The sequence below is a fragment of the Petaurus breviceps genome, unplaced genomic scaffold (genome assembly GCF_028583685.1).
Source record: "Petaurus breviceps papuanus isolate PSGF00001 unplaced genomic scaffold, PetGlider_PUasm1.0 90779, whole genome shotgun sequence".
In the NCBI taxonomy this organism is placed as follows: domain Eukaryota; kingdom Metazoa; phylum Chordata; class Mammalia; order Diprotodontia; family Petauridae; genus Petaurus; species Petaurus breviceps.
The window spans coordinates 12,104,823-12,176,911 of record NW_027187344.1 but is presented as its reverse complement, the minus strand read 5'-3'; the positions used below and the strand labels follow the sequence as shown (position 1 = coordinate 12,176,911).

The window sequence follows — 72,089 nt, the reverse complement described above, 5'->3', positions numbered from 1 at the left end:
TTTTAATGCCTTGGGAGTAGGGGGTGGGAGGAAAATGATAGAAGAGGGATTAAGATTCATTCTGCTCGGCCCCCAGAGAGAGGAATTAGGATCAAAGAGGTAAAATAAGATTTGATGTAAGGAAAAACTTCCTAACCATCAGGACCATCTAAACACGGAATGGGCTCAAGTGTTGGAGATGTCTCTTCACTGGAGATATTTAAGTAAAAGCTAAATGATGACTTGAGGACATGATGAATGGGATTTCTGTTCAGATATGGGTCATACTATTTGGTGTCTAAGATTCCTTTAATTTAAAACTCTGCGCTCTCTTCTTCATAACTATCACCTTTCATTCTCTCTAAAAAGACTGATAGAGAGATCTAAATATGTCACCAAAAAAACCAGACTGGAATAACCTCCCAGTAGTACAGTAGAATTAACTTGAATTACTGTCTAGAACGAAGTAGTAGTTAATGCTTGCTCCAATTCTGCCAAAAGAACAATGAATTTGGAATCTGAATACAATTAGGTTTAAATCCTGTCTCTGCCTCTGTCTAAATGACTTTGGCCCAGTAATTTCACCTCTCTTGGCCTCAGCTACTTCATCTATAAAATTAAGAGGTTAACTAGATGACCTCTGAGGGTCCCTTCAAAATTTAAAAATTCTATAATCCTAAGAGTAAACTTCCCATGTCATCAAGTAAGAAAAAAGCAATATAAAGCTGATAAACCAATCCAGAAATCTCTTAGGAAGAAACCTCATGTCTGTAGTAGTACAAACTGCTGACCAACTGCTACCAACAAGCATACAAGCATAGGAGCCTTCATAGCCATCATCTGTGGAAGTAATTCTTGTGAAAAAGAAGTCCTCCACCAACTGCTACATACCAGACAGGTAAGCCAGGCTAACTGAAGCAACAGAGCACTCCAAGGGAAAGATAGGAGGCAGCATATGCCAGAAAAGTCAAACCACCATCAACCACCACCTTGAACACCATCTCTCTTCAGACCCTAATGGGGATAGCCCAAGGGCCTGAACTCAAGAGTTTTAAGAATAGCAGTGCTCCCCAAACCACCAGACCTGCTTCTAGCTCATACCCTACAGCCATAATTAAGGAGAGAAATCCCTGTGGAAATCAGCAGCAGCAGCAACAATTGCTGACCAACTGCCACCAACAGGCAGATGGACCCCAGAGTACTGGGAGTGGCAGTACCCCCCCACCTCTAACCACCATTACCACTTCTAGCTGGCCCTTCATGGCCATCATTCATGGAAGCAAAGAAAGAGTCAGCTGTTCCCACCAAGTGACAACCAACTGCCATACACAGGGAAGGGAAGGCAACCTAAATGGAGCAACAAGGCAGGCTGAGGGAGACAGGAGGCAGCATGCACCAGGCAAGTCAAACCACCACTACCATCTTGAGATGGAGACAGACCCTGAATCCAAAAGCTCTGGGAAAAGTGACATTAAATAATGACATTAAACAAGAGGCACTGCTGTCTGCTTTGTGGCTGTACCCTAAGGCCCAGGGGACCTTTCCAGCTGACTCACAGGTGAAACCTTCCATGTGTCATCTCCTCCATTAGATGTAAATTCCTAGAGAGCAAGGACTGCCTTCCTTTTCTATCTGTATCCTGAGCACTTACACAGTGCTTTGCACATAGTAGGTACTTAATAAATGCTGGATCCCATTGACTATTTGTGACTATGAGATAGGAATGTTCCCTTATTCCACAGGCTGCCCTATGCTCTCTGAGTTCTATATGGACATACAGGTGATCCCACTTTTGGACTCAGTTTGCTCCTGGATACCACAACTAAAGTGAATTCTCATGGGGCAAAATCCTGTACTGTTGCCTTCATCTGTTCGGATACCAGTGGAGACCACTAAATAAGTAGATCACTATGGTAAAGTGAAGTATTATCTTTAACAGGCAGTAATGCATCTCAATAGAATAGGTCACACATATATGGCAAGGTGGTACAGAAAGGTTTCTCTGTGGCCACTTCTACAAGCCCTTTAGTGGCTGACAGTCATTATAAACCCGAGACTGATACCATGCAATGTGTCTCTTAGGCTAGGAGCCCAGCCTCATGTTGCTGCTTCTCTCTGCCTCTGAACCCCTAAGCAGTGCCAGAAGTCCCACACAATCTGCTGACTGGCTAAGAAACACAGACTTTAAGGCCTCACAATATGGGTCTCTACCAAAATTGTCACCTGTCACCCAGGAGAAAAAAAACTGACTATAAAACACAAGGTTCGGAGGTTACTTCCTTTACCCACCCTGCCACATCTCACGGAAGAGGGATAATTGTTTGGCTAAGAAACACAGCTGGCTTCCCTACAAAACTGACCAGCAATTATGATAGGTGTGACTGGGCACAATATTAAAACCATTAATAATGATCAATTTCTTTTTTTTAAAGCAATCGGGGTTAAGTAACTTGTTCAAGGTTACACAGCCAGGTGTTTCTGGGTGGGTGCTAAGTATCTGAGCCCAGATTTGATCCCCAGGTCATCCCGACACTGGAGCCGGTGCTCTTACTCGCTGAGCCACCTGGCTGCCCCTAAATGATCAATTTTTAAAAAACACATCCTGAAGAAAATGTTATCAATGAGAGGAAAGAATGAAGGATAATGTCAATTAGAAGTCTCTCTTTTCTGCCCTTCTCCCCCAGCAAAGCCCATTCTTGGACATATCATTCCCCTAGGCTTGCCCTCCCCTAGAGTGCTACCTAGGGAGCAGGCCTCCAGAGAGACTGTTGGCAACTCAGTGTTTCTGACTATCATTTTTCTCCACCCCCAAATGAAATGTCCCCATGCAGATTTATTTTTACCTATTTAGGGCCTAAATAGCTAGAATCATAGCTCCTAACATTGCACATGAAAGAACCATTGAGATCATCTACATCAATTTCCTCATTTTGAGGAGGAGGAAACTGAAGACTCGAAAGAAATGACTTGGCCAGTCACAAATAGACGATGGAAGAGACAGAACTAGAACTAGGGTCTTCTGATTCCCATTTCAGTGCTCCTTACATGACATTAATCTACATAACAAGAAAAGGATAAAGGGAAAGTATTTAGAGGCAGTCAGTCCTTGGGCATCTCTACAATCCCACTGTACCTACCTTATCTCCTCAGAGTCAGATCCTAGAAGAAGTCTGTTCTAAACTGAGAGAATATATTCTAGAGAATCCAAAATCATTGACTATGATCCAAAAAGAGATCCAATTATGCATTTGTTGGAAAGAAAAACAGGCAACTCTACTTACCAACACTCCAAAAAGCTACCAATGATCTCAAAAACGGACTTCTCTGCCACATTGGCTCTGTTGACCACCACTAGCACCCCTAGTATTCTCTCCTCCCTGTGTGCACTCTCTGTTATCTTATCAACTTCCTTTGCTGGTTTAACTACCACCTCTCTCTACACACACACACACACACACACACAACTCTCGGATTACAAACACATACATATATTTAACAATCTACAGAGGTATCTGGAACTCATCATTTCCAAAATTTAATTTATTAGTTTTTGCCCAAAACCATCCTTCTAACTTCCCTATTTCTGTTAAGGGTACCCCCATCTTTCCAGCTACCTAGGTCCCCAACTTCAAAGTCACTGTCAACTCTATAGGCAGCTAAGTGGGACTGTGGGTAGAGAGCACTGGACCTGGAGTCAGGAAGAACTGAGTTTAAATTTGGCCTAAGATATTTACTGTGTGACCCTGGGTTTAATCGCTGTCTGTCTCAGTTTCCTCATCTGTAAAATGGGGATAGTAATAGCACCTAACTCACAGCATTATTGTGAGGATAAAATGAGATATTTGTAAAATACTTTACAAACTTTATAAAGTGCTAAATAAATGCCAACTTTTACTATTACCTTTACCCCTCATTTCCAATCAGTGGTCAAGTTTTGCCAATTCTACCGACACAGTATGTCTGAAATCCATGGTCTTCCTCTCCGTTCACGTGACCACTGCCCTAGGTTCCAGACCTCATCATTCCTCACTCGGTTCTAGTGCAATAGCCTCCTACTTGGTCTCCCTCTCTTCTCTCCCCTCTCTAATCCACCTTCCATATAGCTACTAAGGTGTGTACAGGTCTGACCACGTAGCTCTAGTAGCTCTCTCTGGATGCTAGGACAAATGCAAACACCTCCACTTGGCTACTAAAACCCTTTAAATCTTACTTCGGCCTACTATTTCAGATTTACTACATACAAGATCTGGTCAAAGAGACCTGCTTTCCATTCCCCATATACCACATCTACCTTCCATCCCTGCACCTTCATGAAAGTCATCCCCCATGTCTGGGATGCACTCCCTCCTCCTCACTGCCATCTCAAAGAATGCCTTGCTTCCTCCAAAGCTCAGATCAAGCACTACCTTCTATAAGAAGTCTGTTCTCTTTAGCTGCTAGTGTCCTCCCCCTCCCCAAAATGTCTTAGTTTACATTTTAAATGATCTGCATATGTGTTGTCTCTCTCTATAGAACAGAACAGAACCTTCTTAGGATCAGGGCCTCTTTCATTTTTGTCTCAATATTCCTAGCACCTATACTAGTACCTGGCACATAGTGGGTGCTTAATAAGTACTTACGGAATCATGGCTGAATGAATAAAAAAGGTTTGGCTCAGTGCTTTCAATTCCCTGGTTCCAAGGAAAAACATTCCTTTTCTCTGCCACCTGGCTGGGAAAAGCCCTGAGATATCATCTAAGTCAGTTCCTCCCCTTCAGGAAGAATAAGTTTTCTCATTTCCATTTTGCAGATGAAGTACCTGAAGTTCAAAGAGGCTGAATAATTTGATCAAGGTCACCCAGTGAATAAAGAGTTCCAAGTCGTGGAGAGAAGAAAGAAGGATGGTATCCATTTATCCTGAAGAAGAACAACACTTTTACACAGTGGTTTTATAAAGCATTTATTTAGCACTTTATAAAGTTTGGCATATACCTAAACCAAAAGTCACATGCATACAAAGCTCTAAAATTGTTGCTTTGAAGTTCCATTTTGTCTGTCTGTGTTTTTCAGCAGTAGCACTTTTCAACTACAGTTATCCTGCCTTTGCAGCTTAGCTCATTCAGCTCCTGCTTGTTCTCTTTTCACTGTAGAAATCTCTTCCTCTTCCCCTAAAGCCCAGATTACAAAAAGGCTTTCTTTCCCACCACCTGCTCCACTGGCCAAACACGGTAATTACACTTCTTTCCTGCTGCTTCTGAGTCCGACCCTGGCAGCAATACTTAAAAATCAATTGTTGGGAGCCTAAAACCAGGCATTTTCAGGTCAATAGACAATGCTGAGGGTGTGTTGCTGCCTTTCTCCCTCCCTTGCCCAGGAAACGTGGCCAAACAGTACGTTGTCCATGTGCCATGGAATAATTTGGGACTGTTCATCCCAAAGAATCTTTCAACACTGTATCCTGAATTAGTATTCATAAGAATGTGGTATGACCCAGTTGGAAGACTGTGGGTCTAGTTTTTAGGAGCCTATTTATAAGTTCAAGCCTCACAATGGAATACTTGGGCCCACTTTCAAATTCCATACCTCAGCTTCCACAATCTATAAAACGGATCAAGGGCAAAATTATCCCTCCTAGGGGTTCCGTATTGACTCACAAGATCAAGTCTGTCAAATGCTCTCAAGCTGCTCATATAAATAACAGGTATATAGACAGGGAAGAGACTGGTTCCCTGGCTACAAAGGTTCCCTTAAACTAACTAATTATAGATTTAGAGTTGAAAGGGGCCCCAGAGATCATCTGGCCCAACAACCTCATCTCAGATAAGACATAGGCCCAAAGAGATTATATGACTTGCCTTGAATCAGACAGATGGTAAGCACTGCTAGGATTCACTCCTGAGTCCTCTGACTACAGATTCAGTACCCTTACAAACCTCAGGAGATTTGTGAACTTGCTGCAGGGACACACTCAGGAAAGATCCCTGTGCTCTCATCCTCCGTGATTACTTTCCATGTTCTCCCACAGATCTTTCATAAAGGATCACCCAAGATGCTGGAAGCCTTCTTCTGGGCCTTTTTGAATTTTCTGGGTTTCAGGGGGAAGTCTCAGATTGGACATGTCGTGTTTCATTCTCTTTTTCCCCTAAAATTTCCCCAATAGCCTTTACACCACTGCTTGTACTTACTTCATCACTGATTATGTGCTATAGCCAGTTTGTGACCATCATGAATCTCTCCATGTCCTTTTGGGTCACCAGTAACTTTGATTCATTGGATCATTTAAACATAGATTTAGAAGAAGGGACACAGCCTCCTCATTTTATGGACAAGAAAACTAAGGCCCAGAGAGGAGAAAAGACTTGCCTAAGGGAATGTGCTACTCCAAGATTCACATGTGAAGTTTCCAAAATGCAACCCTCCTCTATTCTCTTCTGCTCAACTCTGGACTCAACTCCTTTATCCATCTGCAGTGCCCCTCCCAGATATTTGTGCTGGTGTGCCAACTCAATGGAGTAGCTGTCCAACTATTCATCATAATCTGAACAACAGATAATTTCTATCCATTTAGTTTTTCTTATAGAGAATGACAGGCCAATCACCTCTTAACAATAATGGATCTCATTGTGGGGAACCCTGAAATGTTCTGGGACTTGATGCAATCAGCAATATTTTATCTGCAAACAGTATTATCTGGAAGACTTATTCTGACAGGGAATTCCTCTTCCATTTAGATTATGCACAGAACACCCTCCATAACAGTGCTAAGCACATATCTCCCTGATACATGCCTCACCTAACAATACTCAAAAGGTCAATAAACAGAATGGTTGTATTTTTTCAAGGAATCATTCATGTTCCTAACATGTGCATGACAGACTCCTTGTTTAAATGCAGGCTTTAAAGTTCCGATTTTGCTCTGAGTCAAATATTTTTTGGCAAGCAATAAGCAAAAAATCTAATGGTCTTGTATTCTCTGAACCTTTCAAACAATTGCACAAGTATAGAAATGTGATCAACTGTAGAGAATTGCTGCAAAAGCCTGTCTTCTCCTATTTTCATCAAATCATTCTCATAAAAAGAATATGATGAGAAAAGTAGGCATATAGGTTGGCAGTAGTGTCTGTGATTTTTTTCCCATTCCTTTGAAATCTTCCCCTCTCCTAAGACATTTTACAAAATGATCCCTCAATGCTTTCAAGACTGTATCATCTCTGGCCCAGATTCCTTTAGTGTGTACTTAGTCTGGTCCCACTGCTCACTGCCCTTCCCAACTTCATCTACTTAAGTGGCATTTCTACTTTCTTGTAAGCTACATGAAGAACTAAGGTGTTCTGATGGTTCCACTTGTCACTGCTGATGAAAACATATTGCTATAGAAACACTAACAAATTTGCTTCATTGTTGTTCTCCTGCCAGTTTCATCTATGAATGCTCTTCCAATGATGTGGCTTCAGTTGGGTTTCATGCCAACTTTTCTGTAAACTTGTTTTTGTTTCCATTGCTTTTTGCTGCTCACAAGAGGATATTGTTTATAATCTTCTACCACTTTCTTCTATAGTGTTTTACAAGTGATCTAATACTGATTTTGCCCTTTACTCTAATTAGCTGTTATGATTGCATACTGAGGGCTTATTTTTTTATGCATCTTGCATATCAGTAACTCATCATTCCTATCTGTTAAGATGGAATCATTTTCACTTTTGTCATATTGCTTGGGATTCATCAGGTCCAGCACCTCCCAAATCTCTTCTAGAAGAAAGAATTAATGATATAAAGTTATGGAGCCTCTAAGTAGTCTATAATCCTTCGGCCTCTTTTTTTTTTTCAAACCTCTACCATGTTTTCCAACATACCTTTCTCACCATCCTCCCCTGTGCCCACCTTCTTAAGTTCGGTGAGTATCAAAGCATATATTGGCTTGATTTACCAAGATCTACCAAGTTTCTCATAGATTTCTCTTTGCCTTCACCCTTTGCAACAGATGTCACTACACAAAAATATCACATTTAAGGTATCTCCAGTTAAGACATTTACAAGCAGTCTAAAAACTATGTGATTTCCAGCACTCTCTCCTTTCTTTTCCACCATTCCACCCTTTTCCTGCAGAAGCACAAGGAAGCCTCACATGACTGAGGTTGATTTCTTATTTTTTTTCATGTACTGCCAGGTCCAAAGAAGTCATCACCTTGTGATCAGCCTTCTAGTGACAAGACTCTGTGCACGAAGAGTCAAATTAGTCCTCAAATACTCAGATTCATTCTTGTACCTGAAACCTTACCAGCATAACAGACTCTGACAAAAGCTAAAATGGACATTAAAGATCATCTAGTTCAGTCCTCTCACTTTTCAAAAGAAACTGAGGCCAAAGGATATAAATCAACTTGTCCAGGATGATAAACAACTTGGTGGCAAATTTGGGATTTCCTAGTCCAGTGCCCTGGACAGTCCCATATACTGCTCCCTTAACCATAAGCTGATCTGGTCAGGAGATTTGGGATTCCTGTCCCACTCCAAGCCCCAGCTCCAGAGTGAATGGGAATGAACCATCACACAATCACAATCTGCTCCTAGCAATAGCAATTAAGATCCAGGGGCTTTTGCTTCAGTCACTAGCAACATCATCAATAAATTATTTGCATTCTTCTATGATACTAAGCATTATTCCCAAGCCAAGGATTGTGTTTCATTTTCCAGGCAAGTCAGGGAAAGGAAGTAACCTAGCCACGGTCACCAAGTTCTCAGCTAGTGGTCAAACCAGGACTAGAACCCAGGAGTTCCCATCTCGGTTGCAATTCAACATGTAGCTAGCTTCTTCCCCAATATTTCAGTCATATTTATTACTTTGCAGCTAATTAGGTGCCTTATTTTTAGGAGGGAATAAAATCATGGTGAACTGGATGTTGTCAGGCTCCTAAAGACAATTATGTGGCTGGGGGAAGGGTGTCTCTGAGCAATGGAATCTTATTCTGGAGCTCTTCAGCGACTGCCCCACATCTTCTTTCACGTCAATGGGGTCAGTTTCCCTGCCTCACGACAAGCCACAAGACAAGGCACTGCATTAGTCACCACCAAAGCACAATGAACCTATTTTGCTGAAAGGAGATGGCTTTTCTCTTGCTTTATTCAACTTCTAAGACCCCTTTCCCTTTCTGGTAGAATGTAAGCTCCTTGAAGGAAGACACTACTTCATCCCAGGGCCTAGCATAGGGCCTTATACATATTAGGCATTTAAGTTTCTGATTAACTGAATTTGCTACTTAAAACTTTTTAATCTCTTCATTTCAAAATATACATTTTACTCCTCCTACACCTAACAAAAATTCATTTCTCTTAGACTCAGGTCCACAGTAGCACCATCTTGGAAGGAAGTAGCATTTTCCCTCAGTCCAAGGGCAGATAATGGCTACTATTAACAATTTTCATGCCCTGTGAGTCAAGGGAGTTTTTGGTTGCTGAACTGAACCAAATCACACTGAGCCAAATCAAATTGGGACCCTTTCCATTTGCTCTCCTATGGGATTTGAGTTCAGAAGTTGGTTCCTGCCCTCACTGATTGGTTCTTTCAACAGATGGTGACAGGAGGAGAAGAAAAAGAATAGAACAATACCAGCTGATAGCAGACTAGAGATCAACTCTGTATTTACCTAGCACCTTTCACCCATAAGTTAGAAAAGATTTTCCAACTGTTATCTAGAAAGAAGTATTGTCCTTGTTTTACATGTGGGAGAGAAAAAGATAAGTAACTGTGGCAGACAAGACAAAGGCAGCTCTGAAGAAGGACAAAGGTCATTCTGAGAAGCACTCAATATTTCAAACCCAGAAGTTATGCTCTCTGCTCATTCTATAAGGTTTGTCTCCAGATTCCAGACACTTTCTACTGTATCTGAGGACTCCCTTACCAAAGAATTATAAGGAAAAGCCAGCCTTCCTCCCAAAGACACAAGAGGCTGTATGTCAATGATCCCTGCTGGAATCCCTGGACCTGAGCTTAGCCAAAATCTCCACCATATAAGAACTGATATCTGAGGCTTCCTGGAAAAAGCAATTGTTTTCAGAACACGGCAAACAAGTCCAAATTTGTCCCTTTGGCTCCAGCTCAATAAGTAATATGACGCCAGAAGGTCCTAGTTCTATTTCTATGGTGGGGAAGAGACAGCTCAATTTTAAAAGATCCTCAGCTAGTAGCCAAACACCCAGGAAAAGAAAAAGATAATCATTTCTTAAAAGTGTTTGTCAAACAATTTCTTTGCAGAGATAATGTGATTTCTCAGCATGTTATATCACAGGACTTCACACTTGAAGAGACAGCATGGTATAATAGAGAATGCAAGACTAGAAGTCAGAAAGTTTATCTGGCAAGCAGAGAGATTTCTACTCTGCTTCCTGACTTCTTCAAGTTGGCCAGAAGGGGCCTGATAGTCACTATAATGCCTACCCAACTGGAGACCTGGATAAAAGACCACGTGGTCTCCTTCTCTGTCAAGTTCCTGTCAGCATATACATACATACATACATACATACACATACACAGTCCTCTGCTCATATTCCTGTTACATTAAACACAAAGGAGAATCTCAGCCTAGTGCCATACTCTGGCTCAGAGGGGTCCAGGCTTTGCTCTCACACAGTTCATCACAGTTTTAGGAGATCAGAATAACCTCAGGAAGAACCAATCTACTCCTTACTAGTATAGAAAGGACCCATATTTTCTTGAGTTGGGAATGAAGTCTGCTGAGTAAGCAGGAAAAAGAACTAAGTATCCATCAGGGCCCCTTGATATCCCCTGGACAAAAGCAAACCTCATCAGGGGTTGCTTCTCAGAATCTAGGCAGAGAAATTTGAAGTCAAGCTGTGGGCACTGTTTTCATCAAAGAAACTCATAAAGTCAGAGCTGGAAGGGACCTAAGTGATCACCTAGCACAGCATCTGCAATGTATAAATAGGGAAACTGAAGACCAGAGATATTATAGCAGTTTCTAGAAGGCCATATTGCTTCTTAACAAGAGTCAAACCTAGAACCCGGGTCTCTCCCTTGCACTCCAGAGCTCTATCCACACCACAGTACTGCACCATGTCATGACCTGCAGGGTCATGGCAGTTCACTCAGCTCCAATGGAAGATGCTAAGTTGACCAGTTTCCTGAAGCCACCTCTAGACCTGGGATCAGCCTGACACTCTTTGTTCCTGCCCTGTGCTTGCTCACATCGAACCAGAAAGACCCAACACTTCCCAGAGGGGCCTGGATACCCAACAATGGCCAGGTAAATGACACTTGAGAAATCAACAGTTCCAGAGACTGGGCTTCAAAATACTAACCGGGAGTGACTCCAGGTTTCCAGGAGTGGCTGGTTCAACAAACCAGAGCCAAATCCAAGGGGTCAGTCACTCTAGCATTGTCCTGGTTCTCTCCTCACTAGATGGAGCAGAGATGCAACAGCACCCAAAGATAGTAAAAAAGCTATCTTACATGAAGGAGAGTAAATGCCTTCAGTCTGCAATGTTTCAAACCTTGAAGATGCAACCTCTTGGGAGGCCCCTCCTTGCTGTCATAACTGCTGCTCCAGGAAAGGGTTGAGAAGAAAGAGCCATGTGTCTTTGGAGATGTCTGTTTCACTATGATTGGGAAAATTTACAAAGAAACAACAGAAATCTACTTACTGTGATTGGACAAGGTGTGAAGATTAAGTTTTTCTAACTGTTTTGGTTACCTTCATTCACCCAGACTCTATTGGAGTTGGTTGATCTATTAGAGGTTGGTGTAAAAGAAGGGAAGGTCCCAGACGATTTTGCTCTCCACACCATAATGATCTGGATCATAAGAATCATAGACAGGGAGTGACTAATCCCAGGACCTCTATGGTAGTAGAAACAGGCAGAAAACACTTACCCTCTGGGATGCTGTCCTCTTGATATAAGGGCCTCAGAAGCTATAGGGAAAAAAACAAAGCACAGAACCACCAGCTCAACTACTGAAGCAAGTTCTCTTGGCTCTACCTCTACCCTTTATTCTAACATCTTTTTCATCCCTTCCCTCCTCTCTTCCCCCAGCCCTCGACATCACCTTCTCTAGCCTATTGCAATTACCTTTCACAGGTGTTCTAAGCTCCCAACTTTCTTTCCACCCACCCCAACCCTGAGCACCCCCTTCTCTTCTCAGTAACACTACCAGGAAATCTTTCTTATGCATAGGATCATGGCACTTTTCAGCTTTAAAAAAGGAAAAGGCTTCAGGCACTATTGTTAGCTGAGTAATATTCAAACTCTTCAGCCAGATAACCAATACACTACACCATCTGTCACTCACCTGCCATTCCAGCATTTTTTCATATTATTCCCTTCCAAGTACTACAAGTCAGGGCCAGATACTACTGCCCCCTTAACATTCTCCAGGCCCTTCAGCTTCTATGCCTGTTCACACTTCCCCCTTTCCCTTGTCACCTGTTGAATTCTTACCTATCCTCTTAAGCACAAACCAGATGCCACTACATCTAGGTGGACTTCCTTGATGCCTTCAGACCTTCCTCCATAGACCCTACATAATACTTTGCATTGTACTTGTCTAACTCACTTATCATGTAATATGTATTCTAATTATCTATGTTTATATCTATTAAATTTTAAATTTCACAAGAGTAGGAACCCAAGTCTTATCTAAACTAGGACTTAAAAAAATTATCTGCATACAACAGGCACTTAATAAATGACTGTGGAATGAATTAATAAATGAAGAGAGGAGAAGTGGCAAGGGTCTTGAGAGATTCCCTAGCCTAGGGCAAAAGCTTCAGAGAGAAAAAGGCATCTCCTAAAATACCAAATGACTTGGTCAAGGGAAGAGAAGTGAGATGGGTCAAATAATCATGAGTTAGGATTCCAGGACCCGAAGGCAAGACCTCATTACATAACCATAGAACAGGGAAAGAACAATGACCCCAGAACAGAGGACAACCAGAGTTCAAATCCTGCCTCTGGATACCTATGTGCTCTAAGGCAAGTCACTTAGACATCCTGAGTCTCAATTTCCTGCATGTAAAATAAGAAATTAGTCTATTTGCCCTCTGGGGTCCTTTCCAGCTCTAGATCCATGATCTATCCTATAGCCTTACAAAAACTCAGTTCAGCCAAGCTATTCTCTGGGACATAACATCCCCATCAGGTAAAAGACACATGTCTTCAGACAGTTCTTTCCATCCTCATAATCACAGTAGCAGAGTACACATTCTTACCTGGCTCCCAGGGTTCAAAGGGGCCAAGATGATGTAGTTGGGGTCAGTGGGAGCTGAAGCCCGGGACAATGGTGGTAACGTGTGCTGGGTCCGTTTCCCTACTTCACTATAGCGCTCCCAGCCACCGACAAGCAGCCCATCAGAGCTGTCACACACCAGGTGACAGCTGCGGCGCTGCTCAGGCCTAGTACCCAGGATATTGTTCTTCTCCCGTTTATTTGGGGGTGACTGGAGGTCATGAGCTGACTTGCAAGAGGCCCTGCGTAGGACACCACCATCAGGCCCAGGTTTGATCTGAGGGATAATGCGCCATACTAGCAAGATGATCTCACCAGGGCAGTTCCTAAAAGAGTAGTTAAGGAGACAGGGGACAGAGAGGGGATACCAATTAGCTTTGGGGAAGTTCACTGATAATCCAAAGGGAAGTATAGAAGCATTTGAGGGCACATTAGTAGGCAGTGGGGCTGGGCAGATGTAGCAACTTGGGAGAGTATAAAGGGCTCAGTAAAGGAGAAGCTCTGTGAACCTGGGAAGGCCTAAACAGTCTTCAAGCACCTGGGGCCCTGTCCCCTTGTGCCCCACCCCACCCCCAGTCACCTGATCTCATGTGCCAGCTCCACACATTTCCAGTGTTCCACAGGCTGCTCATTCAACTGTAGCACTGTGTCTAGCTGCTGCAGCCCTGCCCGCTCTGCAGGGCCCCCTGCCAGGAGAGACCACCACTACTCAGTTACCTCAAGGAAATCATTGTAAGCCCCACCTCACTCTAGTCTCCAGGCACAGGACCAAGCCAGGTCTGACAGATGCATGGATGGCCTGTTTTAAGTCCCTTACGCACCCTGAGCCTCTGCTTCCTGCATGTAAAATGAGGAGCTGTTCTAGATGCCTTCTAGGCATCCTTCCCACAGCAGATACCTAAGTTGTCCTATTACCTCACCCAAACTCAAGGTATGACCCAAGTTTCCCTCTCCCTTCTCAGGCCTTCTCTAGGACTGTCAGATAAAGCCAAGTGTCTACCACTAATGACACTCAACACTAACTTGGACTCCCTTACTCACCAACCATCCCTGCCTCTCTAGGCACCCTCATTTCCCTGCTACCTCCCCTCTCCCTAACTCCTTTCCCACAGATGCCCTGCCATTTCTACCTTGGTGCCTGCTTTCCCTACCTATATTGCCTCAGAGAAAAGGGAACAGTTGAACAGGGGGAAGAGGAGAGGTCTAGCTTTGCCAGCAACTTGCTGTGGGATCTTAGGCAAATTATTTAACCTCCCTGGGCCTGGTTTTCCTCCGTTATAAAATGAGGATGCTAAGCTAGATGAAGTACCTTCAAGCTCTAAAATTTTGTGCTTCATTCATTCATCTCTGTGTTTGTTAGAGGTTATAAACAAAATGAATTTTGATAATGTAAAATTCTTAGAATATTTTTAAGAAACTAAATAGGTTTAGTTTGGGTTCCTATTGGTTCCTGATTTTTTTTTCCCAAGAAAAAAGTTTTCAGTTTTGTGTGTAGTTCATTCTTTTAAATTAACGTTTGGTTCAAGGTTATAAAAATCAGTACAATATTCTAGTTTTTATTTCACTGTTAGAGTCCATCTGCAATCTATACAAGGCAACAGATTCATGGAGTGGAAAGCTTGGACCTAAAAGCTTAAAACCAAAAAGCTGCATCAGAATCAATCATTTACTTACCAGAATCTACAGCTTGAACTCGAACAGGAGAGTCACAGCAGATGGTGAAACCAAAGCCGTCCCTTCCCCTTGGGATGGTGATCTACAACATACGCCCACAGCCAGTTATTCCCAGAAGCCTTTACTTCATGGATCCCTTAATTTCTAACTCCCTGGGGAAGGGGTATCAAGCAGCCCCAACTTTATAAAGAGAGGGTCTTGAATGCTAGGCATTCAAAACAAGTCACTTAAGCACAATGTCAGGGAGAACTCAACTTGCCAACCAGCTCTCAGCCTGTGTGATCTCCCAGTATGCCAACAAGTGGACAAAACAATTAGTAAATTCTCCAGGCTAATCTGGCTAACACTTCTGAACATGGTTTATAGGCCAAGAGAATGACAATTTGGTTGGCAGGACACAAGCTAGGACATCAATTATCCCTCTCTACATGGAGCAATATATCCCACCCTTTCTATCCCCTTTTCATAACCCAGGTTCTTCAACAGAGAGATGGACCTAACTTCCTTAACTCTGTCTTCCTGCCCAGAAACCCCAGGCATTAGACTAAGAGCTAATGAAGGCTCAAATGGCATCCCTTACAAGGAGGCCTCACAAACAAGAAAAGTGTGTGTCAACACACAAAGGGAGCCAATAAAAAAAATCTTTATGTGCCCACCCCTATGCTAAGTACTCTAGGAGATATAAAAGAAGTAGAAGATACAGTTACACACACACACACACACACACCAACTTCCTTCATTTCCCACCCAGCTGTACCACTCTGCATTTCTCCCTTAGAGCCCTCCACAATCTCATCACCAGGAACTCTCTGGCCTCAGCACACACAGCTCATCAGGACCCTCTGCTCCTCTGCTGGAGATAGAGAGTGGAGGGAAGAGGGCAGCCCTGGCCAGAGTCAGCCATTTCTATTCTTCTGGGGGGGGAGGGGGGTCCTCCTTTGGACTGAGTCCAGTTCAAAGTCTCCTTTCAGCTTCCCTCTGTGTGCTATCTCTATCGATAGACTGTAAGCTCCTTGAGAGCAGGGTCTGTTTTTCTTTTTCATGTTAGTATCCCCAGCACTTAGCACAGTGCCGGGCACCTACCAGTCACCTAACAAATATTTATTGACTATCACACACAAATGGTTAAATAGCAATTTAAAGCTGTATAGAATTAAGTAAACAATACCAACACAACCTATTGAAATTAACTGAAAGATCAGCACAGACTGGAGAGTAGGAAAGGCTCCAAAAGGTGGTGAGAAGTAAAACAGGCCCTACAGAATGGGTAGGTTCCAGACAGACACAGAAGAACTGGTAAGGCATTCTAGACAAGTAGAGAAAACCGGCCTCCCTGGAGCTTAAGACTTATGTTAGAGGTAAAGTTGGCTAGAGGCCAGTTGCAGAGGGCCTTAAATTGGAGGCAGAATCACATAAAGAGAAACTTGATCTTCACCTTGCGTGAAAGTTTTTCATTTGCACAAAGACTACCCAAGGGCCAGACTGGATTAGGGCACATGAAAGAAACTAGTTGCCCTGAGTTTCCAAGGCCTGTGGGGAGGTTCACTGGTTGGCCTTGCCGCAGCAGCTCAGGAGGTTCTGTTTCCTACCATCCCTGGAACTCAATTCAAAGCAAGTTCATAAAACAGGAAATCTGACAGACAAGAAGGGAGGGGTAGAATGATGGGGAACCCTAGTCCCATAAGAATTCTGGGAAAATACATAGCCAAGGCAGGAAAAAAAAAAAGAAAAGAAAAACAAACTTCAACAAAGCACACACACACACACACACAGAAAGACATTGCTCACTTCCAAGCTCCAAAGGCTAGCCCCAATAGATTCCAATAGATACTAGAGGACAAACATCCTGATATTGATAGGGATGAGGGAAATGGAAGAAATAAAGATGGAAGTCAACTGGTTTTCACTAGGATCTGTACACCAGAAGCAGAGTCTAGTAACAGTAGTACTGTTTTATCATACCTCAAGCTATAAAGGTAAAAGCAGAAATCATTAAGTCTCATGTTTCTCTTGTTTCTCTTGTATCCTGACAATGTTAAAATCCAAAAGAATTGTTTTCAGTGTCTAGGGAATACTGAGCTTTAAAAATTCCCAAGTAGAAAATAATAATAATATATTTATATCTATACTTATATAGTACTTTGGTTTCTAAGCACATTTATACCTATTAATTCATTCATATTTTGCAGATAAGCAAAGCTAGGCACAGAAAGGTAAGAGTCCTGTGCTCACATTTCTAGATGCCAGAATCAGTCCTTATCTCTCATACCACATTCCAACTACCTTAATGTACTTACCATCTCCCTAATGGCATTTAGCTACTCCCACCAACAGATCCCATATCCAGAGCTGGAAAGAATATTTAAGATCATAGAATCCAAACCCCTCATTAAATAGCTGGGCAAACTAAGGCCCAAAGGGGTAAGTGGCCTGGCCTAAGACCACTGAAGAGTCATGACAGAAGTGGCTTCAGGACAGCATGGCTTGGGTAAAGCTTCTACCCCCAGCAGAAAACATATGAATATCTTCATGACTAAATTCAAGGTCTTCTTCTCAATGATGCCTCAAGCCTACTGTTTCCTGTTTTGTTAGTTTCCTTGCTTTGGCTTCCCAGACCAATGTGTTCACCTGTCTTCTAAATGCAGGACCTGATCTCAGCTTTTGAGTACCACAAGTATGCCCATTCTCAGCTTTACTTTTGCCAAGTTTTCCTGGCTCCAGCATTCTCCATATCTCTATGATTCACTCCTGCCCCCAATTCCCAAACAATAAACCAACACCTGATCTAATATTATGTCCACCATATCCTGCTGCCACCTAACAGTACAGACACTTCTAGCCATGCTGAATTTCCAAGCAGCTCCAAGAATGGGTGAGGGCCAGAAGAAGGGGTGAATGAGAGAGTGGGGAGTAGAGCAAAAAGCCAAAAATATTGATCAAAGTGGTGATGCAGAAAAGGCGGGAACACTACACTTTAAATTTCTGCTCAGATGATAAAAGCACAACTGCATTAAAGACCACGGACACCCTCTAGCCCAGAGGCAGTATGAAACAGCTGGAGGAGCTGTCACCCATTTTTCTCCCTGCCAAAGAAACCACAGAGGATTCAAAGAACACAAGGAGCAAATCAAGGTTGCCTCAGAGAGAAAGAAGTTGCTTTATCGGGGTTCAGAGAGATACTCCTTGCTTTCACATTGTTACTGCCTTCTTTTTACAAAAAAAAAAAAAAACAAACAAACCTTCATTCCCACCTCTGTCTGTCCCCCAGACCCAAATCCTCTTAACTTCAGGAATCTATCTGGGTCATATCTGCCTTCTAACCCTGGTATTTAAGAAGCTCGACCTCATTTAGAAAAGCTCCAAGGTCCATCAATATCTTGTTGTATCTTGATCCATCCCAAAACAACTCTGATGGGGGGAGGAAAAGGATGCCTTTTCTTCTTACTACCTTGGGCAAGTGTTAAGTCACCTTATTCTCCAGGCTTCAGCTTTCTCATCTGCAAAATGAGGGGAAATGAACAAAGCCAGCACTAAAATCCCTTCTAATTCTAAATTCTATTATCCTAAACTCCCTCCATTCTTCTTAATAATAACATTTACAGAGGCCTTTAAAGTTTGCAAAGTATTATTTCAACAAAGCTTCACAACAACTCAGTGAGCTCAGAACTAAGGCTATTATTAGTATCTTTCTCATTCTTGTCAGATAAGGAAACTGAGGCTTACAATGGTTAAGTCCATAGTTACCAAGCCAGGAATGCCAGAGACAGGATTTGAGACCTGGTCAGTCCTGACTCCAAGCCCAGTGTTCTTTCTACTACATGGCCCCTGTGTCAATATCACAGAGCTGCTGTTCATGAAAAATCCTTTTAAAATAACTTTAAAGGGTTAGGCAAAAGGGCAGGAAATATAATTGTGGTTTTTGAAAAGGAAAACCTACTCAATGGTTAGGATCAGATGTGGATTTTCAAGATAAGAGATAAAAGTGGGGAGAAGAGAAGACATGAGATCCTTTGAATCCCTTAGATTCCTTAGGAGGATCTCCAACCTACACTCCAATTTCCCCCTTCTCCCTCTACTGCCCTGCACTGAGGTCAAAGAGAAATTTTCCAAGCAGGTGTAAAAGATGAAGTCAGGACACAAAGTAAGAGAAGGGGTAACAGTAAGACTGAGTTCCAAACAAACAACCACGACCACCCCACCCCCACATTCTTACATTTCCAGAAATTGGGTTTCCACCCACCTGTCGATAACGCCTCTCCGAGCACACTTTGCAGAGCCCATTGAAGCGATTCATAGCTACAGGTCCCAACTCAGCTGTTGCCCCATGAAAACTCAATTCCCCAAAGCAGTATGAGTCCTAGTCACCCTGGAGCACGAAAGCTTGGAGTGAGCCACAGTTAACTGGCATAACCGCCCATGGGAACCCAGCTCCACAGAAGAATGGCAGGAAATCACCTTTCACCTCCCCAGCCCCTGTCTGAGCTGTATGCCTCTTTACGATAAGCCAGAGAGCTTCCTGAAACCTCTGAATGACAAGGAAGAGAGAGTTTTTATATTAAAATTCCTGTCAACTATTTAGTATTCCCTGGCCCCTGCACTATTGATGTCGCTTTTGTTCTGGCTGCATTCTTGAGCACGGAGGACTTTGTTATTGCAGTGTTCTCACAAACACTGCCTAGATGGGAAGCCCAGGCAGAAAACACAGTTCTCTATTGCAACCACTCCTCCTCCCTTCAATTTAGCCCAGAGGCTGCCCAGTCTGGGATAAGGAAGAAGAGTTGGACTTAGGGAATCCAAGAAGGACCCATAGTTGTATTATGACATCCCATCCTGTTTGTGTTAAACACAAAATATTATTGTGCAAAAGAGCTACCCCCTAAAGGGATCCAAAACAAATAATAATATGTGCCTTCCTAACCCCAAAATTTCTATTTGTGTGAAATCTGCTCAGAATGAACACTGATGGCAGCTTGGAACAGGAATAAAGAGAATAGTCACAAAAGGGCAACATGAAGACTTGAGGGATGGATAAGGAAAGGGGTCAGGGAGGTTTACCAGGAAAGCAAACCCAGTATAGTAGAAAGAACCCTGGGCTTGGAGTGGGGGAGGGGGGAGTTTAGACTGAAGTCCTGGCTCTACCACAATAGGTATGTGACTTTAAGAAAACCAAATTCACTTCTCTAAGCATTAGCTTCTTCATTTGTGCAACCAGACTCTGAACTTCCAAAAAATGAGTGTAATCTTTATACTACTCATCTCATATTGTAAGTGAAACACTTTGTAAGGTACTACATAAGTAGGAATTCATTCTAGTCATTATGACATGATGACTAACACTAGCTTTTGGTGTCTCTTTGTCCTAGGCCTGACAGAGTTCCAGTGACCAAATCCCCAAAGTTGCTTGGAGGTCACCAAACCCTAGGTCCATCACCACAGTGTTCTTAGGGACAATTCTGAAGGATCAAATAAAGGCAAGGCAAATGAAGACTGGTGGGCTTGCCCCTAAAACCCCAAGTCTTTACCAAGTCAGGTAGAAACTTGATCTAACTCTGTATAATGCACATAAATTTTCAAAGACACTCTCTAGTCATGTTCATCCTTGTGTTAGGTTAGGATATAGAAAGGAAAAATTATCCCATACAATCCTTCCATCAAAATTGGAGAAAAGGTTTTCGGTCCCAGTCCATCTAGAAAAGGGACATCTGAGCTATTAAAGACCTGACTAATTGTGCCTACCATGAGTAAGTTACCGCTTGGCATTGACCCTGTTCATCTTTCCCAAAGTTCCCTGAGCATCTTAGCTCTCCCAGTTCTCATCTCATTAGCCTAAACAAATGGGGTTTTTGTCTGGGGTTATCATCATAGAGGTAAAGGTACTAAGGGCTCAAAGGGAAGAAAGCCACTTCATCCTATTGGACTGTTAGCCATGTTACTCATAGGATTCAGGAGGGGTATTTATGGGCAGAGCAACAGAGAAATATGGCTTAGCCTCTGAAGTCCTGCTGCCATGAGTGCCTGAATCATAAAATCATCATTTAAAGCTGGATGAGGCTTTAAATATCCTTTCAAATAGTAGGCAATTAATAAATGTTTGTTGAATTGGACTATCCTAATCCTAAGTCCCATCATAGAATTCAGAGTTGAAAATACCATTACAGATAATGGCAACCCTCTCCTTTTACAGAAGTGGAAAAAGAGGGCCTAAAGAGGGGAACTAATTTGGTCCTCATACAGCCAACTAATAGCAAAGCCAGGGTCAGAGTATAAATACCGACCTTCAGGTCAGAATTCTTTCCACCCCACCATCATGACTCTCTGGAAGATAAAGGTCATAGCCATCACCAGAAGTCAGAGTAGTAGTAGCAACCCAAGCCTGTCCCCCTGGTTGCAGCTCAGGGAGAAGAGGAAGGAATGGCTACCTGAAATGGACCCTCCCACTTCTGAAACACAAGCATCTCCAAACTACAAATAGACTTGGTGTCTCCCACCCAGATACAGTCCCAGAGGAACCAAAATGAAAGGAAATTGAGAAAAGGCACAGAGCCAAGTCCATTTCCATTAAAACCTGGGGACATGGGCCAATATTATAATCTATCTAAAGATCCCACCACAAGAAGTCATCATCTTTGTCACTTTTGCTGGCTTTGTCACTAACTAGCTGTGCTCAACCCAAGACAGAAATAAAAGTCACATCTTTTAGCTCCCAATCCAAAATGTGTTGGCTGGGACTACTACAAATTTATGTTGTGTAATTTCAACTAAGGCCTAAAGTTACATACTTTAATTCCTCCACAAATGACTCCCTATCTCATTCCCTAAAGCATTTTCCAAAGCTTCTCTTCCTTTTTGAGTCACCTATACCATCCCCATGCCCTCCCCTCTCAGAAGACAGAATCTATCTTCACGCTTCACTGAAAAAACTGAAGCCTCCCTCTTCTGCTTGCAGGGTAGAAAAGATGGAACTGCTGGGGCTCGTTTGAAGGACAACTCCTTCTATGTGCTCAGATTCCAGATGGCCATAGTCTGGCAGCACTGGAAGCTTTAGTACAAACAAAATCTCAGTAACTCCTTTCTCTTTTATGCCCAGATTTCTGCCCGAGTGTCCAGGGAGAGAGGACCTTCAGAGATGTCCAGTGAGAGGGAGTTTGAAGAGCTGCTGCTGCTTTCATGCTGCTCTCTGGGTAACACTTCCACAGAAGCCCAGACTGGCTACCCTGGGAGCTTTCAGAGCCAGTTTTGATTGTGCGAAAGGAAGGGAGGGAAGAATAGGCCCCGGGTTTGTTTGTCTAGCAAAATCCTACAGTTTCAAACAAATGAGTTAAAATGTAGCCAAAGAAAAGCAGCCAAACGGAATTGAATGCTGATAAATCACTGGTCTTGTTGAGTCCGATTTCCCATTGGGGTCCAGTGTTGTGTGGCTATTCTCTGTCTCGGTTGATCATACCGATCAAGAAGAGGTGACCTACATCAGAGGACACAACTCCAAATCCTAAGGCTGCTCTCTGAGAGCAGAGAGCAGCAACTCTTAACAATGTAACTAAATCAAAAGGGAAACCTTCTCCTTAACCTTACATAGCTATAGAACAGACAGCTTCTTATTCTACTTAAACAGCTCTCCTAAGTTACAAACCAAAATCCCTATTCATTCAGATTTCTTTACAGGGGGGAAATAAAGTTTTCAAGCCTGGAACCCAGGCTGTTTATGCATTGCAGCTACCCTGTGGTAGCTCCTTTAGCCTGAGAACAGACTCAAGAGATATGGCTGCCAGCCAGATGTGTGTCACATCCAGCTGGGGCTCTGGATTGGGATCAGGCAGACCTGCTCTAGGGCAATACAGAGCCTGGCACCAGCATCTACCATGGAAAGGCTAATACTATGTCAAGTTCAAGGCCTGATGTCTCTACTTCTACCCAACCAATCTTGGCCCCTAGAACTTGGCTGGAAGAGGCTTAAGATCTCTATGAGCTAAAGAAAAGACATCAAGAACCTATGGTTTGTAATACCAAAGGCAACATTACCAGAATAGAAATCAAGGTAAGAGAAAATGTCGTATGACCTTGTCCAAGTCATTTAATTTCTCTGGCCTCAGTAGCCTCATCTCTAAAATGGGTATATCAGTTTACCTGAACACAGGCCAGTGATTTAACCAGATCATCTTCAAAAGTCCCTCTCCCTATTCTAATATTGATGAGTCTGAGTTGTGGCTCTCATGCTGTCAGCACCAGTCCACTTGCTATGAGAAGACCTAAGAGGAGCAGCATGTGTCCTAGCTCACCCCATTCATCCCAGTGGGCAAGGGGTGAGAGGCTTGTCTCTTTATTCAGTGGAGAGGAAACATTTGTATCTAAAGTGAAGGGTGGTGGCCTCCCTTTTAAGACTCTAGATGCAATTATTATTTTTACTACATACTTAGTGCTTTATTATACAGGGTATCCCAAAAGGACTGGTGCACTTTTAAACTTCAAGATCATATATCTTACCCAGATTTGGGGGACATGCTAACTACATATGGTCTTGTTCCCCCACTGACTGGTGGCTTAATTTCCTGACTAGCCTACAGAAGCTCCCAGTAAGCCTATCCTTCTCTGCTTCTAGTGATGTCAAGTACGGTGCTGAGCACAAGCGAAGCCTCACTAATGCCCAACTGACCACTATGCTTCCAGTGACATACCATGAAAGAGAAAGACAGAGTTTCTGAAATCCTAACAATGAAACGCCGCCCAGTCTCAGATCTAGGAGCAACAAAAGCAGCAGCTGCCAATAGCTTAGGATACAGCCGGCACTTTCTGAGTCATCCCCAACCACATTGTTCTGCTGAAGTGCTCCTTGGGAAAGACGGAAGAATAAAATCACGGCCTCATGGCCTCTGGAGCTAGAAGGGCCCTGAGAAATCATCCAGTCCAGACCTCCCCCTTCACACAAGAGGAAACTGAGGCCTATCGAAAATCAGTGAAAAGCAGAGCAGGGACTCAAATTCAGCTTCTCTGACTTGCAGAATCACCAGGTCACAGACTTAGAAGGAGTTACATCAAGTCTATACCTAAAAAAACTAATCCCTCCTACAACACATCCACATACCAAAGCACGTGCATGCATGTGCGCATATGTGTGCACATGTGTACACACAGACACACACAAAGTGGTTAGTCAATCTTTACCCAAAGGCCTCCAGAGAGAGAGAACCCACTATGTCCTGTGGCAACTCATTTCATTTTTGGATAATTCTAACTGATGTGCCTCTGAAATTTCTACCCATTAATCCCAATTTTATCCCCTGGGGTCAAAGGGAAACAAGACTAATCTCTCTTTTCCAACAAAGCCTTTCAAGTATTTGATGACAGCTACCATGTCCAGCCTCCAGGCCAAACATCCCCAGTTTCTTAAACTAACTGGCCCTAACTTCCATATTTCTGTTGCTGTTGTTTGTCCTTCATTTTCAAAGGGGACTGATGACATCATGGGGTGATGTTTTGACTTGAGTGTGAATTGGATTTTAAGTGCTCCTAAACTAAGAGTTACCTCCAACTCTTCCTGCTCTTTTATCCATCATATCCAATCAGTTGCCAAGTCTTGCTGATTCTTCCTACTACAACATCTCTCAACTCTGTCCCCTTCTGTTTATTTATTCAACTATTACCCTAATTCAGACCCTCCTCCCCTCTAGCCTGAACTATTGCCTCCTAATTCTTCACCCTATAAGGAGGGCCTTTCCTAATCCACTATCCCTTCTCTAGGGACAAGGGCTTCCCTCCTGAAATTACATTTACTTCACATCTTATTTGTATTTGCTGTTATGCTTCATGCTATTTCTCTCAAAGGCAGAAACTCTTCATTCTTGACTCTGTGACCCCAATTTTTGACACATGGGAGTACTTAATGCTTGTTGGATAATTCAGATAGAATGTACTCAAAGGTCCTTCACCATTCTGGTTACCTTCCCCTGAAATACGACATAGCTAGCAAGAAGGAGTTTGAGCTACCTCCTGGGTATCTCTCTGTCCTTGCTTTCAGGGCTCATCTCTCACTGACACTCCCGACTCCCTTTTTAGTTTCTCGGTATATGTTGTGTTCCTCCATTAGAATATAAACTCAAGGGGAAGAATAGTCTTCTTTTTGCTTTTATTTGTATCTCAGCACTTAGTGCCAGGTCTGACAGTCCTAAGTGCTTAATGAATGCTTACTGACCCCACCTGACCACTCTGGAAGCTCTCCCTCTGGCTCTTCCATGTCCTTCCTCAAATATGATGCCTGGGACTGAATGCAGGGCTATCCCCTCCTGCTCCTCTGAAGGTAACCCAATAAAGCATTTGCTTTTTTTGGCTGTCCTATGGCGCTTGTAATCCACTAAAACCCATGAGTCTTCTTAAGAAACTGTTGCCTACCTATACTTCTCCCCTCCCATCTTGTACTTTCAAAGTCAATTTCTTGGACCAAAGTTTAAGACTCTATTGTCGTTGTGGTTTTCCAGTTGTTTCAGTTGTGTCCAACTCTTCACAACCGGCGTTCTTGGCAAAGATACTGGAGTGGTTTGCCATTTCCTTCTCCAGTTCACTTTACAGATGAGAAACTGAGGCAAACAGGATTCAATTACTTGCCCAGGATCATAGAGCTAGTAAGCATCTGAGGCTGGATTTGAACTCAGGAAGATGAGTCTTCCTGATTCCAAGCCCAATGCTCTAAAACACTGTGCCACCCAGTTGCCCCTAAGACTTTACCCCATCTCTATATTACAGTGCTGTAATGAAACCAAGATACCTCTCCAAGATGCTTGATAAATATCTTCCTTACATTACAAGTCATGTTTTTTGATACATAGCACTGTATCCAGAACTTTTAGAATTGATGGAGTGGAACTTGACCATTTCCACCAATGCATGGATCATTCCCCTAAAAAAGCAGCTTGGAGAGGCACCTAGTACAGGGCTAGTTCAGAGGAAGAGAACAAACAGGCAGAGTACTCAGACATGATGGATAAAGAAGCATGAAGAGTTGAAGGTAACTCAGTTTGGGAGCACTTAAAATCCAACTCACACTCAAGTCAAGACATCACCCCACACTGTCATCAGTTCCCTTTGAAAATGAAGGGGGGTGGGGCACGGAGTCAAGATGGCAGAGTAGAAGCAGGACCTCCTCCCGGCTCCAGCTTTCACCTTCCCCAATCCATGTAAAAAGGGGACTCTGAACAAACTTTGGAGCTGCAGAACCCACAAAATAATACAGAGAAGCTAACCTCCCGCTGAGGACAGCCTGGCAGGCCGGCAGGAATCAGCCAGCGCAGTGCTCTGGGAGCTGAGCCCAGGCCAGTGTGAGCCGGAGGTTTTAGCCCCAGGGCAGGCCTGACCAGCCGCTGGCTGAAGGGACTCCAGATCAGCAGTAGCTGGGTCCGTTTCCAGATTTATCAACACAAAGATGCGAAGGACAAAGTGAGAGGTCAGTGCAGTGTGGACTTTGGGACCAGTAGTCAGAAGTGTATCGGCTTCTGCACCCAGGGCAAGAAGCTGCTGAGATGCCCGGCACAGCCAGTGCCAAGTGGCAGCTTCAGCTCCTGGCCTGCAGACTGTAGGGGGACCAAGTGACCAGTCTGAGGGGTAATCACTCTTGCTTTAACCTGCTTGGATCCGGATTGCAGTCTAGGGTGGAGGTCCTGGGATGCATGTCCAGCTTGCCAGAGTGTGTGGAGGCCTCAGAGAGGGCACCCAACTAATACCTCTGGCAGCTGAGAAAACCCCAGCGTTTGGGATGAAAGCTCCCCTGTCTGGTGACAGAGTCCTACTGTGGCAAAAAGCCCAGGGGTCAAGTGACTGAGGGGCGACATGACCAGACAAAGGAAGCAAAACAAACAGGAGATTCCAACATTAGACTCCTATTTGGGGGACAAAAAGGAGCAAAGCATGGAACAGGAGGAAGATAGTGAAGTAAGAACTCCTACACCAAAAGCTTCAAAGGAAAATACGAGCTGGTTACAGGCCATAGAAGACCTCAAGAAGCAGATAAGAGAAGTGGAGGAAAAATTGGGAAGAGAAATGAGAACGATGCAAGAAAATTACAAAATGAGAGCCAACAGCCTGACTGAGGAAAATCACATCTTAAAAAACAGACTAACTCAATTGGCAAAAGAGGCTCAAAAAGGCAATGAGGAGAGGAATGCCTTGAAAAGCAGAATTTGCCAAATGGAAAAAGAATCTCAAAAGCTCAATGAGTTGAATCTTTCCCTTGGATTTAGGTTGGAGCAAAGGGAAGCTAATGACTTTAAGAGAAATCAAGATGATGTTAAACAGATCCAAACAAATGAAAGAATAGAAGGCAATGTGAAATATCTCATGGGAAAAACCACTGACCTGGAAAATAGGAAAACCAGGAGAGATAATTTAAAAATTATTGGTCTACCTAAAAGCCATGATCAGGGAAAGAACCTAGAAATCATCCTCCAAGAAATTCTCAAGGAAAATTGCCCTGATGTTCTAGAACCAGAAGGCAAAATAGGGGTTGAAAGAATCCACTGATCACCTCCTGAAAAAGATCCCAAAAAGAAAACTCCTAGGAATATTATAGCCAGGTTCCAGAGTTCCCAGATCAAGGAGAGAATATTACGAGCAGCCAAGAAGAAACAATTTGAATATTGTGGAAACACAATCAGGATAACACAGGACCTGGAAGCTTCTACACTGAGGGATTGAAGAGCCTGGAATAGGATATTCCGGAGGGCAGAGGAGCTGGGATTAAAACCAAGAATCACCTACCCAGCAAAACTGAGTATCATCTTTCAGGGGAAAACATGGTCATTCAGTGGAATAAAGGACTTTCAAGCATTGTTAATGAAAAAATCAGAGTTGAATAGAAAATTTGACATCCAAATACAAGAAGCAAGAGAAGCTTGAGAAGGTAAATAGAGAAAAGAAATCATAAGCCACTGATGAAAGTTGAACTATGAACATTCCTACATGGAAAAACAATAATTGTAACTGATGAAACTTTTCTCAGTATGAAAATAGTTGAAGGGAATAGAAATATATATGTCTATATTGGAGGGTATATGGGCATATGAATACATATGTGAATGTGTGTATATATGCTTACAGGTATACATAGAGGGCACAGGACCAATTTAATAGGAAGGGATGATACTTAAAAGGTGAAATTACGAGGTGAGAGAGGAATATAATGAGAGGAGATGAAGAGAGACAGAATGGGGTAAACTATCTCATAAAGAAGAGGCAAGGGAAAAGCATTACAATGGAGGGGAAGAATAGGAAGGCAAAAGGGTATGGGTCAACTTTATTCTCACTGAATTTGGCTCAGGGAGGGAATGAAATACACACTAAATAGTGTATCTCACCCTACAGGAGAGTAGGGGGAAGGGGATGAGAGGGGGGATGATGGAAGGGAGGGCAGGCTGAGGGGGAGGGAAGTTGGAAGCACTCACTTTTTTTTTTACTTAAAAAATGCTTTATTAACTTCTGATTTACATCATTTGTTTCCGCCAGATTTTGAGTTACAAATTTTCTCCCCACTTTTCCCCCACCCACCACCCCAAAATAGCAGTCCCACAGGATATCCCCTCCTCCAATCTGCTCTGTCCCATATTTTCTCCCATAACCCTTTCGACTTTTCCAATGGATCTCTATGCCTCAGTGCCTGTATATCTTATTTCCCAATTACATGTAAGATGGTATTAATAATAGTATATATATATATGTATATATGTACACACACACATATATATGTACATATATATATTTGAATATTTAATTTTAAAACTTTCAATTTCAGATTCATTCCCTTTCTTTGCCGTAATCCACCCCCACTGTGAAGACAAGCAGTTCAGTATAGGTTGAACACATATGGCTAATGCAAAACAACAACATAGTAGATATATTGTAAAAGACTGACTACACTTCCCTCCCTCCCATCCCACCTCCCACCCGCTCCACTCTCCACCCTGATCCTGTCCCTTTTCAAAAGTAGGTGCTTCCAACTTCCCTCTTCCCCAGCCTGCCCTCTCTTCCATCATTCCCCCTCTCATCCCCTTCCCCCTCTATTCTCCTGGAGGGTATGATACCCTATTTAGTGTGTATTTCACTCCCTCCTCAAGCCAGATTCAATGGGAATAAGGTTGACCCATTCCATTTTGCCTTCCTATTCTTCCCCTCCATTGTAACCATTTTTCCTTGCCTCTTCTGTAAGAGATAGTTTACCCCAATCTGTCTCTCCCCATCTCCTCTCATTATATTCCTCTCACCTCTTAATTTCACCTTTTAAGTATCATCCCTTCCTGTTAAATGGGTCCTGTGCCCTCTATCTATGTATACCTGTAAACATATATACACACATTCATATATATATTCATATGCCCATATACCCTCATATATAGACATATATATATATATATATATATATTTCTAATCCCTTCAACTACTGAGAAAAGTTTCATAAGTTACAATTACTGTTTTCCCATGTAGGAATGTTAATAGTTCAACTTTGATAAGTTCCTTATGATTTCTTTTCCCTGTTTACCTTCTCATGCTTCTCTTGCTTCTTATATCTGAATGTCAAATTTTCTATTCAACTCTGATTTTTTCAGCAAGAATGCTTGAAAGTCCTCTATTCCACTGAATGACCATATTTTCCCCTGAAAGATGATACTCAGTGAGGAAGCACTCACTTTTGAAAAGGGATGGGATCAAAGTAGAGAACAAGTGGGTGGTGGGATAGGAGGGAGGGAAATATAGTGAATCTTTTACAATATATCTTGTATGTTAATGTTTTGCATTAGCTACACATGTACAACCTATACTGAACTGCTTATCTTCCCAGTAAGGGTGAGTGACAAGGGAGGAAGGGAATGAATCTGGAATTCAAAGATTTAAAATGAAATGTTTAAAATTATATATACTATTATTAATATTATCTTACACGTAATTGGGAAAGAAGATATACAGGCACTGGGGCATAGAGATCCACCATGCCCTACTGGAAAAGTCTAAGGGGGTATGGGAGAAGATATGGGAGACAGCAGATTGGAGGAGGGGATAACCTGTGGGACTGCTATTCTGGGGTGGTGGGTAGGGGGAAAACGGGAAGAAAATTTGTAACTCAAAATCTGGAGGAAATGAATGATGTAAATCAGAAGTTAATAAAGCATTTGAAAAAAAAAATAAAATGAAGGACAAATAACAGCAACAACAGCGGTTCCAGTGTGAGGGAAGCAACAGCAGATTGAAAGGCTGAGTTTGGTCAGTGAACAAAGGTCCTTGCAAAAGCACTAGGGACACAAAATTACTTTCAATTAATATTTCAAGAATCTATGATTTACTCAATGGAGCACAAACACAGATCACAGAGAGTTGCCTGAAACACCATTAACAACCCTCTAAAACAGTCTAGTACTCTTTTCAGTATACCATGCTATCTCAAATCTGGACTATTTGGCATTTGCACTCCTCCTGGGAAGTGAATCTATCTAGGCCCCAAATGTTGTCCCTGCTTCCAAATCTAGCCAAAGGTTTCTGAGCAAAGTCTCAGCTGACATGACATGTTGACTCCTAATCCTTGATGGCTAGAAACAACCAGGTTTCCAAACCACCTACTTTATAGTAGAGCTCTGTTTTAAGGGCTAGACATGGTACTTCAATAACCAAGAGACAAAAGTAGGCAAATTACAGCAGATTTCCTATTGACTTTCAAGTACCTTCTAGGATGATTCAACTATAGATAGATTAATGGCTGCCCAGCAAGCTACAAACAATAAAGCCTTGAGAAGTGTTCTGATAGCTGACAGGTTTTCTCATTTTCAGGTACCCAAGTCTCCCACTCACCCACCTTGAACAACTGCATGTTTTCTGTATCCACATGTTTCAGTGCCAGCTCAGGCATTCTCAATAACAGATCTAAAAGGCAACCAAGAAAAGCAAGTCATCAATAGGGACATGCAACTAGTTCCCAGCTACTCTCTAGCCCTAGATCACTTAAGCAGTCTGCTGCAAGGGAAGGACTCCAAGAAAAGCTCCCGAGGGAAGTACATTCTCAGTGTGGCCGAGGTCCACTTCTGCCCCTAAGCTTATAGAGCACACAGCTAATAACATCCAAAAGAAAACTCAATCAAGAGAAATAAAGGCCTCCTAGCCTCACTGTCTAGGAAAGCTGCCCAGCTGCCTGTGGCAGGCAAAACATTAATACCATGTCAGTCAAGAGACTAACCCTAGACACTATTCACTTTTATCAAAATATAGGGTTAACAGGTTTTAATACAAACACAGGGACAGAACTGTAGATATCTGTAAGGAGATAAGGGCAGGAGAGATATTGGAGGAAATGCCATTAGAGCGGCCTCCAAATAAAACTCCTTTATAACTTTGTGTCAAGATCCAGACTAAGACTTGAAACTGTGAAAAACATACCTCTGCTCTGCTTCAACCGCCGAGCTGCCACCTTAAGATGCTTCGTACGGCCCAGGTCCTGTCCCAGAAGATAGTACCAGCCACTGATCTCCTATGGCAAGAAGAGCATTGATAAGGGAAAGGAAGTGGGGTCATGTTTGGAGTTAGGAAACACAATCACTTGGAAGGAGCAGCACGGCAAAGATGCCATTATCAGATCTGAGTGTCTATGATGTTCTGTGCAGTGTTAAGACAAGGAGAGACTTGGGCTGCTTAGACAGTTCTGGAACAGACAGAGCACGGAGGAGGGTGCTGCTGCTGCTGCTGAGGCTGAGATAGAAGAAATGGATACAGAGCTCCTCAAGTAAAGAAAATGTCCCCAATTCCAAGAGACTCAACTCCACCCTTTAGCTTGAACAGCAACATCTGTCTGGAACAACTAGAGGTTGGCCTCCCGCTCTCCCAGGTACTGCCAAGAAGTGAGAAGCCTAAGGAACAGCACAAGAAGCAGCTCCCTCCACATTCTCTGGAGTTCTTCATACATTCTGAACCCAGTGCTTCTCTAACACTACCGATGAGTAGAATAATCCTTGAAGGTAGAAATGGTTTCACTTTTGTCTATGCCCAGTGCCAAGCCCAGTATCACATACACAGTAGGTGTTTAATGAATGTTGGTTGAGTTGACTTTTAAATTTCGCTTCCAGTTCAAGATACAAAGCTCATGAAATCTGTCCCCTCCTAATCCGAGGTGTAGACACTGCCACATTAATGACTCACAATGCAGATCACATTGTTCCTTTACTTTAAAAGCCTTGGGTGGCTTCCCATTGCCTACAGGACAAAGGTCAAACAGTCTGGCCCTCAAGGCCTTCCTCAAGGTCAGTCTAGCCCATGCTTATCTTGTCAGCCTTAAATCACGCTATCCCTTTACCCACCCTGTCTCCAGCTAAAGAGGCCTACTTGCCATTCTTTAAATACATTCCATGCTTTCCTACTTCTCTACTCTTATCTCCATCTCCATGGGTGAAACATCTCCCATGTTCCAAAATCTACTTCAGACTCCACCTTTTCTGTGAGGCCTCCCCTAACTAGGCAGATGAGAGGTAGAAAGCTGAGAAGCCGAAGGCAGTAGGGGATCTGGGGCTGGGCAATGGAAATAAAATAATAACAACAACCCACATTTACACAGCATTTTAAGAGCAAGGAAGAGAATTTAACAACTGCCACAGGGGGAAGGGTTTGTCTGCATCCTCACAAAAAGTTCTGGGCCACTGGATTTAGATAAGGATAAGGGGTTGGTTCTAGCTCAAACTGACTTGGTGACAAATGCATCTTCATTCCACTGACCCAACTGCAAACAATAAAGTCTTGATCCTCACAACATGCCTGTAAGGGAGGTGCTACTATTACCCAAGTTTACAGATAAAGAAACTTAGCCCAAAGGCAGATAGCAGTAGTAGGGCATTCAAATAGGGCAGTTCTAGAACAGAGAAGGCTTAAGGCATGCTAAACTGGTAGCCAAGGGTCTGGGTTCTAATCCCAGCTCTGGAATCTGCTAGCTGCATGCCTTTGGACAAGTCTCAGCTTCCTATATTTATAGTGAGGATCAAACAAGCTAACAGATATATTCCTTTATAAATCTCAAAAACTATATAGGAATGTGAGCTATTTTTGTTACTGCTTTTTCCTCTCCTTTTCCTCTGCCTTACATCTCAAAGAGGTGTTGTCTTATCCCCATTCCCCACTCCCTGTCTCCACCGCCCCCCCACTACAGTGGTTTGTTCCCTAATTGGTAGACTCAAAAATAAAAACTTGTTGAGCCTTGTCCTAGTCAGTCCACCTGACAAGAAACCCTAAAGAAGCAAATGGTAACCTAGGACAGGGGCTTACTCCCTTTGTGAAAGTTGGAAAGTCCTGGACTTGGAGTCATGAGAAATGTGAATAACAGCCAGCAGTAAAATCTTGGGAAGTCAATTAAGTCTTACTTTCTTCATCTGCAAAATAGGAACAATAATATCTGCACAAGCTACCTCACATCAACCATGATAATGTACACAAGGGGAGATATTAATTTTATAGCCCAGCCCTTTCTCTGTACACCAGTGTCCTCCTTTTTAAACAGTATCTCTTTCCCAAAATTCTGTTCCTTTTGGAAGAGTTCTGGGCCACTGGATTTAGATAAGGATAAGGGGTTGGTTCTAGCTCAAACAGACTTGGTGACAAATGCATCTTCATTCCACTGACCCAACTGCAAACAATAAAGTCTTGATCCTCACAACATCCCTGTAAGGGAGGTGCTACTATTACCCAAGTTTACAGATGAAGAAACTGAGTCTTAATGAAAGACTAAATAACTCGCCCAGGGTCAGAAAGCTAGTAGGGATCTGGGGTAGGATTTGAATTCAGATCTTTTGACTCCAAGTTAATACTCTATTCACTGTGTCTCTTTGTTGGACAGAGAAAGTCTATCTCAGGGACTTAGCTGTCTCCCCTCCAAGTTTACAGAGAAAGTTACCCAGGCCTGCACCAACCTCAAGGTAATGATATCACCAAGCCTCTCCTAGGGACCTACCTTGTCAGGGTCCAAGAGAGACTTCACTCCAAAGCTCATGCAGCCAATAAGTTGACTCTGCCTGAAGGAATAATGAAATTTGATATTAAAACCTTTCCAAAAGTTTCAGGACCCTGACCAAAAAGAAAAAAAACAATGGGTTTTGAGAAACTTTAAGTGAGTAGGAGATAGATCTGGAGTCAAATGCACATAACAAAATCCAGGATGGACTAGAATTGCTTGTTATGAAAGCTCTACTTATTCAGGGGGGATATCTGGCCAATTATCCCAGAGATAATCTATAACCAGTAGGATATGAACACTGGAACAAACTGCAGTTAGTAGGAAGAAAGTGGAATTATTGGTCCCATAACCAAAAATGTCTGAACTGGCCATTTTCCAACTCCTCCATTATCTTCCCCATACTCCCTTAGGCCCTCTTTTCAGTTACAGAGCCCCACGGTGGAAATGAAGGTATGATGAGATCACTGTGCACTGTTAAAGCTTTTAACATTCAAAATCTTTTCCCTTCCACATTTTCATTTCTTCCTTATAGCTTTCCTGTACAATAGACAAGGTAGGTATTGCTCTCCCTGTTTTATAGGTGACTAAGGCATAAAAACTGAAATGACTTGCTTGAGGTCTTATCCACATCCACATCATAGCACTGCACTCATAACTAGAGCAATGACTGTGAGTTCTACTGTTAATCAGTATCTTCCAAGTAAATCACCATAAAGGATGCCAACATCTGTGTCAATAGTGATGACAGAGCATGGAGAAAAGTGATCAGCCACAGGTCCAACATGCAATGTCTCAATAGTGATAAACATCATAGAAGCACTTTCAGATGTACCCAGATATAAACCAATCATGGAAATAAAAAAGTCAAACAAGAAAAATACAGCCTGTGGAATCAACTGCATAGATAGGTGGGGTACAGTAGATAGAGTGCCAGGCCTAGAGTTGAGAAGACTGAGTTCAAATCCAATCTCAGACACTTAAGAGCTGTGTGACCTCAAGTAAGTCACTTAACCCATTTGCCTTCATTTCCTTAATTGTAAAATGGGGATAATAATAGCACCTGCTTCCCAGGGTTATTATTAAGGATCAAATGAGATAATATTTGTAAAGCACTTGGCACATGGTAGCATTACATGAATGCTAGTTATCATCATCATCATTATTTGATGATTAACACTGGTGCTGTAGGGTCAAGACTAGTCCTGAATAAGAAGTATTCAAAATGTGTTAAAGATCCTCCTATCTACCATACATTTAGGACTTTCTTTCAGGTATGGTAGCTCTCGATCTGGTAATACAGAGCAAAATGTTAATTTTCACTGGCAAAGCCTCCCTTTTCTCTGAAGAGGTGATAAGCAGGTACATCCAAGGCAGCTTTATGACACCAAACCAAAAAATAAGGTGAGAAGTACACAAGCTATCTGTCAATTGGTATAATATTGCAGAATATTTTGAAACTATACCCAAAAGGCTATAAAACTAGGCATACTCTTTCACCAGCAATATCACTACTAAGTCTATACCCCAAAGAGATCAAAGAAAAAGAAAAGGACTCATATGTACAAAAAGATTTATAGCAGCTCTTTTTGATATAGCAAAGAAGTAGAAACTGAGGGGATGCCTGACAACTGGGAAATGACTGAACAAGTTGTAGTATATGATGATGATGGAATACTATTATGCAAAATGATGAGAAGAGTGGTTTCAGAAAAACCTGGGAAGGTTTATATGAACTGATACAAAGTGAAGTGAGGAGAACCAAGAGAGTATTATATACAGTAATAGCAGTATTGTAATAGCATCAACTGTGAAATCGTTATTTTAATCAATACAATAATCCAGAGGAGAAACTGAGGGACTTTACACAACTCTCCCTCACTTAAATTCATTTGCAAGTCATGGCATCACCTTACTAATGTCATGCTCCTCTTTGAGAACAAAAGACAAACAAAGGGCTCATGATGAAAAATGATATCCACCCCCAGAGAGAGAACTGATGAACTCTAAGTGTACACTGAAACATACTTTTTTCACTTTACTTTTCCAAACATGACTAATGTAAAAATGTTTTGCATGACTTCATATGTATACTGGTACAATGTCTGAAAATTAAGGTAAACTGAGACACAATGGTCTGAGTATGATCAATTTATTAGTTAGTCTAGCAGTAACCAATAAATTGTGTCAATGGCCTGTCTCAATGACCAAAAACCACAAGGTAGAGCTTACTAGCCTTCATATAGTTTTGGAAAGTATAAGAGAACAAAGAACAGAGTTGGGTAGGTGGGGAAAATAATGCTATTGTTTACAGAGTAGACAGCATCATGGGGGTGGGAACAATAGGATGGGTTGGAAGTTGGGAATGAGAAGCCAGAAACAACCTCCTCCTTCTCTCCTGTGAATAATTAATGTTCATTGCTTAAGTCTATCTGCAAAGTTAGAAATATTGGACCAGACTTCTTTGGATAACAAACCAGACCTCCTTGAAGGATAGCTTGATGGTGTAAAGATTCTAGACCAGACACCCCAGTGTCCACCTGCCTCTTTCAAGGGTAACAGATTTCCTTGACATAAGCACAGAAGAGTGATTTAAAAGAGAACTGGATTTCTAAATTTGACTAAATTTGACAGGACAGCTGAATTTCTGAAGTTCAGAGACAAAGAATCATGACTTTAGCAGTTACAAGACAAAATCATTTAACTATAAATAGGATCAATTTCAATCTGATTATGTCAACTGGTATTATATTTCTTGCCTTCTTAATAAGTGAGGGAAGAGTAGAAGGAGGGAGAAAATTTAGAAATGAAAATTTTTTTTAATTTAAGGTTGTAGGGTTTTTTTCGGGGTGAGGGCTAAAGAGTATTAGCTATGCCACCCTACACATGTAGCAATATACCAGGAGATCCAATAAAAACTCTATAACAAAGGACAATTAATTTTAAGGTCATTGTGCTCTCTCTCGCTCTCTCTCTCTCTCTCTCTCTCACACACACACACACACACACACACACACACACACCCTTCCTACACTACCTTTATCCTCCACACCTTGGTTTTTTTTTCACTCTCTCCTGTTCTTATTATGCTCACCAGACTCCTCACCCTCAGTTTCACATGCTGTCCCTGCTTCATTGTTCAGTTCCCCAAATATATGACCATACCAATAATCTATTCACATTTGCAAATATTCTCAATCCCTAAAATACTAAACATCCAACTTCCTGTATCCATAGGCAAAGTATATACCATTTATGAAGTGCAGACACAAAGACTATACAGAGAGGTATAGACAGAGAGGCTTAAAGCCTAGGAGGCTTATAAATAATAAAATCAGAAAAGTAATTGGCCACTTGCATGGAGAACAATGAACTCTCCTCATTGGCTTAGTTTTTGTTCTGGTGCAAATTCATTTGCATGCCAAGTAGGAGAGGATCTTGGGAGATTAGGAGAACCAATGGAATACTGGAGGATGGAAGAGTACCAGACCCAGAGAGTCCTTGGTGGTTTGTTTAAAATGCAGCTTCCCAAAATCATGCAGGCTGACAATAAGAAAGGCTACAAGGATAAATTTTACTCTCCTTATAGAAAGATGACAGCAGGTGTTGAAGGGCCTGACACCACTACCCCCAAAAAAAGCTAATGGCTAAGTTTCTAGGCTCTAAACTGAAAAAGAGAAAGTATCCCACTTGTCCTCTAATGAAGAAGAGGTAACACCTCAGACAAAGACCGCAGCTGAAGTCAGAAACTGAGAGCAGAGAGAGGCTACACAACTATATGCCCAACTAAGCCACTTCCTGGTGGAGATCACAAAACCACCAAAGGTCCATTTGGTGGAGACTCCACAGCACTCAACACCAGCAAGGAGCAGGCCCAGCAGAAGTAATCCAATGGCATTACTGATGAGGTAGAAAGGAGTGCCTGAAACAGATAAAGCAAGCAGGATGTGAGATACGAGCTAAGATGCAGGATGTGACCAGCGAGAAAAGTGATCAAAGAAGACTATGCATTGAAGGCCCCCATTGTGGACTTTCACAAAGCACCCCCAATTCCACAACAGCTCTTTCCCTCCCCTCTCCTATTCTCTTTGCTTATCTCTATGATAAAGGAACCTCTGGGCTACCTGATATCCCAGGAATGTTTGAGCAGTGCTTGCTCCTCCCATTCTCTTGTCCCCTTTCTCCCTATTCCATAAAACTATATTTAAACTTGACATCTAACCCCAATAACGTTCTTTGCCTCCTAGGAGAAGCAGGGGCTGCTCTGCTCCCTTAGGGAAGCAGGGCCTGCCGCCTATGCTCTGTCTCTCCCACATGGGAGCAGGTTGGCTTGGGTGCATCACCCCAATAAATGCTTTACTTCAACTAGGACAATGTCCCAGTGAATTCTTTTAGGGTAATAGGAACCGCACATCTATTCCTCATCATTTCAGGTGGTACCCCAAAATTACTGGGGTGTCCCCTGAATTCATCATTCCCAGATGACATCAGTAATCCTACACTATCATCTGGCTTATGCTCTCAGAGATAGGCATTACCCCTTTGGTCATTTCTAAACCATGCTGCCTGCATTCTGGCCTTCTACCTCTTTCTAAAAGAATGCAGATTTTGCTCAAGGATTCTGAGCTCTGACAGGGGAGCTTTCACTTTATCTTGCCCCAGACCAAACCACCACCCCACTTCCTGGCCATTTCAAACCATGCTGCCTCTCCTCGACCCACATGCCATCTTAGTAACCCTAGCTCTCCTTCATGTGTCTTCTTCCCCAATTAGAAAATAAGTTCCAGGGGTGGCTAGGTGGCACAGTGAATAGAGCACCGGCCCTAGAGTCAGGAGGACCTGAGTTCAAATCCAGAATCAGACACTTGACACACTTACTAGCCATGTGACTTTTGGCAAGTCATTTAACCCCAACTGCCCTCCAAAAAGCAAAAAAAAAAGAAAGAAAAAGAAAAGAAGCTTTGCATCTCCAGTATTTAGAACAGTGTTGGCACACAGTAAACACTCAATAAATGTTTCTTTATTCATGAACAAATAAATGTTTCTTGTATGTGTACTTCTCTACAAATGTTCCCTAGCCACACCTTCCCATACATGTTCCCTAAGCATGGGCACTCTCTTCACACTGACGATATGGAGGAGATCATGTCCCAGATTTATAGAAGAAAATGTTAGGGTGCTCTTTTTCTTATTATGACATTACATTAAATGCCTTTGATTTAAACTAATTAGGGCCTCTGGCTTACTAGTAAAAGCAAACATACTGGTGGGTGCTCATGAGCAATGGTTTTAAATGAATGCCGAAACAGAAAGTTGAATCTGGGGTAGTTTTTCTGGGGCCTGACATAAGAGGAGATGATGATGCCCTGGATGCTACAGAGTTTTTGCCATTGTGGTAATCATAACATCTGTAAGGCCAACCTAAGATGTTACTCCAGAAAACCATACAACCTCTGTGAAAGTCTTACATACCTGTTTAACACTAAATGGCAACCCATTCAAAAGAAATCTGATATTTGGATACACAAAGTATTCCACTGTACTATTTGAATCTTGGTATACAAAATATATGCTATAGGATTATAAATTTTATACTTCTATATTTCTACAATCACAATCCCTTGACCTAAAGAATATGGTTTCTGTAATATTCTTTGGTAAGTAGAATTCACATTCCCAAATGAACTGAAAATACTAAATTGTTAATAACTTCCCCATAGCTTTGCTTCCTACTCTGGCGCCAGTGACTTCACATTCATTCAGGTACAGTAAATTGTCATAATTAACACTCATAAGTAGAAATCTCTTAAGTATTCTGTAACTGACTGCTTCTTACTTATGGTACTTAAAGCTATTAAAAATTCTTTTATATGTAATCTGAGTATAACTCAGGCTGTAGGTCAATAAATAATACCAAAAATACTGCCCACAAAAGTTTATACGAGGACTGGGGAATTTGTTCTGTTAAGTTTGGATTCAGTCAAAAGTCACATTTGAGGACCTGCCAGGCCACATGTGGCTATGAGGATGCAGGTTCCCCACCCCTGGTTTATATTCAGTCCACAAATTGTGCCCTTACTATGTGCAACAAATGCAAGATGTAATTCTTCAAGTTGATTACAAGTGTCAGTAAAATAAGAGAAACACCTGAAAAGTTAAGTAATGATACAAGAGTTTTTTAAATGGTTCAAGAAGCCATATGGCATGGCAGAAAAAGGACAAGATTGGAAAAGAAAATACAGAAGTTCTTCCAGTCTCAGTTCCACCTGTTAATTAACCTCTGTCACAAGTTTTCTCATTTATAAAGAGAGTTAAACTACATGATCTCCAAGGTTCCTTCCAGTTCTAACCATCTATTTTCTAACATTCTGTGTTCTATGGTCACCTCCTGCTCCAAGTCTGTGACTTTAAATCTTACAAGGCAAGTATATGATTAACTACCAAACAGCAGAACAGACCATATTAGCTAAAGCAATATGAGAAAAGATCACTGCAGTACTGGGAAGTAAGAAAGAGCTCAAGGAGGAGGGTGGGTTTGGGCCAGACCTTGAAGGACAAACAAAATGGAGATAAACAGAGAAGTGGGGACTACAGACAGGATGGCTTCTGGGAAAGAACTCTTAGGGAGACTCTAGAACCCCAAAAGTGCATGGACAAAAAAGAGGTAAGTCTATGCAAGAGATAATTAGAAAACCAGTATGGTTGATGCAAGAGGCTATCAAAAATGATCAAAAAGTTGTATTCTTTTAAAATCATGATGTAAATTCATTAAGTTTTCTTTTCAAATTGACTATTGATCATACTTAAGAAAAATGCTCTTTGACTTAAGAGCACATGCACTAACTTGTGTAGTATTTTTCACAGTATTTTCTTTTCCCATATTATGTAGCTATAAAGGCATTCTCTCTTAGAAAGACAGATCAGTGACATGCTTCAGTATTATTCATCAAGTTTGTGTTCAATACCTTGAGTCATGTCAATGAGAACTGAAGATGTGTTCTTTATTAACAACTCTTCCTGGCTTTTTAGTAAGGCTGTCAATAATACAATTCAAAGCCACTTGAGAATGTTATATATGTGTCTCTTCCTTTGTGTGCTTTTTTATTTGGACTGCCTATTATGGATTTTTTGAATGGGGAATCATACTTTCCCAAAATAGGCAAGAATGTGAGACACATCCCCCAGAACATTGTTGTATTGCTTCAACTTGATGCTGACTCATTTGCTCCAACATAACAGTGCCTTTCTCTGCCAATAACTTGAATTAACATTAATCACTCATTCTTAAACTGTACTTTGCTTAATTTATTTTACTGTCATGAAATTCTAGTTGTAAAACACAAAGGTGAGTGACTGTACCTCCAAAGGTTCTCATCATACAGCAACTGGTACAATAAAATAACTATAAAGTTAAGCTATTTAATTTAATTTAAGCTATAAAGCTTAAATGCTCCTCTACTCCTACACATATCTGCATCCACCCTGCTCTGGACAAATAAGTTTTCTAGGATTTGTCTCTATTAAAGTGTAAAGCATATACTGAAAAAATAGCCTACAGAAAAAAAGTTGATGCCAAGACACCATTTTATACCACTATGATGACATACAGATTTTCTATTTTGAGGCAAAAGGTTGAAAGCATTCCAATTTGTTAACTTTAGGATACAGAAAAAAAAAATGTAACCTAGGGTTATTCCCTGGCTCTAAATCTACAGTATTTTCATCTGATAGTGAATGAGATAAATCTACATTCATATCATACTCTTACCTCCTAGTATTTGGTTCAGAGAAAGAAGGGTATAGTAAGAGAAGAATTTATTTAAAGTGGCTACCATGTGCCAGGCACTGTGCTAAATATTTTATAAAATGAATACAAGGAAAGATAAAAGTTAGGAGGGAATCTCTTGCCTCAACTAAACTGTAAGCTTGTTAAAAGACAGAACCCCATGACCTCAACCTCTTTGCATTTCTAGTACCAGGTTAGAATGAGTGACTTGTAGGCATCAACACATGGCCACTGAGTAGGTGACAAAGGCCAGCACCTAAGAACAAGGTGGGTGGGGAGGTGGGGGGCCATGGCCTCTGCTGTTTGGAAATCACCAGAGGAATGGAGTTTTGGGTGGTAGATGTCTCTCCTAATTTCTACCCAAAGGCCCAGTGGGAGGAACACATTTCTGCCCAGGAAACCCTTCTTACCCATGGTCTCTCTCTCTGTTCCATACAGCAACCAGAAGCCGCTTCTGCTCATCTGCCTCTTGGATGGGACTGTAAAGTAAATCAAAGTCATTAAGAGCCTTCATGGCTGACACTGGATCTCAGACTGAATCAAATAAATATCATTACCATTAAGTCCTCTTTATACACATCATCCAATTATAGTCATTTGCTGAGAACTCTTAAGTAAAAATCTTTGTCTCTAGAAACCAGCCACTATATAAAAAACTTTTCTTCCCAAGTTATCTGTGCTATAACCTTAGAGAGGGAACCCCAGCCACTCCTCTTGGTTTGCTCAACTCAGACCCCAGAGATAAAGATTTCAGCAAAGGACAGACCCCCAGAAAGGGGAAGAGTTCTACCTGAATAAATTACCAGTCAGTTGGCTAGTGTGTTAACTTGTATGGCTAAAAAAACTGAGTTATGAAACAGACATGAGCTATGCCCCAAAACCAAGCCTAACACAGACGAAAAAACACAGATACCCATGGAAGGGAAATTGAGTCTAAAGGTATATACACTCTCCAGTTTGTCTGAGAAGGATATTTTTCATCATAAAACAGCGTACCCAAGACTTCCACCACCTAACTATAAGGGCCCAAAAATCAGAACAGAGGGAAAAGAGATCTCATTCTAAATGCTCTTTGTACTCCAAAAGGCCACCAAAGAACATCTTAGCTTTAAAGTAACAAAGGAAGCTTCATCAGTGCTTGGGCCACTTTGTACTGAGGCCCATACTTCATATCCCACCAGACCCAGAAGAGCTCTTATTCTACAGCCCTAGGGTTCCCTGACTCTCCAAAGGCTACAGGTGGCTAAGTCTCCAGTTCTAGTTCTAAGGAATTTCAGTCATGAAAAACAGCAAAATCATATCTAGCTCATGGATTTCATTACCATGTCAGGTATTGTGCCAGATCTACAAGGAAGAAAAGCATGGAAAAATCATAAATGGCCTTTGGAAAGAAACATGTTTTCAGATGGATTGCTTAACTTACAAAACTACCTCTATGGGAAAAATCCCTTTTCCACCAAAGAAGAGAAGGGCAGAATAGGACGGAGTTATACTATAACAGATTTACTTACAAGAAAAAACGTTCATGGAAAGCTGGATTTTTACAGTCTGGAATGGTCTGTGTTTTCTGCCTCCGTTTTCGATCATTATCAGGTACCACAGACACCTTGAAATGGAGACAAACTTGTATTAGCTAATCATACCCACTCTCAGTCAGATACAGCTTGTTACCAACCACTGCAATTATCATTAATCAGCTTTGTTCACCAGCTCAAAGCTGCAAAAAAAAAAAAAATTTCAAACAGCAGCCAAATATTAAAAGCCTTCCCAGCATCTCTGTCAAGGAGTGGTTCCCACCATCAAACAGATCAAAAGGTACATAAAGGTATCAACTTTTTAAAGTTAAAGGTATCTCTCAGAAGAGCCAGTACAGGGCCTTAGGATGTTATAGAGAAGACAGGCCCAGACTAAGCTAGAAACAATTTTTCCAAAGAACGGGCATGACTTCTGGACCCCTGGCTAGGCCTTCAGACAAAGATGACTTTTCCAAAGAAAATACAATTCTCCATTTTCACTATTCATAACCATTAACTAGAGAAATAGATAACTCAAAGATAGCTCCTCAAAATGTTTCAAGGCAAAGAGAAGCCTGAGATGAGTCAGGATGGCCTTGACTCTCAGTTCAAATTCTGTTTTTTAGTCTCCTTAAACAGACTAAGATAAATGAAGTTCTTACTCTGTTTCCCAGACCTTCCCACCTGGAATTCACCTGTTAAATTTTACAACTGTCCAGATCAAAAGTGAACAGTCAGAAAGCACAAGAGTGTCTATAACCATTCTGTCTGATCTCACGCCTCTATTCTGTCCCTGAGTCTTGATTCATGACTCAGCTATGAATTAATTCAATACTCTCTTTAATCTTCATCATTATGGGTACTCATTTTACAAACCCAGATCACAATCTCTCCATCCCTCAGTAGACAATTCATGAGTTACAATAGCCAAAACACTCATCATCAGATGGTCCACTTCCTGGTGATGAGCTGGTCCTTAGGTGACACATCACTTCTGGACTGAGATTCAAAGCACTTCTAGCTTTGTGGGACCTCTAAGAATTTACACTCCCTGATAGAACCTAGACAAGTTTTCCCTCCTGTGGTACAGCCTTCAAGAACTGAAGTCACCTCTGCACCACAATGTATCTTTATAGAAGAACCTTAATGGACAAGGTCTGTAATAGAAAAAGAGGAAAGGAGAACATCTTACCCCCTACCACTGGCCATCCTGGAAAACACAAGCACCTGCACCTGGCAGACCCCACCCAAGCTCAGTAGCCAGGAGGACCCAATGCCTACCAGCTTCCTCCCTAGTGCTCTGCTCCTCTTTACCAGCCACCCAAGTTATCAGACCCATGCCCAACCCAGCTCCTTCTCCAACATCCCTTGGAGACTGAGCTTGGCCCACTATTTCACCTTCAGCTTCTGTTTTTTTTTTCTCCCTATCCTTGTAAGAGTCACTTAGAAGAAAAATGTCCCCAACCCCTTCCTCATGTTATTTCATTCCTATTCCCCTCAATTCCATCCCACCCATGTCCCAACTCCAATCTTACCAATCCCTTACATTGTGCCCTCAGGAAATCTTATTCCATAAAGAACAAACTCCTCTTCATCTTGGCCCTCTTTTTTTCATACTTTTTCCATGTATTAGTCCTGGGTCCCCCCGATGATCCTATATCCTTACCTAGCTGCCGTCTCCAGCTGACTGTACCTTCTCACATCTGCTGTCACACTTGTTTTATAAGAAGAGGTCAGAATATTCCTTGCTCCCCATTGTCACTTGCAGACCCTCCCTTTCCCTCCTTCATTCAGTGATCCTTCCTCCTTTGAAGTCCACTACATCAAAATTTCCCATTCAATAAAAACTATGTTCTTTCTCATGAAGTCCAGCACCTGACTTACCATCTGCCTCTACTCCCCAACACCTGCTTCATAATACAGGGCTTTACTCTCCGTGCAGATATGCTTCAGCCACCTTGAGTCTCATGACATACTCCTTCAATCCACCTCAAGCCATTGAGGCCATCTGACATGAGTCTCTTTGCTCCTATTCTCTTCCTCTCTTTTCATCAAAAAACCCCTTGACATTATCTCCCACTCTCTCCTCCTTTGCTCTACACTCTAACAAAGAAGTGCTTTCTCCTTGCCAAAACTAACCTTTCTACATGTACATTTGATCCCATCCTCTCTTCTCCCTTATATCCTTAATTATTCCCTTCTCCTGAATCTTCAACTTCTATTAACTAGTTCCTTCCTTTTAAGCACACATACATAATTTCCCAATTCTTTTTTTTTTTTAAAGTTCACTAGAATCTAACACCCCCTTGAATTTTCTCCTCCCCTTCTCAGGCAGATTCTTTAAAAGAGTTGTATATACTCACCAACTTTGCTTCCTCTCCTCTTGCTCCTCAAAACTTTGTAGTTCAGGTTACAATCTCATCATTCAACTAAAACTGCTCTCTCCAAAGTTACTAATGATATCTTAGCTGGACCTGGTGGTCCTTTCTCAGGCCTCATCCTTAATCAGCTGCACTGCCACTGTTGACCACCCCTCATGGATAACATCTCCCCTCCAGGTTTTTCTTGCACTACTCTCTTCTGGTTTATCTCCTGTTTGTCTGATTGTTCCTTTTAAGTCTCCTTTGCTGACCCATCATCCACCTCACATACCCTTTGGTTTGTTCCTTAGGATTCTTCACTAGGTCCTCTACACTTTTTCTTTTGGTAATTTCTTCAACTCCCATGAGTTTAATTATCATTGTTTACAGATAAGTCCAAGATCTACGTATCCAACCCCAGTGTCTTCCTTGAATTTCAGTCCCACATCACTAGTTGCCTATAAGACATCTCACAGTGTATGTCCTAGAGACAGCTTGAACCCAATTATCCCCTTTCCCAATTGATTAATTAATCAAGTATTTGTTCAGCACCTACTATGTACCTGGCACTGTTCTAGGCACTGAGGATACAAGTACAAAGAATTAATCCTATTCCTAATGAACTTACATTTGAATGAGGGTACATTTAATTTAAAATAAATGAAGCACATTTTTCTATACTTAATTAAATTTATATAACATTATAGAACATTAACATAAGGTAAGGGGCAGCCAAGAAGCATAGCAAGTAAGAGCACCAGTCCCAGAGTCGGGATGACCTGGGATCGAATCCGGGCTCAGATACTTAGCACCTACCCAGAAACACCTGGCCGTGTAACCTTGAGCAAGTTACTTAGCCCCGATTGCTTTAAAAAATAAAAACAAAAACATAAGGTTAATAAATACAAATGTGTTCAAAATGGCTAAACACAATCTCTTTCCTCCTAATCACTTCTCTTCCAAGTTTCCCTGTTTCTATCAAAGGCACCATCATCCTTCCACTCCCCAAACTCTGTAATTCTGGCATTATACTGGACTCCTCACTCTCCCTCAACCTCTACACCCAAGTAGTTGCAAAATCTTTCCATTTCTACTTTTACAATATCTCCCATATAAGACCCCACACAACTACCACCTGAGGTCAGGTCCTCATCACCTCTCACCTAGATTATTACAAGACACTCTTATTTGTCCTCCCTGCCTCAAGTCTCTCTCCATTCCAATCTATCCTACCCACTGCTGTCAAAGTAATTTTTCCTTACATGCAGATCTGAACATGACTTTCCTCCTCAATCTAGTGACTACAGTGACTTCTTTTTGACACTAGGACAATCTATAAACATCTCTGTTAAGTTTTTAAAGTTCTACACAACCTGGCCCCAAACCTATTTCCACTATTCACTAGACAATACTCCACTTCTACACTCTACCATCCAGCCCAACTAGCCTTCTCTCTCTCCTCATACACACAATACTCCATCTTCTGTCTCCAAGTCCTTGCACTGGAACAAACTCTCTCCTTACCTCTACCTAACAGTCCCCCCTCTTCCTTTAAGATACAGTTGAAGCGAGATACTGCATACAGAGTGCTTTTAAAACCTTAAAACACTTTTAAATATCTATCTATCAATCAATATGCCAGGAACTATACTAAGTGTTAGACTATTTATCATTATTATTTCTTTTTTTTCTATCTGTTAGAGGTCAGATAGAAACAGTCCTGAGACACCAACTATTCAGTTGTTCTTTTATGTTACTATCCAGCAGACTCCTACACAGGTGGATGAAATACTTGGCTTGATTTTTTTATTCTATAATTGAATGAAAGTGTTGGGAAGTATGCATATCTTCTGTAGACTATTAGAAAGCCTCTTTGGGAAAAACTTCAATAGCAGGTGCAGACCAGACAATGAGGATAGCATGTACTTATATATTCTTCCAACTCTTGCTACTAGATCTGTATTTCAATTTGCAAAAATTTGGAGTTTTTGAGGATTTGGTTGGACATGATCTATTAAAGTGTTATTTTTGTAGATCAAAAAAAAAGATACAGTTGAAGCACCATCTTCTGCATGAAACTTTTCCTGAACATGCCAAATGTTAATGCCCTCCTCCCTCCCAAACTAGCTTGTGTTTAGCCATTTTGAACACATTTGTATTTATTAACCTTATGTTAATGTTCTATAATGTTATATTAATTTAATGAAGTATAGAAAAATGTACTTCATTTATTTTAAATTAAATGTACCCTCATTCAAATTTAAGTTCATTAGGAGTAGGATTAATTCTTTGTACTTGTATCCTCAGTGCCTAGAAAAGTGCCAGGCACATAGTAGATGCTGAACAAATACCTGATTAATTTATCAGTTGGGAAAGAGGATTGAAGAAAAGAACACTGAGACAGAGAGATCAATCAATCAACAAGCAATTTATTCATCAACCACTATGTTGTGCCTCTGTCAGGCACAAGGGATATAAATACTATACATGCAAGAATCCCTATTCACAAAGAGCTTACATTCTAATGGGGTAGACAACAAGGACATATATAAGCATATACAAAATAAGTTTCATCTTGAAGGAAGAAAAGGGATTCTGTGAGGCAGAAATTAGGAGAGAGTTACGTTCCAGGAGGATGGAGGACATTACAGTAGTCTGGGGAAAAGGCAATAAAGGCATGAACTAAAGTGGTGGTTATATGAGTCGAAAGAAGGAGACAGAGACAAGAAATGTTGTGAAGAGAGAAATGACAAGAGTTGGCAACTGATTAGATATGCAGGGTGAGGAAGAGTGAAGTCAAAGATAACACCAAAATTGTAAACCTGGGTGACTGTAAGGATGGTGGTACCCTTGAAAGTAACAGAGGGGTGGAGCCAAGATGGAGGAGTAAAAGCAGGAACTTGTCTGAGCTCCCACTCCAACCACCTCCAATACCTGTAAAATATGACTCTAAACAAATTTTAGAGCTACAGAACCCACAAAGTGACAGAAAGAAATAAATCTACTGCTGAAACCAGTCTGGCAGGCTAACAGGAAGGGTCTATCGCATCAGACTGGGAGCTGAACGCAGTTCCCTATGAGCCACGTGGTCCCAGACCCAGGGCAGCCCCGACCAGCAACACAGACTAGGCAGAGCAGACTTCAGGAGAGTGAATCACCAGTAACTGTAGCAGTTTCCAGACTTCTCAATCCATAAACACCAAAGAGAAAGTTAAAAGGTCAGTAAAGAACTCTGTTGTTCTCTGCTGTTGTCAGTAGAGAACTGGGTGACAGAAGAGCTCAGTCCAGCCCCTGCCTGCAGGTGAGAGGCGGTGCAGGTGCAGTAGCTGCAGCTGCTACCATGTGGCTACCTCTGGAGCTTCTGGCTTACAGATCGCAGGGGGACCAAGTGACCACTCAGAGGGTAATCGCTTAGATCTGAGGTGCAGTCTTGGGTGGTGGTCCTGGGGTGAGGGTGCCAGAACTTGTGGTGGCTGTAGAGAGGGTGCCCTCCTCAGACCTCTGACAATTGTGAAAACCCCAGCAAACTGGAACACAGCTCTCTCCACTCTGGAAGCACAGTTGTACCGTGGCAAAGAGCTCAAAAGTTAAGTAATTGGCTGGCAAGAGGCACAAGTAGAGGAAGCACAATCAGACCATAGAATACTTTTTTGGGGACAAAAAGGATCAAAACATGAAACCAGAAGAAGACAACAAAGTCAAAACTCCTGCATCAAAAGCTTCCAAGAAAAATATGAACTGGTCATAAGCCATGGAGGAGCTCAAGAAGGATTTTGAAAATCAAGTAAGAGAAGTTGAGGAAAAATGGGAAGAGAAATGAGAATGATGCAAGAAAATCATGAAAAGCAAGTCAATAGCCTGCTAAAGGAGACCCAAAAAAATACTGAAGAAAATTATACCTTAAAAAATAGACTAGGGCGGAGCCAAGAAGGCAGAATAGAAGCACAATTGCCCCGGCTCTGGCTTCCACCTTCCCCAATCCATGTAAAAAGGGGACTCTAAACAAACTTTGGAGCTGCAAAACCCACAAAGTAACACAAAGAAGCTAAGCTACCGCTGAGGACAGCCCAGCAGGAATTGGCCAGGGCAGCACTCTGGGAGCCGAGACCAGCCCCATGCCAAGGCTTTAGCCCCAGGGCAGGCCTGACCAGCCACAGCTGGAGGGAGTCCAGATCAGCATCAGCTGTGGCCGTTTCCAGATTTATCAACACATAGATGCAAAGGACAAAGTGAGAGGTCAGTGCAGTCTGGACTTTGGGACCAGTAAGTGGGAGTGAATGGCTTTTAGCCCCGGGGCGAGAAGCCCCTGAGACGCCGGCATAGCCAGCCTGCACCACGTGGCAGCTTCAGCTCCTGGCCTGCAGACTGTAGGGGGACCAAGCACCAGTCTGAGGGGTAATCACTCTTGTTTTAACCTGCTTGGATCTGGATTGCAGTCTAGGGTGGAGGTCCTGGGGTGTGTGTCCGGCTTGCCAGAGCATGTGGAGACCTCAGAGAGGGCACCCATCTAATACCTCCGGCAGCTGAGAAAACCCCACCGTTTGGGACAAAAGCTCCCCTATCTGGTGACAGAGTCCTACTGTGGCAAAAAGCCCAAAAGTCAAGTAATTGAGTGGCAAAATGAGCAGGCAAAGGAAACAAAGCAGACAGAAGATTCCAACATTACACTTCTATTTTGGGGACAAAAAGGAGCAAAGCATGGAACAGGAGGAAAACAGTGAATACAGAACTCCTGCAGCTTCAAAGGAAAATACAAGCTGGTTACAGGCCACAGAGGACCTTAAGAAGCAGATAAGAGAAGTGGAGGAAAAATTGGGAAGAGAAATGAGAACAATGCAAGAAAATTATGAAATGAGAGTCAACAGCCTGACTGAGGAAAATAATACCTTAAAAAACAAACTGACTCAAATGGCAAAGGAGGCTCAAAAAGGCAATGAGGAGAAGAATGCCTTAAAAAGCCAAATTTGCCAGATGGAAAAAGAATCTCAAAAGCTTAATGAGGAGAATCATTGCTTCAGAATTAGACTGGAGCAAATGGAAGCTAATGACTTTATGAGAAATCAAGATGCTCTTGAACAGATCCAAATAAATGAAAGAATAGAAGGCAAGGTGAAATATCTCATAGGAAAAACCACTGACCTGGAAACTTGATCCAGGAGAAATAATTTAAAAATTATTGGACTACCTGAAAGCCATGATCAAAGTAAGAACCTATAAATCATCCTCCAGGAAGTTCTCAAAGAAAACTGCCCTGATGTTTTAGTACCAGAGGGCAAAAGAGAGGTTGAAAGAATCCACCAATCACCTACTGAAAAAGATTCCAAAAAGAAAACTCCTAGGAATATTATAGCAATGTTCCAGAATTCCCAGATTAAGGAGAGAATATTACAAGCAGCCAAGAAGAAACAATTTGAATATTGTGGAAACACAATCAGGATAACACAGGATCTGGCAGCTTCTACACTGAGGGATTGAAGGACTTGGAATATGATATTCTGGAGGGCAAAGGAGCTGGGATTAAAACCAAGAGTCACCTACCCAGCAAAACTGAGTATCGTTTCAGGGGAAAATATGGTCATTCAGTGGAATAGAGGACTTTCAAGCATTCTTGCTGAAAAAACCCAGAGTTGAATAGAAAATTTGACATTCAGATACAAGAAGCATGAGAAGGTAAACAGGGAAAAGAAATCATAAGGAACTTATCAAAGTTGAACTATTAACATTCTTACATAGAAAAACAATAATTGTAACTTATGAAACTTTTCTCAGTAGTTGAAGGAATTAGAAATATATATATATATATATATATATATGTCTATAATATGAGGGTATATGGGCATATGAATATATATGTGAATGTGTGTATATATGTTTACAGGTATACATAGATAGAGGGCACAGGACCAATTTAACAGGAAGGGATGATAACTTAAAAGGTGAAATTAAGAGGCGAGAGGAATATAATGAGAGGAGATGGGGAGAGACAGATTGGGGTAAACTATCTCATACAGAAGAGGCAAGGGAAAATGGTTACAATGGAGGGGAAGAATAGGAAGGCAAAAGGGAATGGGTCAACCTTATTCTCATTGAATTTGGCTTGAGGAGGGAGTGAAATACACACTAAATAGGGTATCTCACCCTACAGGAGAGTAGGGGGAAGGGGATGAGAGGGGGGATGATGGAAGAGAGGGCAGGCTGGGGGGGGGGAGGGAAGTTGGAAGCACCCACTTTTGAAAAGGGATGGGATCAAAGTAGAGAATAGAACAAGTGGGAGGTGGGATAGGAGGGAGGGAAATATAGTCAGTCTTTTACAATATATCTACTATGTTATTGTTTTGCATTAGCCACACATGTACAACCTATACTGAACTGCTTATCTTCCCAGTAAGGGTGGGTGACAAGGGAGGAAGGGAATGAATCTGGAATTGAAAGTTTTAAAATCAAATATTCAAATATATATATATATATACTATTATTAATACCATCTTACATGTAATTGGGAAATAAGATATACAGGCACTGAGGCATAGAGATCCACTGGAAAAGTCAAAAGGGGTATGGGAGAAAATATGGGAGAGAGCATATTAGAGGAGGGGATATCCTGTGGGACTGCTATTTGGGGGCGGTGGGTAGGGGAAAAACAGGGAAAAAATATGTAACTCAAAATCTGGTGGAAACGAATGATGTAAATCAGAAGTTAATAAAGCATTAAAAAAAAATAGACTAACTCAAATAGCAAAAGAGGCCCAAAAAGCCAATGAGGAGAAGAATGCCTTAAAAAGCCAAATTGCCACATGGAAAAGGAATTTCAAAAGCTTACTGAAGAGAATAATTTCTTCAAAATTAGATTGGAGCAAATGGAAGCTACTGACTTTATGAGAAAGATGCTGTTAAACAGATCCAAACAAATGAAAAAATAAAGGCAATGTGAAATATCTCACTGGAAAAACCACCAACCTAGAAAATAGATGCAGGAGAGAGAACTTAAAAATTATTGGACTACCTGAAAGCCATGATCAAAAAAAGAGCCTAGAAATCATACCTCAAGAAATTCTCAAGGAAAATTGCCCTGATATTCTAGAACCAGAGGGCAAAATAGAAATTGAAAGAATTCACCAATCACCTCTTGAAAAAGATCCCAAAAAGGAAACTCCTAGAAATATCATAGCCAAGTTACAGAGTTCCCAGGTGAAGGAGAAAATATTACAAGCTGTCAGGAAGAAACAATTTGAGTAATGTGGAAACAAAATCAGGATAACACAAGATCTAGCAGCTTTTACATTAAGGGATCGAAGGGCTTGGAATATGAAATTCCAGAGGTCAAAGGAGCTAGGATTAAAACCAAGAATTACCTACCCAGCAAAACTGAGTATAATGCTTCAGGGGGAAATATGATCATTCAATGAAATAGAGGACTTTCAAGTATTCTTGATGAAAAAAAAACCAGAGCTGAACAGAAAATTTGACTTTCAAATATAAGAAGCAAGAGAAGCATAAGAAAGTAAGCAGGAAAAAAAATCATAAGGAACTTATTAAAGTTGAACTATTTACATTCCTACATGGAAAAATGATAATTGTAACTCATGAGGCATTTCTCAGTATAAGGATAGTTGAAGGGGATATATATATATATATGTATACATATATATGTGTATGTATACATATATATGTATGTGTACATATATATGTGTATGTATAGGAGGGTGTGTGTATAAATACATATGTGAGTGTGTGTATATGTGTGTACATGTATACATAGACAGACGGCACAGGATCAGTTGAACAAGAAGGGATGACATCTAAAAGATAAAATTAAGAGGTAAGAGAGGAATATAATAAGAGGAGAAAGGAAGATATAGAATAGGGTAAATTATCTCATATAAAAGAGGCAAGAGAAAACTGTTACAATGGAGGGGAAGAGCAGAAAGGTAAAAGAGAATGGGTCAACTTTACTCTCATTGAATTTGGCTTAAGGAGGGAATAACATACACACTCAATTGGGTATCTTGCCCTACAGGAAAGTAGGAGGGAAGGGGATAAGAGGGGGGGATCACAGAAGGGAGGGCAGATTGAGGGAGAGGGTAATTAGAAACACACACTTTTGAAAAGGGAGAGGGTCAAAATAGAAAATAGAATTAAGTAGGGGGGGCAGGATAAGATGGAGGGAAATACAGTTAGTCTTTCACAATATAACTATTATGGAAACATTTTGCATAACTACACATGTACAACCTATATTGAATTGCTTATCTTCCCAGTGGGAGTAGGTGAGGAGGGAAGAAGGGAAAGAATCTGGAGGTCAAAGTTTTAAAAACAAATGTTTAAAAAAATTTTTTTTGACATTCAACTGGGGGTATAGAAATCCATCTTGCTCAACTAGAAAGTTAGAGGGGGGATGGGGAAGGATATAAGAGAGAGTAGATTGGGGGAAGGGGTATTCAGTAGGCTTGCTATCTTAGGGACAGGGGTAGGGGAAAGACAGGGAGAAAATTTGTAACTCAAAACTTTGTGAAAATGAATGTTGAAAACTAAAAATGAAGAACTATTCTGAGAGAGGAAAAAAAAGAAATAGAGAAATTCAGAACAAAAATGGGTTCGAAGGGAAAGATACTATAAAGCATGCTTATACTGTGCAACTCATTCTGTCCCACTCAATAAAAAAAATGAAAAGTGGAGCTCTTACTCACTGGTCACTAATCTGAATCATAGAGCCCACCATTGGAGCGGCACTTGACACAAAAGCATCAGGTGATCTGGGGGACAAAGGGTAGGTATCCCGGAGGAGAATGTAACTTACCCAATGGCATCTATACAGCTGCTACTGTATCATCTGGGTATCCAGGTATCATTTGGGTCATAAATGCACTGAAAAGTTGAGGTTCAGCTCAGAAGGAATAGGATGGGAGCTCGAAGAGCAAAGGGAGAGGGCTGATTTAAGGTCTATTGGGAGGTCAATTGTAGGTGTGATTTTGTTGGAGACAAGCTCCCCAGGTCGCTGTCACAGGGAAAGTGAAATGTAACCCATCTTCCCACCCTCCAAAATCATATACTCCTTTAGGTTAGGCCATGTTCTTAGTTTGGAAATCACTAATCTAAAGGTTCATTAAACGGGCCTTAGAATTCTCCTCTTCTCTCCTACTACCTAAATTTAAGCCAGTTGGAACTGATAGTTCCAGTTAAAGATTTGGTGGAATTATAAATGAAGTTGCTACTAAAAACAGTCTTAGATTTTACGTGAATTTCAAATATCCATGTTCTACCTATTATTCATTAGTGTTACTGAGAGATGGTTATAACTCTAAGGTATGAATTGATCAGATGAAATAATGGTTACAAAAACATTAACTATATAATGTGAGCTACGTCGGCTGACATAATGGAATGGCAACCAGTCAAGACAAAGGGAATGGAGACATTCTAGTATAGAAGAGACTCAATAAATACTTGTGTTGACTAAACTCTAAAATCTATAGCCTGGAAATAGATTCCATTTCTAAATGCCCTAATGGCACTGAAATAGGGGAGTTATGTTAGATGGCATCCTTCCCACCTACCCCCACCAATACATACCTTCACATAAGCATCACAAGGTCGAGAGTCTTTGATCATGAGATTTCTGGCTTCTATGACTAAAGAAAAGTGCATAGTTGATATAAGGATTAATAATGGAAAATGTATTGCCCCTTTATCTGCAAGATTTCCTCCTTTCCTTTGTGATATTATCCCTTCCTCAAATCTGTCCCAGCATTCCTTCCCTTTCCCTGGCACTACCCATGCCAAATCATGATGAAAGGAAGCAGCACAAACTAGGCCAAGCAGATAAGGCTAACACTGTCAGGTAACCTGTCAGGCAATGTATGAACCTGAAGAAGAGTATATGGAGAGGCAGCAGCCGTCATGGAAGCAAGCCCTGGCTTTTGCAGCTAAAACCTAAAAGAAATCAAATAGTGAGCCTCAAGCAATCAGAATCTATTCTGCTGTTCTTTTCCATTCTTTTTATTTGGTATCAGCTGGAGGCTTAAGGCAAACTCTGCATGAGTTTATCGCAGGCTGGGCTTTGGGTTCTTAGCCTAAGGACCTATAAAGCAAGACAAAGAAGAGCAAAGACCAGGAAGGAGAGAAACACAGGTGAAAACATAGGTGGAGCCAAAGAAAAAAATTCCACTACAAATCAAGTGAGTCTTGCGGTCAGCTGTCTTTGTTTATAAACTATTTGTACAGAGTGGGGTCCATGACTGAAAAAACTTCCCCTGCTTCTTGAGAAAACTCAGATAGTCAAGAAATCAAGAGCAGGAGGAAGAGGGCAAGGAGTGGCCCTTCCAGCATATGCTTGCTTTAGGGAATTGTAGAATATTGCAAGCAGAAAACCTACCTTCCCCCCCACCCCGCCAGCACCCACGAGTGTAAAGCTGCCCTGGCTGAGCAAAACAGCCTGGGATAGGAGCCCAGTACATACAGAAGCAGAGAAGCTGAGACAAGAGGTCTCACATAAAAGCCACACCAGTTAGAAACCAACAGAACACTCTGCAAAGAAAAGAGTAATTGAAATTCTTTTGAAACCAATGGACATAATCTGCCTAGCCCTAACTAGATGAGATGTGTAAAAACATACTTACTATGAAGAAGCAAAATTCGGTCTTGTTTATCTACTGACAGTTTCAACTGACCTAAGGAAAAAACACAAGCAATCCATTTTATCTCATGTATAATCCAAAAATCAAATGGCTAGTAATAGAGGTGATTTTTTTTAATCCAACAATTCTAAAGCACAATGCATCCAAGGAACCAAGACCCACATAAGACTTCCTAAGTAGTTCCTGCCACAGACTCCCACCAAGGAATGGCAGCAATAAGGCAAAATCAGAGAAAAACCTTCATCTCACTACAGAGAGAATATAAGGAAGCAGTGTTGCAGAAGGGGGCACATCAACTAGCTATGATAATCAAGCCCTTTCTGCACCTAGATTCCCCGAGTCCAGTCCCAGCCTATCCTTCCTACATGTCCCTAAAAAATGCTCAGATTCCAGATCATCTACTTGCTATACAACGAAGTCAGTATCATCTTCCACTGCAGCATGTGAATGCAAGAGTCACAGTCAAAAACAAAGTTTTTTTGCAACTGATAAAACTTAATGAGCCTAGAACCCCTTAGAATCAAAGTCAAGGCCCCTGATCGCCTCTTGACCCCTCCATGCTAGACACATCTCCCATTAGAGGACTAACGTACATTACTATGGTTGATGCCTGATAAATGCTGAGTGAAGAAATGGAAGAATCTATACTTTCAAACCACAGTCCTAGCACATTCTGAATGGAGCAAACCTTTTATTCAGCTCTCAAATCAATCTAATTTTTCTGGGACCCTCCTGCCGATGACAATCCAGGGCCAGAATGATCCAAAGTGTCTCCACTGTCAGTACTGGTCCTAGGATGAGCAGTCCCAAGGACTCCACCTACTGGTCCAACCACCTCCTCCTCGCTGGCCCTCAATTTCCAGTGGCATATAATAGAGATAATAATACTGGTTACTTACCCGCCAGGGGATTAATCAGATAATACTAAAGGGTACTTTAAGCTATTTGGATGAAAGGCATCACAAAAGTCCATGGTGTTATTATCTGAAGGTATAGGCAATTACTACTTCCCACAGCCACGACCCATCAGTCACTGAACAAGGACAGCAGAAACACAAAATGGTAAACGTATGATGCTTACTAGAGTTAACACTCTGAGTTACAAGAATGTGGGACACCTAAGCCTTTATCCCTTCAATATCATCCTCACCATCTAAGGGTGGTTAACTTAGGGTTAACTGGGTGGGAAATGATAGGGCATGAGGGGCAGGAAAAGAGAAAGAAGCTGACTCTCATCCATTGTAGCAGCTGTAGCACTGAAGTGATGCTGTGTTCTACACTTAAACATGCTTGTTGACTAATGTCTACCCTGTCCTCTTACTCAGTTACTGATGCCTGACAAGCAATGACATACAATGAGCAACATGCCAACAACGTAAGGATACCTCGCTACTTCCATTGCCTCACACAGGATGCCCTTACCAAAGCAAATGAGATAAAGCTCCATCAGACCAGGGCCTCAGGCACCATTGCCAAGGATGGCTTTCTAAGGTCATGGTTTCTCCCTTTTCCTTTTCCTTCACATTGTCCCTACTGAAAAGGTATAGTTACCTGGCAGGCCACCAGGTAAATAAATGTCTAATTGCCCAAGGAAGGTCCCATGCTAAATGTTCAACAACACCAGTATATTGCCATGGTATTCCTTTCTGCTCCCTAACACAAAGGGCTTCATGCTGACCTGGTCCTTTGTTAAAAAACCATTCAGTTGACTCCAAACACTACAACTTACCAGAGGTTCTGGGCATAGATTTTGTCAGAAAAAAAGAAAAGATACAATAAAAAATAAGGGTGAGAGTTATCTAAGATATCTAGTACCCATCTATGAAATATCCACACACAAACTTCCCTGCCAAGTTCATAAGCTTACAGAGAAAAATTCTTCTCCCCTAAAAATGTCTCATGTGTTTAGGAAGAAAAGCGATTTATTTTTAGAAGTTATCAATTGAATCTCCTTAGACCTCCATGGCCTTGTCCAGTATAAGGAAATCATCCCAAAACATTAGCAATATATACCCAGCTCTGGCTTGAACATATTTAAATTTCCAAAGTCAGGGGAACCATTTAGTCATAGATTAATTAGCACCTAACAATAGTTATTTCTGAGAAACAGAAATCTGAGGACCCTTGCAGGTTACATATTGACTTAGAAAACCACATATGTTTATATTGTTTATTACTCTACTGACACACGAAAAGCAGATAGGAACTGCATCTTAATCTGGTTCAGGGCCTAAATGGTATGGAGTGTTATGGGCCGAATGTAAACCCCAGGCCACATGTCTGACACCTCTGGCTCTAGATAATACAAGTCCATGGCCATGGGAAACACAGCTGCTGTCTTAGTTTTTTTTTTTTTTTAAGAATACACTAACTTGCTGAAAGAAATGGAAAATTTGAACCCTGTCAGCTTTTCAAGGATTTATAACATCCAATTTAATTGCTATGGTATGTTTTCAGAAGATAAATGTGGAAATTTTTAACTGGCATTTTGAAGCTGTCTTCTATGAAAAAGATGTAGTTATTTCATTTCTCTTAAAAGGTTCAATATATCTTTGCTTAGGAGCTACAAGGCTTGCTGACTTACCGAGTCCTTTGATGAACAAGTTCTGTCATTACTCTCTTGATGTAGCTAAGTTAGTCCAAAGCTATACACCCTAAATTCCAGATTACTCTTAGCTATAGAACATCTTTCCAAGAATATTGTTATAGGTTAAAAAAAAAGTCCTTTAATTATTAAAGGTTTTTAATCATCACTGAGGGCTGACAGTAAGTGGCACATCACAGGGCAGTAAGAACTGAAGTCTGGAATGACCTAGATTTGAATCCCTCCTCTAATATTTTTATTTTTTAATATATGGAATAAAACAAGCATTTCCATAATATAGTATAATAAAAAAGATGATTGCACATGAAACTGCAAATCTATTACATACAACTTGTTATTCCTTTTAAATATACAATAGCTATCATGCAAATTTCTTTTTTTCCTTTTTTTCCTTCCCTTCCACCCCTGCTATAGAGTTGGCTACCATTAGACACAAACAGATATATGTGTAAAATTATTCTATACATACTTCTATTTATCAGTTCTTTCTCTGGATGCAAATAGTGTCTTTCCTCATATGTCCCTTGTAGTTAATTTGGGTATTCATAACAGTCAAAACTTACTCAAAGTCATGCTTAAAACAATATGGCTGTTACTGTATACAATGTTCTCTTGGTTCTGTTCATTTCACTCTTCACTATTTCATGAAAGTCTTTCCATGAGGGGCGGCCAGGTAGCACAGCAAGTAAGAGCACCGGCTCCAGTGTTGAGAAGACCTGGAGATGGAATCCCGGGCTCAGACACTTAGCACCCATCCAGAAACACCTGGCCGTGTAACCTTGAGCAAGTTACTTAACCCCAATTGCTTAGGGGCGGCCAGGTGGCTCAGCGAGTAAGAGTACCGGCTCCAGTGTTGGGACGACCTGGAGATCGAATCCCGGGCTCAGACACTCAGCACCACACCCAGAAATAACTGCCCGTGTAACCTTGAGCAACTTAACCCTGATTGCTTAAAAATAAAAAATAAAATAAATAAAAAAAGAAAGTCTTTTCCATGTTATTCTTAAGATCAATTCATCATTTATTTTTTATTTTTTGCTTTTTGGAGGGCAATTGCGGTAAAGCCACTTGCCCAAGGTCACACAGCTAGTAAGTGTTAAGTGTCTGAGGCCGGATTTGAACTCAGGTACTCCTGACTCCAAGGCCGGTGTTCTATTCACTATGCCACCTAGCCGTCCCTGAATTAATCATTTCTTATAGCACAGTAAAATTCCATCACAATCATACACTACAACTTGTTCTGCCATTTCCCAATTAATGGGCAATCCTGCGGTTTCCAGTTCTTTATTACTACAAAGACAGCTACCATAAACACTCTAGAACATAAGTTGTCAAACTTATTTGGTCTATTACCCCTCTTTTCAAAAAAAAAATACTATTCATTGCCTCCCTAGAAATCTATGTTCTTTAAAACTTTAATGGGTTTATTTTAAAAATTTGCATCATTTCAAAAAATACAGGAGGCAGAGTCCCTCACTCCCCAGGGTCGCTGAGTATGTGGTAGAGCGGTTTCCTTCTCTGGGACTGAAGCTGTGCACATATCTATCTGTGTTGTTTCTTTCCTCCATCACCATGGGACAGATGGAAAAGGGGCAGGTTATCCCCAAATCCTCTCCACAAATGTCCAATTGCCCTCTAAAGGAATTTAGCCCTACTGCTAGCTTCCATGGAGTTTTTTTTTTTAACTGACCATTGTCCCTGTTTTATTTTTTTAGCTCCAAGCCCTGTGGGCAGTGGTGGGAAGGTACCTCAATACCCTACCAATCTTAATCTGCCTTCAGAGACAGATGTTTTTTCCCTGGCCTCAACCAGTCCCTTCCCCTGCCTGGGATGGTCCCCAAACCAGCTGGACAGAAACAAAGACCGACCCTCCCACCCTGGGTGAGCTATAGCTTTCAAGACAGAGTCAGAGACTGCCTCCCTAACCACCTATTCCCTCAAATCTATGGAATAACAGGAAATCCCCAAATTGAGTCAGGAAACTTTGTGTTTTTTCATCTCTTTTAACCCTAAACTTCCCATCGACTGCCAGCTAATAAAGAACATTCTGTATAGTAAATCTGAGCTCTGAAAGACTGAACATTGTGCAATTATTCCAGCCAAGTGAGGCGGAACCAACCAGATTTGGTGCTAATGGAAGGACAGCAGTTGATTCTCAACAGTTCAGAATGCCTGGGTGTGCACAATTCTGAGCCCCTTTTCCAGGGGAAGCAGCTCAGGAGCCACTGAGAGGGAGGGAACTATGGGATGCTGCTAATGAAACCCGGAGTAAGGCACCTGTCTCGAGGCTTGGGGATCAGAAATGGGAAAAGGTTCACTTTCATAGGCATGTGGGCCCCATGAGACACGGCCTCAGGATCCTGGCTGCTCCCTTCTGAGAGTCGATGTAGTTTCCCCAGACTCAGGAAAGCACTCACCAAAGCTTGTGAGGTAGAAAGAGGAGTCCCAGTGGGCATCTCTACTACAGAGGGAGATTCGGTGGATGTTGTCTGGCTCCATGGTTGTTCCTCCTCCTAAGAAGTCTGTAATTGGAGTCCTCTGTGTTGCTCTCTAGTAACCTAAGCAGCCGTTAAATCACTCCCCCCACCCCCAGCATACACACAGCAGTGTTTCTGGGGAAGGCAGGGCAGCTGTAACCGCCATTCATTTGAATGGGGTACAAGGGACCCAAAATGTGATTGGCGATGACGTTGTTTGAATAGTGGTGATTTCTACCTGACAGAGCAAACAAGTTCCCACCCAGCCCAGAGAGGAGGGGGAGGAGCCACGCCCCCTCTGAACTGTACAAATATTCTGCTCCCTCCCCTGGAGGCACCTGTTCAGGGCAGAGCACCAGGGAAAAGGCCACACCCAGGGGCTGAAACAGCAGAAACAGCTGGCTTTCCCTGCTCATTTACTAAGTCAAAGATTCCCTGAACTGCCTCTGGTAAATCCTTAAGTGGCCACAGGGCTATTGCTAAGAACCTTTCTTCACGTTCCTTCCTTCCTCTCTATTAAAACAAAACACATATTGAATAAGCTCCACACCTCTGCTGGATGGTAAGCAATTAGCTAATGGTTATGATGCTCTCTGAAGCTCAGACGTATAATTATTCCTGACACTAAAAAAGGAAAGGTGAGTGAAGAAAGGAAAGAACGTTTTAAAAAGTTAGGTTTATGAAAATAGTTCTCAAATCTGGACTTAAGAAATTCTCACAATGCAAAGTGACCTTCTCTGACCCTCATCAGTTTTGATAAATTCTTACAAAATGAAGCAAATAACAGCTCCTTTTAGAAAATGAGACAGGTTTTTAATACCTAGAGCACCTGTTAGCAAGTATCCTAAGGATACAACAACAAAGACTGTCAGAATTGAAGTAGAGAAGTGGAGCAACCCCCATTCCTGGGAGTGAAGAAACTAAAATGAGAAGGATACACCCTTTGTGAATAAACACTCAAGCTACCATAACTCCGGGGAGCAATGATCATCAAACTTCAAGTTATTAGAGACTGCTAAAGAAGAAATCAAAAGCACCCGCCCTGAAGTCAGCAAGACCTGAGTTTGGATTCCGCCTCAGACACAACACAAAAAATAGCCATGTAAGAAGAAGAAGAAATCAAAGGCTTTCCTTCCAAGGATCCCAGGCCTCCTGATCCCTAAATGACACTAATAAATGCCTCTTCTTTGAGATGAGGCCAAGAAGAGTTCCCCTCCTTTTTGTGGTGGCAAAGAATTGGAAATTAAGGGAATGCCCATCAATTGGGGAATGGCTGAACAAGTTGTGGTATATGAATGTAATGGAATACTACTACTACTGTGCTATAACAAATGAGGAGCAGATGGACTTCATATCTACCTGAAGAGATTTATATAAACTGATGCTGAGTCAGAAGAACAGAACCAGGAGAAATTTGTACACAACCACAGACTAAACTTATGTGTGACGACCAACTTTGATAGACTGGACTCTTCTCAGCAATATAAGAAAACCCCAAAAGACTCATGATGGAAGGAAATATCAACATTCAGAGAAAGAACTAGAAAGAACAGAACTTGAATGCAGACTGAAGCAAACTACCTGCTTTCTTTCTTTTTCTTGTTTGGTTTTGTTTCCTCTTTCCCATTGTTCATTCCATCAGTTACCATCCTTCTTTACAACCTGACTAATGTCTATTGTGAAGGTATTTGCACATCCTATACTTGATTGTATGCTGCCATGGGGCTGGGCATGGAGGGAGAGAAAATATAAAACTCAAGGGATTGTGGAACTAAAAGTAAACAAAAAAATTAATAAAAAGAAAAAAAAGAAGTTCCCCTCAAGAAAAAAGTCCCAGGCAGCAGGAAAGCTGAGACTCACAATTACAGAATTTTAAGAGTTGTAAGGGCTCTTAGTGACCATCTAATTAAACCTATACATGAACAGTATCCCTACTAGAAGATCCCTGACTAGCAATTAGCAAGGAGGCTACAAGGAGGAGAGATCCACCATCTCTTGACACAGTCCAAGTTTTCAAAACCAAATAAGCCCAACATGGCACTGGAAAGAATAAAGGCCATAGATCGTGAGCCTTTCCCACAAGGGGAAAGGGATTCACTAAATTTTGGCATTAAGTATCATATAATCTGGAAGGGTTACCAAGGAATCAACTGATCTTGGGGCTTACTACCAGATGTTTCACATATTAGTATCCTCATTTTAAAAGGCTGTTATTTGTCCTTTGTTTTCCAACAGGACCAAGCTCTAAGCACTCCACAACGCCTGCTTCAGCATCCTTCATGGCCGTTGAAACAACTTGTTCTCATCCACTCCCTCTGGCCACGGGAAGTCTTCATATGGTTGGGGTAGACATCCCCCTAACTCACCCATGGATTTGAGACCCATCAATTACCCTCAACCTGGTTTAGTTTGTTTGCCAAGACAATTTGACTGGGTGGTGGCTGCCGTGCATGCTACAGGTTCTCAGAGCCACAGGTGAGAGCTGAGTGGCCCCCAAAGGTAGATAAGCAGCCCTGAAAAGGGCTCAATAAGCCCTCACACCAGAGGTCCCAGTCCTCCCTGAATACCCCATTTAAAGAGATAACAATATCAGAGAGGTATAGGTGATGTTCCCATGGTCATACAGCTAGCAAGTATAAGAAATTAGAACCCAAGATTCCTATTTCCTTTTCTATAAGAATTATTCAATAGCCATAATGTGTGTATGTATAATTAGTCTATAGCTAATGCTCCAACCACTATTCCACATACCACTCTGTAGGAAAGTACCTAAATTATATGAAAATTAATAACAATAACAATAGATAGTATTTATGTAGTGCTTTAAGATTTACAAAGCACTTTACACAGATTAATTCATCTGCTCCTCACAATAACCTTGTGAGGTAGATGCTATTATTATTTCTGAGATTTCATAGATGAAGAAACTGGGGCACATGAAGGTTAAATGACTTGCCTAGGGCTATACTGACGCTAAGTGGTGGGGTAGGATTTGAACTCAGGGTCCTTTTGACTTTAAGTCAAGATTCAAAAAATCTTTTTTAATACGACTGAGGACATTCCATTTTTGCATAGCTTTAATTGTCAAGGAGTTTTTCTTAACATCAAGCTTAAATTTGTTTCTTCACAACTTCTATCCACTGCTCCTAGTTCTTCCTTCTGAGGCCCAACAGAATAAGTCTGATCTCCCCTCCACGTGACAGCCCTTGAAATACTTAAAAAACACCCATTATGTCCCAAGCCTTCTCTTCTCCAGGCTAAATATTCCCAGTTCATTGAACCAATTCTCATATGATATGGATTGAAGGCCCTTCCCCATCCTGGCTATCGTCCTCTGGACAATCTCCATTTATCATGTCCTTCTTAAAGCCTGAGGCTGTCTCGCTTCTTCTTTCTGTACCCTTGGTGCTCAGCAGGCAGGAAGTGCTCTTTCATTTATTCACTCATGATGCCCAGAACTGAACAGAATACTCCATATCTCACCCCATCCCATCAAAGGCCGCCAGTCTAGTCCCATGGACCATTAGAAGACAATAAGGCAGAGATAAATGCAACATTTTCTAGGCTGGGCTGGACCCCACCTGATGTAGCAACAGTTAGAATGGATATACGACAAATTAACCGAGAAAGAGCATAGGCTAAGGGATATAATTTATTTGGTTCGTACAGTTAAATTTACGTGCTAAAACATGCATAATGAGATGCAAATTATCCTCAGGTTAAATACTTGGGCATACTTTGTAACAACAGGCCTTCAGCTGGAGCAAAAGCAAACTTCATCAAGTGGAGACTATGCAAGTGCTACCCTTCTCTAAAGGGCCCTCTTTTTATTCAGCATCCCCAGCAAGACGTAGACGTACCTGCACCCTCAACCTGCCAGTGGCTGATCCTCCTCTTGGTGCTCCCCTCTGCCACTTTTCCCTCCTGCAGGAGAGGAAGTACCTGGCCCTGTTGTTCCATTCTCTTAGGTCCCACTTGGCCTTCAGAAAGCTGCTGTTCCAACTGAGCCACCTCTCCAGGATGAAACTGGCGGCTGCAGCAAAGTTGGTACTGAGACTGGAATGACTGCCCAACCTGGAGGAACAGGTGGAATAAAGAGTAGTCATGAACCACATGACTTGATTTAAGGGGACTACAGATGCTTCCCTCCCCCAGATGCCACAGTGCATGAAATTTCTCCATTCTCACGAGCTTTTGGCCTACTCCATATCATCTGCTTTTCTCCAACAATAGGGGAGACCCAGGCTTCATGAGGGCATGAGGAATCTGAAGGGAGGAAGGTAAAAAGGGGCACAGAATAAGGAGCTGGAGGTGGTAAAAATCAAGTTGGCTTCTTTTGTCAAGAGTCAGCACATTGGCATTCCCAGAATTGTGGTGGGTCCTACAAGAGTAAATTGCCAGTCTGGCCAAGTTGGGAGCAGCCCTGTCTAATGACTTTTCCCTCTTCTCTCCTGACTCAAACTACAAGGCCCCAGGACGGTTCAGAAACCTAAGGATGCTGTATTGGGAGCCACAGTTCAGCAAGCTCTGGCTCCCCTGAGAGAACAAGGAAACACAGAGGGTCTTCGGATTTTTATTTCTGTTGTTTGTACTTCCAGGTAGAAGCCAGAAGACAGTAGCCAGAACCTGGACCTAAGGAAGTATATTTCACCTCTCTGTAAAGTAGCCAAACTTACCCCACCCCAACACAAACCATCCCAGCAGCTCCCTCAAATCTACCAACCTCTGTTTATTTGCTCTTTCCCCTAATCCCAAAGGAAGTCTTTGTGTTTATCTTGCTGGTCTTTAATCCCTAGTGCAAGAAAAACACAAATCTTGCTATTTCCCTGGGAAGAGCAACTCTCCACCTCCCAATCCTATTGCCTTTGGCAACCCTACCCCCAGGCAACTACCAAGAGATCACTCTTCAGGATCCCCTAAAGGTCATCAAAGGACAACATCCTGTCACCACTCAGTTAAAAGAAACCAAATGGTGTTTGTGCTTACCTGGCAGCAAGAACCGTGCACAGCCCTGGAGAGACCTGTATATGGGTAAAGTTCCTGCAGCTAGGTGGTACAATGGATAGAGTGCCAGGCCTGGAGTCAGGAAGACCTGAATTCAAATCCAGCCTCAGACACTCACTAGGCAAGTAACAACCCTGTTTGCCTCAGTTTTCTCATCTGTAAAATGAGCAGGAAAAGGAAATGGCAAACCACTCCAGTGTCAAATGAGGTCACAAATAGTCAGACAGGACTGAAAGACTGAACAACAAGGGCAAGAGCTCCTGCTCTCAAAAAGCTCCCTTTTCTCCCAAGGTAAGATGGGTGATTAAGAGGAGAAACAGAAGCATAGGCCCAAAGCTGCAGGAGAGCATATCTGGCTCCAGTGCTTCAGGGCCTGGGCAGCCAGAGGGGCTGTGGCACTGCTCCTGGCTGGGCACCCAACCAAGGCCAGAGTGAGCCCAGAAATCACCATGGCTAGCCAGTCTTCCCCTGGGGGGAAGAAGCAGCAACTAAGGCTCCTGGGAGGGATCTCTAAGGGTCTTTTTATTTAGGGGCCCAGCAACAGATGATTCTGGATTACTATCCCTCCTTCCAAAATAAGCTAACAGAAGACCGGAGAGGGTCAGGAGGCATTCCCACATCATACAGTTAAGTAGCTGAAGAGAAATTAGAACCTGAGCTTCCTAATTCCTCATCTATAGAAAATATTCCATAGTTATAAATATGTCATATATGTCACATGTGTGATATATACATACATGTGCATATGTATATATATACATTGCATACTTCTATTATTAATCTATTTAGTCTGCAGCTATCATTTCTAATCTAGGGTTCCTACAACTATTACCACTCTATAGAAATACATCTAAACTATATGGGAATTACTACAAAATATTTTATCACCACCCACAACTTCAAACATATTTTTATTAACTGTGGATCTGGAGGAAAAAAAGTAGCTCCCATTGGGTTTTGTAGTTTGAATACTTCAAATAGAAGAACTTAACAAACCCGAGACCAAGAAAAATGAATCCTACATTAAATACTAGGCTCAGAGAAGGGACAGAATTTTCAAAGACCTTACCTTCTACAATGGTTTTAGAGAGGCCAGGATGACCATTGAAGGGGCAAGACAATGTCAAAAGCACATGTAACCCTTATGTCAGAGGCACTGACAACATAGGGCAGCTAGGTGGTGCAGTAGATGTGCAGTGGAGTGCTGGGCCTGGAATCAGGAAGACCTGATTTCAAATTCAGGCTCAGATATTTACTAGTTTCATGACCCTGGGCAAGTCACTTAACCCTATTTGCCTCAGTTTCCTTATCTGTCAAATGAACTGGAGGAGGAAATGGCAAACTACTCCAGTATCTTTGTCAAGAAAACTCCCCAGAAAGGGGTCACAAAGTTGAGAAATGATTAGGAAAAAAAAAAAAAGGACCACTTCTGGGGAGTTTGGTATTCCTTTAAGGTTCTTTAGGCAGCTAGTGACTCAGTGGATAGTGCACTAGGCCTAGAGTCAGGAAGACCTGCATTTAAATCCTACCTCAGACACTGGCTAGCTGTATGACCCTGGGCAAGTCATTTAACTTGTTTGTCTTCATCTACTGGAGAAGAAAATAGCAAACTACTCTAATATCTTTGCCAAGAAAACCCCATATGGGGTCATGAAGAGGTAGACACAACTGCATAACTAAAAACAACATCTTGAACAATTCAAGTCAAAGGCAGCTAGGTGGCACAGCGATTAGAGTGCCAGGGCCTGGAAGCAAGAAGACTCATCTTCCTGAGTTTAAATCTGGCCTCAGGCACTTAGTAGCTGTGTGGCTCTGGACAAGTCACTTAACCTTGTTTGCCTCAGTTTCCTCATCTATAGAAATGAGCTGGAGAAAGAAATGGCAAACTACTCCAGTATCTTTGCCAAGAAAACCCCAAATGAGGTCAGAAAAAGACACAACTGAAAAATGACTGAACAACATGTAAGGATTCAGGTATACTTTGGGGACCTCTAAATTTCTTTAGTTCCTTTGCCCCCACCAAGGTAGAACACAAAGGTGGTCAGACATTAGATACCCTCACAAGCACTCAAGTCCACAAGGCATCAAAAATGGAACCAATTTTATCTACACAGGAAAGGACATAGAACTCACACCCAGGTCTATATCAAGGTCAGAGCCATTTCCTTTTCTGTGAAGTGATTCCTCTCCCCGTCCCAGAAATCTGTACTGTTGACATACCTCATAGCACTGCCTTGGCTCAAGCTTCATTGAAGGAGAAGCCAAGGTTGTACCTCCTATTGCTTACCCTGATACCTCCACTCTTGGCAGGCATCCAGCATTCTACCTTACCATTGTCATTGCTCCCTACCCCCACCTCCAGTCAGTATTATGGTCCTCTTCATCAGTATTGCTGGGCTCAACCCTGCTTAGTAAGCAAATTGCCTGGAATCCCAGCTGAAAATTTCATACCTTAGGGTCAGAATGATTTTCAGCTATTGACTCATTTTGTTCTTTTACAGTAGGTCCCACTGGCTTATAAACAAAGGCCCTCTTCCAATGCTTCTCATCTTAATCAAGGTTCTGTTTTCCCATTCCTCTCCAAGTTAGGATTAATCCCATCCCATTTATCTCTTACCTCCCCCAGTAGTCCAAGAAGTGTGACCCCTCCCACTTGTTTCAGTACCTCTTACTGAGTTTTGTGGGGCACAAAGTAATACAGTAGCTCCCTTTCCATATGCAGTCCACTCCTGTCTTCCTCCAGGAAAGCAGATCCAGACCACACAAGTTAACTCAGAGCTCTGGAAAAGAAAGCAGGGCAGTACTACCCTGCTCCTGAGAAGCCAGAAAAGATTCATCTGAATTTTGTTTAAGACTGTATCTGGTAGTAACAATTAGAAGGCAATTGAAAAATCTAGGCATAAGTTGGTAAGTATGTTCATTAGGGTGTAAGCAACAGGAATGGGAAAGAAGAGATATAAAACATTGAAAAGAAGATGGAAGATCTGATGTTTCACACTGAAAATATGCAATATTAGGTCATCTTTTAATGTCAAAAATCCTGCAGAAAGAGAGAATTTGGGACAGGAAACCAATGTGATTAAGTCCATCAATATTTGCCTATCTCAGAATCAAATACTGAGAAGCAGCTCACCATGAATGAAAAATCAGTCTAATTCACTGTTGCATAAAAATACCCAGAACCCAAAGCCAAGGCATATCCTTGGACTGGCCTTTTTCAGCACCCTAAGTTTAACCAGTTGGGATTATTTTTAAGTAATATTTCACTCAACCTCTTAGATGAAAGACTTGCCTTTTAATAAGATATTTTCATTTTGTCTTAATGGTGTATGGAACATAGGTGTCCGTAGATAAGTAATTCTTTACTGAAGCATTTATTTCTTGCTGCAAAGATCAACCACAGGGACCTGAGAAACTTTAATATGCCAAACAGCATCAAGAAGACCTGATGACCTAAATCAGCATGCTGAGTCTGGGTAGGAAATAAAGTAGAAATATAGGTTTTCAAACTTGGGAGGTTTTGCTCAGAAATAACGAAGACCAAACCATCTCTACCAAAGGAGACCTTGGGTAAGTCACTTCCTCTCTCTGGACCTCAGTTTCTCTTAATGGTCACCTTCCAGTTCTAACAAAACCCCATGATTAAGAGCCAGCAAAGACACTATGTCTATTTTTTTAGAACTCTCTGGGGAACTGAAGCAATGAAGACTTTATGTGGGGCTTTCTATCTTCTGGTGTCATTTATATTACAAATGTCAGTTCCTCTAATAGTGTATTTACTCATTGGTTACTCTACAAAGATCTCATTTACTGTACCATTGGCTAAAGAAGTTTGTAGGTGGTCTAAAAACTGTGTTCTTGGAATCCTCTGCTCCTTCTTCTGTTTCTGTCCTTCTACCACCATCACTGCCAAAACAGAAGGGAGCTGTGCTGTGAAGGCACTGTTATATGTTTTATGTCTTTTCTGGGTCACAACAACTAAAAAATGTATCACCTAGGAGCCAACCTTCTGCCAATAAGTCTAGCCATACTTGGACTCATCCTCAGCCCAGTTATAATCTGCTATTGGAACCATACTTTAAGCCTTTCTCAGCTTGGTAGAACATGTCGAAATATGTACTATATTGGCATGTATTTTGTGAACCCTAGGTAAACTCCATACTATGGGGAAACAGTATAGTGAAGCTTTTGTGTGGGAAGGAAATATATACATGTATATATATATATGTGTGTACACACACACATATATACATAGTATATAAGAAAGTTGAACTCCACAGATGAACCTAGTCAAATAACTATTCAAGAATTTCATCTAGAAGGTGACACAATTTTAAGGGATTTTGAGGATCAATTTTCAAAACATCATAGATTCCAAAATACTTGGAAAAGCTGATAATATTGCACCCCTCCCAAAAAAAAAGGTGACCAAGAACACATCAACTACAAGCTACTATGCCTTCTTTTCTCATTTCTCTGAAATCCTCAATGAGAATGGTCTGTGCATATTTTTATGGTGAAAATGTAAGGAGTGCAGGGGAAGGGAAAGCAGAAATGATCTTCTATAGCAGACTATATCTTCACAATCATAAAATGAGACACAAAGAGGTCAGGACATCCCATTGTGTCTACTGTTTTTTGGCTGCAAAAAGGCATGACTCAGAAAAACAACAGCCTTAAAAAAGCTTTTTTTCCAATGAATTGTCTCCAATGTTATAAAATAATAGATACAACCATAAAGATAACCTACCAATCCTCTGTGTAGCCATACCAAGCAACGTATAAAAAAAAGAGGACACATGTTTGCCAAAGGCATTTGCCAGCATCATGGAGGGTGTCACTGTATCCTATTCAAAGTCCAAATGGAAGGGAGACTCCCCACTGACAGTAAAGAGCCACTGACAGTAAAGAGCTCTGGATATTTCAGTTTATGAATGACACTGATCTGATTGCATGGAGACCAAAAACACTACAGGATCACTTTGACAAAACTTACAGGGAAAATTACAGAAGACTAGTTGGAAGAACTCTCAGAAGTCATCTAGGTCAACCCAAATCTGAACACAAATCTCCTCTACAATACGCCCAACAAATAATTAACTGGCCTTTGCTTGAAGAAACTCACCTTCTGAGATACCCAATTATATTTTTGGATATTTCTATTAGCCTCAACCTTCTTCACTGCAACTTCTACCCATTATTCTAAGTTCTTCCCTCTAGCATAAGCAGAATGAAACTAATTCCCTTTTCACATACTTCAAATATCTGAAGACAATATGTCCCCCTAAATCTTCTCTTCCCCACTCCTTTAATCAGGCCTTATATGTCATGACCTCATCAAAAGAGATACACCTAAGTAATTAACAAAGGAAAATATGCAGCATATGTATTGCCCAGATTATGACAACTAAATAGGTAGCCCATTGAGTCAGTGCAGGTACTATAAATGGACAGTAAGCCAGAACTGAATAGGAAGAAGAAAATAAACTAGATTGCAGTGGGGAAATTACAAAGTGCTTTCAATGATCTGAAGCTGCTCTCTACTGCAAAAGCCCACCTTCACCTTTTAAAAACCAATATCCTTTCCCTGGTTTGATATAGATGCAAAACATGCAATATCACTCAGAAGAATCAAAATTGCCTGCATCCTAAAGGACCATGGAAAGACACATAATATAAGTAGGATTCAGTGTATTACCAACAATTATAGCACATAAGAAGTAGAGTGGCATAAAAGATAACTCAAGGATATAGATAGAAAAGGGATTGGGCTAAGTGAAAGAGGAACAATATATGGATAGCTTTATTTGTTGTACTGTTATTCACAAAAAATTAAAAGATCTAGAGGAAAGCATCAGATTAGTGTTCCTCTATGGAATGTTTATGGA

The 72,089-nt window shown here is 41.6% G+C and overlaps 1 protein-coding gene across 1 annotated transcript; it reads right to left on the bottom strand.

Moving 5' to 3' along the window:
• Window positions 1–11,490: 11,490 nt before the first annotated feature.
• On the bottom strand, window positions 11,491–61,390 carry LOC138147244 (regulator of G-protein signaling 3-like). The gene is made up of 12 exons (XM_069069606.1): window positions 61,138–61,390; window positions 56,098–56,148; window positions 55,052–55,110; window positions 43,119–43,213; window positions 42,018–42,086; window positions 33,822–33,882; window positions 31,271–31,361; window positions 30,693–30,760; window positions 14,873–14,954; window positions 13,779–13,884; window positions 13,182–13,524; window positions 11,491–11,885 (listed from the first exon to the last, which is right to left on the bottom strand). The coding sequence occupies exons 1-12, from the start codon at window positions 61,217–61,219 to the stop codon at window positions 11,781–11,783; spliced, it is 1,212 nt and encodes a 403-aa protein (XP_068925707.1). The 5' UTR covers window positions 61,220–61,390; the 3' UTR covers window positions 11,491–11,780.
• Between the last annotated feature and the right edge of the window lie 10,699 nt (window positions 61,391–72,089).

Excerpts from the sequence above, each read along its gene's own strand:
- LOC138147244 (XM_069069606.1), bottom strand. The coding sequence starts at position 61,219 with ATGGAGCCAGACAACATCCACCGAATCTCCCTCTGTAGTAGAGATGCC. Across the intron at positions 13,885-14,872 it reads AGTTCAAGCTGTAGATTCTG|GGGGCCCTGCAGAGCGGGCA; the intron begins GTAAGTAAATGA and ends CTCTCCTGGCAG. Across the intron at positions 13,525-13,778 it reads GAGCTGGCACATGAGATCAG|GAACTGCCCTGGTGAGATCA; the intron begins GTGACTGGGGGT and ends CTACTCTTTTAG.